Source organism: Aquarana catesbeiana, linkage group LG03, assembly GCF_042186555.1.
Source record: "Aquarana catesbeiana isolate 2022-GZ linkage group LG03, ASM4218655v1, whole genome shotgun sequence".
Taxonomy (NCBI): Eukaryota; Metazoa; Chordata; class Amphibia; order Anura; family Ranidae; genus Aquarana; species Aquarana catesbeiana.
In genome coordinates this window covers 211,886,621-211,958,709 of record NC_133326.1, presented here as the reverse complement: position 1 = coordinate 211,958,709, position 72,089 = coordinate 211,886,621, and the positions used below count along the sequence as shown (strand labels likewise).

The following is a 72,089-nucleotide window of genomic DNA, read 5'->3' as shown; positions in this document are numbered from 1 at the left end:
AAAAAACATCCCTGGGAATTACAGACCAGTTAGCCTAACATCAATAGTATGTAAACTCTTGGAGGGGATGAAAAGGGACTATATACAAGATTTTAGTAATAAGAATGATATCATTAGCAGTAATCAGCATGGATTCATGAAGAATCGTTCTTGCCAAACCAATCTATTAACCTTCTATGAGGAGGTGAGTTGCCATCTAGATAAAGGAAGGCCCGTAGACGTGGTGTATCTGGATTTTGCTAAAGCATTTGACACAGTTCCCCATAAATGTTTACTGTACAAAATAAGGTGCGTTGGCATGGACTATAGGGTGAGTACATGGATTGAAAACTGGCTACAAGGGCGTGTTCAGAGGGTGGTGATAAATGGGGAGTACTCAGAATGGTCAGGGGTGGGTAGTGGGGTTCCCCAGGGTTCTGTGCTGGGACCAATCCTATTTAATTTGTTCATAAACGACCTGGAGGATGGGATAAACAGTTCAATCTCTGTATTTGCAGACGATACTAAGCTAAGCAGGGCAATAACTTCTCCGCAGGATGTGGAAATCTTGCAAAAAGACCTGAACAAATTAATGGGGTGGGCGACTACATGGCAAATGAGGTTCAATGTAGAAAAATGTAAAATAATGCATTTGGGTGGCAAAAATATGAATGCAATCTATACACTGGGGGGAGAACCTCTGGGGGAATCTAGGATGGAAAAGGACCTGGGGGTCCTAGTGGATGATAGGCTCAGCAATGGCATGCAATGCCAAGCTGCTGCTAATAAAGCAAACAGAATATTGGCATGCATTAAAAGGGGGATCAACTCCAGAGATAAAACGATAATTCTCCCGCTCTACAAGACTCTGGTCCGCCCGCACCTGGAGTATGCTGTCCAGTTCTGGGCACCAGTCCTCAGGAGGGACGTACTGGAAATGGAGCGAGTACAAAGAAGGGCAACAAAGCTAATAAAGGGTCTGGAGGATCTTAGTTATGAGGAAAGGTTGCGAGCACTGAACTTATTCTCTCTGGAGAAGAGACGCTTGAGAGGGGATATGATTTCAATTTACAAATACTGTACTGGTGACCCCCACAATAGGGATAAAACTTTTTCGCAGAAGAGAGTTTAAGAAGACTCGTGGCCACTCATTACAATTAGAAGAAAAGAGGTTTAACCTTAAACTACGTAGAGGGTTCTTTACTGTAAGAGCGGCAAGGATGTGGAATTCCCTTCCACAGGCGGTGGTCTCAGAGGGGAGCATTGATAGCTTCAAGAAACTATTAGATAATCACCTGAATGACCGCAATATACAGGGATATGTAATGTAATACTGACACATAATCACACACATAGGTTGGACTTGATGGACTTGTGTCTTTTTTCAACCTCACCTACTATGTAACTAAGAACAGCTGACCTTTATTTGCCGTTAATCAGAGGCACTTTAAATAATGGCAGGTGTGTACTGAATTCTATTTAACATGAGTATGAATGTGATTACTTAATTCTGAACACAGCAACATTCCCAGTTATACGAGAGTATTGCACACTTATGCAACCACATTTTAGTTAATTTTTACTCCCCCCCTTAAAAGATTTCAGTTTGTTTTTCAATATAGAGTTGTACAGTTTATAGGTCACGTTAAAAAAAAAAAAAAAAAAAAAAAAAAAGCTCTGAAGTGATTTATCTTTGTCTCTTTTTACATCACAGAAACCTGACATTTTAACAGGGGTGTGTGGACTTTTTACATCCACTGTATATGCCTCCACCACCCACCCGCAATTATAGTGATTTCTCTAACAGTTCCATGAATAGGACAGGTATTGTCACAGCATGTTTTAAAGACTTCAAAAAAGGAACAGTCTTAAAAGTAGGAAGTATACAGGTTAGGGCTTTCAGAATAGGTGGTGTGCAGAAGCAGGAGAATCAATGCAAGTGTTTTTTTTTTTTTTTTTTGCATCTGCTCCTATTAATTCCACTACACTTACAGGTTTGGGTGGAGGTCTTTAAAAAAGGGGGGAAAAAAAGTGCTGAGGGGGAATATGGAAGCTCACACTGCCTATCTTTTTTTTTTTTTTGGAAACGCTAGTTACCCGCCTTTCATGGTTATCCAAAGCCAGGACTGTATTCTTTTTCATGTTAAATAACTCAAAGTACTGAATTCAGACAACTTTTTAGGAATTGGTCAGTAATCCTAAGCCTTCCATGGTTTCGTCCATGGTGTATGTTCCTGAATTCACACTGTTTTTGAATGCTAGCAACTGATCAATCTTGGAGAGAAAAGATCGTTTTCTCAACTAAAAAGGACATCATGCGACTGTTTTAAAAAGAAAGATACATCAGCATATACTTTAAAAATGTATATTACTGCCCTTGACTAAATACTTTTTTCACTGTGACGACAGAAAACGGCTACATAAAAAATTAATAACAGTGTATACGTATATCTAGTATCAGGGTGCATACAATTTTTTTTTTTTTTAATTTAAATCGGATTGATTATCAAATTTTAACCTCTTCCCATCCCATGTATAGTCAAATGACGGCCGCAAGGCGTCTCTCTCATCCTGGGCGGCCATCATATGACGTCCTTGGCTTCCCGGCCGCTAGGGAGCCGATGCACATGCCAGGCATCCGTGATTACTGGTCACAGAGCAGGGACGTGGATCTGTGTGTGTAAACACACAGATCCACGTCCTGTCAGGGGAGAGGAGATTGATCGTGTGTTCCCAGTACAGAGGAACACCGATCGGTCACCTCCCCCAGTCCCCCCCCCCCCCCCCCGTTAGAATCACTTCACTCCCTAGGTAACACATTTAACCCTTTGAGTGCCCCCTAGTGTTAACCCCTTCCCTGCCAGTGACATTTCTACAGTAATCAGTGCATTTTTATAGCACTGTTCGCTGTATAAATGTGAATGGTCCCAAAATAGTGTCAAGACTGTCCGATCTGTCCGCCGCAATATCGCAGTCCTGACAAAAATCACAGACCGCCGCCATTACTAGTAGAAAAAAAGAAAAGGCCATAAATCTATCCCTATTTTGTAGGTGCTATAACTTTTGCGCGAACCAATCAAATATACGCTTATTGTGATTTTTTTTACCAAAAATATGAAAAATACATATCGGCCTAAACTGAGGAAGAAATGTTTTTTTTTTTTTTTTTTTTTTAATTGGGATATTTATTATCGCAAAAAGTAAAAAAAAATCGTCAGTTTTTTTTGTTTATAGCACAAAAAATAAAAACCGCAGAGGTGATCAAATACCACCAAAAGAAAGCTCTATTTGTGGGGAAAAAAAATATGATCAAAATGTCATATGGGTACAGTGTTGTATGACTGCGCAATTGTCATTCAAAGCGCGACACCGCTGAAAGCTGAAAATTGGCCTGGGCAGGAAGGGGGTGAAAATGCTTTTGGAGTAAAAATCTAAAGATAGTTTTCCATTTAAGATACATTAATAATTGAATTTAGTATGAAATGGCGCTTAGTTATGTAGCATGAGGCTGTATATTCTGCAATATTTACATTTTTGGGTAAACTCATTCAATGAATCCAAGCCCTGTAAGCTGAGATAACATGCACTGCATTGATGCATTCACACAATTTCACAGTAACCATGAGATAAAACAAATATTTCAGGAATATTCCTTTATCCCATTGTTTTGCATATGTACACTACAAACTGTATGATTTAAATTGGTTCTGATATCACTGTTTTACTAACCCCAACAGCTTATTATCCTCAATAGAAAACCGTCATTTTGTTTGCAAGTATTACAATTTCTACTACAAGTGCTTACATTTAAAGAACACCTGTCATTTCAGATCCATCATGGCAGTGCCCCGTTAGTGGGTATCCTGTCACCTGCTGCTGCCACGTCCCTCACCTTGTGTCACTGCCACATCACCAGCCGTCCCATTAACGTGAACTGGACAGTCGGTGAGTCAACAGTGGGCCAGAGAATACAGTTGCTCTTTAAAAATTATGATTTAAATTGAGTGGATTTAAAACCAAGCCTTTAAAATCAACTTGATATAAATCAAATTCACCCTGTCTAGTATAAAATTTAGGCAAACATCAGAAATAAAATCCTCAATAACTTAACCATTAACAAAAACATTTAAATCATTGCTTCTTTACCTGCCTAAAATTTAACTTCATATTTTCCCCATTATCCTCAGCATGCCCAAAAGACTAAATGCTGGAAGTCATGCACTATGATCGAGCTGTATTACACAGTTCAATCAGTCAGTTTTTAGGCACTGGTGTTTACGCAGTTCATAAGGGGAGAGAAGATAGGGAGGACATCAGCAGCGGGATGACGCTCATTACATATTTTAATGAAGCAGGTAGGCGACACAGGAAGTTGTAAACTTAGTAGCGGGCCCTGCTGATCTTGCATTGTGTCAAAGAAGTGTAAAATGATAAAAGCAGCTGAAGAGAATTAGGCCCCTTTCACACATGCGGACCGTATGTCCGTATTTCATCCATCCGTTTTTGGATGAAATACGGACATACATGCATCCCCATGGGATAGCGGGTGTCAGCAGATGTACATCCGCTAACACCCGATGTCGTCCGGCTCCGCTCTCGTCCGATTCTCATCCTATTTTTCTATCCGTCTGCAGAGCGGATTGGAAGAACACGGACAGATGGTCCGTGTTCCTCCGATCCCCCTTAGGGGAGAGCGGAGATCTGACAGGGCGGTCCCTGCACAGTGTGCGGGTCCCGCCCTGTCATCCGCCGGCTCAGCTGGGGAAAGCGGAGCGATCCCCGCTGAGCAGCGGATGTTCACGGGGCGGATCAACACGGATCCGTCCCGTGTGAAAGGGGCCTAATATTTTGTCAGTAAAAGATCACAAATACCAAATTTAAATGGTAAATGTAACTGTTTGGAGTTTTGCTTTAACAGATCTTAATGCAGTACATTTAAAAACACCCCGTTTATTTATGGTATTAACAGTCACATTTCCATCAGATTGTTTGCTCTATTTACAAAACTAATTTAGCACAACCTGCTAAAACAGGAATACATCTATTAGGAGAGTGGAACGGTATTTTAAAACATTAAAAATGATAGTTTGAAGCAAAATATTGTAGTCATAAATATCATTAAAACATATTTAAACCACTTCAATACCAGGCACTCCCCCTCCCCGCCCCAGCCAAATTTTCAGGGCCGTCACTTTTTAAATGACAATTGCGTGGTCATGCTACACCGTACACAAACACATTTTTTATAATTTTGTTCCCACAAATAGAGCTTTCTTTTGGTGGCATTTAATCACCTCTGGGGTTTTTAGTTTTTGCTAAACAAAAAAAAAGTTTTAGTTTGTTATAAAATTTTGTACAAAAGTACGTTTTCTCCTTCACTGATGGGCACCGATAAGCTGCACTGACAGGCACCGATAAGGCAGCACCAATGAGATGGCACTGATGGACATTCATAGGCTGCACTGCACCGATCGGCTCTCCTCTACTCACGTCTGTCAGACGTGAGTGAGGAAAAGCCGATAAGTGGCCCCGTTTACATCATGATTGGACACAGCTGATCACATGGTGAAGAGCCTCCGTCAGGGGATGTCTTTACAGAGATCGGTGTAGCGGTGTGTTAGACTGACACGCCACACCACTGATTGCCTCGCCGGGCTGCACGCCCCCACAGGCGTACGCCGACAATTATCCTAAAAAACATCATATGACGTCCAGTCAGGATAACAACCACTGCCCGGCCGTCATTTTGCTATAGGCCGGGTGGGAAGTGGTTAAAAGGCCAACTCTTGTTACATGAATGAAGCATAGAATTCACAGTAGATTAAAATTTCAAAATCACTCTCTTAAAAATGTTTAACTGCTAGCCGACCAGCACATGCCGATGTACGTCGGCAGAATGGAGCTGGTAGGCAAAAGGGCGTACAGGTACGTCCCCTTTAAGAAGCGGTATCGCGGGCTGCCGCGGTCTCCGTGTCTATGAACGCGGGTCCCGCGGACTCGATGTCCACAGGTGCCTGTGATCGTGACACGGAGAGGAAGAATGGTGAGATGCTTTTGTAAACAAAGCATTTCTCCGTTCTGCCTAGTGACAGGACAGTGATCACAGCTCTCTCTCATCGAGAGCAGTGATCACTGTTCTGTGTGTTGAAGCCCAGCCCCCTAACAGTTAGAATCACTCCCTAGGACACACTTAACCCCTTCACTGCCAGTGTCATTTACACAGTAACCAATGCATTTTTATAGCATCGATTGCTGTATAAATGACAATGGTCCCAAAATAGTGTAAAAAATGTCCGATGTGTCCGTCGTAATGTCGCAGTCACGATAAAAATAAATAAATATTCACAGATCGCTGCCATTACTAATATATAATAAAAAAAATAATAAAAAAATAAAAAATGCCATAAAAACTATCCCCTATTTTGTAGACGCTATAAATTTTGCGCAAATCAATATACGCTTATTGCAATTTTTTTTACCAAAAATATGTATAAGAATACATATCGGCCTAAACAGAGGGGGAAAAAAAAATTTTTATATATTATATTTTTGGGGATATTTATTATAGCAAAAAGTAAAAAATAATGCGTTTTTTTTTTTTTTTTTTTTTCAAAATAGTCGCTCTTTTTTTGTTTATAGCACAAAAAATAAAAACCGCTGAGGCGATCAAATACCACCAAAAGAAAGCTCCATTTGTGCGAGAAAAAAAAAAAAAAAAAAAAAAAAAAAAGTCAATTTTGTTTGGGTACAGCATCGCTCAACCCCGCAATTGTTAGTTAAAGCGATGCAGTGCCGAATTGCAAAAAGTGGCCTGGTCAGGAAGGGGGTAAAATCCTCCGGGGCTGAAGTGGTTAAAATGAAAGCATTCAATGACAGGGAATATGCTACAATCAAATATGGCAAAACCAAGTATGAATCAGTTTGATGGACAATTTTCATTGCTGAAGGGGTCACCTCAAACCCTTGCCTGCACCAGCTTAAACAAAAACAAGATAGGCGCCCCCCCACCCCCATTCAGATTTGTTAGTACAGTTATACAGTCTTTCCAGAAGGTTTACAGTGGTTGCAGACCCTTACATATACCCAGTGAAGTGCCTAGCCTCGGGTGATACACAGAGGTGAATCAAATTCTCTTACATAAAGTTGTACCTTTATTTGCAGCCATCTGTCCTGTACAAAATAAAAATGGGGAAAAAAAACGTGCTAGAAAACTTAAACATAAAAAAAGGAACACAAAACTATAGCTGCACAAATAAACACCAATATCTGTGTAAAGTAAACTAAAAAATCTAAATAAGTGCGCTTACAGCCTGTATACAAAGACTAGTGACATTAATCGAATAAAAAATGGATTAATTGAACGTGCATGAATAAAAGTGCAATAAAATGACATGAGAAGAGTGTGCACTTGTGTGCAAAAACACACATATCCACAATTCAAATATAACATATACTGAATGAGTGATCACTTCAAACTATCACTAAACAGAGTGAAATTCATCAGTGGTGAAAATACGTAAAAGTAGTGATTTTAGTCCATAAACTGAAGAGCAAAAAAGTTCCATGAGTGTGTATCAACTTCATAAATGTAGGGAAACATCCACATTCCATCCCACCGTACCCCATATAGGTGAAGGGAGAAGAGTAGTATAAAGATGTGACTCTCTGTTGAAATAAATCCAAATAAATGCTGAAGGTGGACCCTTACCCTGAATGCCAGGAATCGGGACATAACGAAAGGGTTTTGTTCAGAACAGCAACAAAAAGGCGGACGATTTGGATAACGCTGGGTTGGAGGAGGTGGACGCATCAGCTGTGTTGGACGCCACCACTTCACGGTCCCCGCAGAGGGCAAAATCTGCTTGCTTGTCAGACCTTGCTAATAGGGAGGTCTACCATTCAGGGTAAGGGTCCACCTTCAGCATTTCTTTGGATTTATTTCAACAAAGAGTCACATCTTTATACTCCTCTCTTCTCCCTTCACCTATATGGGGTATGGTGGGATGGAATGTGGATGTTTCCCTACATTTATGAAGTTGATACACACTCATGGAACTTTTTTGCTCTTCAGTTTATGGACTAAAATCACTACTTTTACGTATTTTCACCACTGATGAATTTCACTCTGTTTAGTGATAGTATGAAGTGATCACTCATTCAGTATATGTTATATTTGAATTGTGGATATGTGTGTTTTTGCACACAAGTGCACACTCTTCTCATGTCATTTATTTTATTGCACCTTTATTCATGCACGTTCAATTAATCCATTTTTTATCTGTCCTGTACAGCCTGCTACAAGGGGGGTACAGCCGTTACAACTGTAAGGGGCCCCGGGGCCAGAAAAAGTCAGGACAGCGGAAGGGGATCCGTGCTGTGCAGTAGAAACGATCCCACAGTTTTTGCTGTTCTCATGTCATTGACTCAGACATCAAGCTCTTTACTGCCACCTCTGGCTATGTGCACCCCTTGTGCGACAGTGATCTGCCTGTACTATGCATCTCAGCAACATGTCAGCTTTGTGACATATATACAGGTGTGTGTGTGTGTGGGGGGCTGACATATATACAGGTGTGTGTGTGGGGGGGCGGGCTGACATATATACAGGTGTGTGTGGGGGGGGGGGGGGGCGGGCGGGCTGACATATATACAGGTGTGTGTGTGTGTGGGGGGCTGACATATATACAGGTGTGTGTGTGTGTGTGGGGGGGGGGCCTGACATATATACAGGTGTGTGTGTGTGTGGGGGGGGGGGGGGGCTGACATATATACAGGTGTGTGTGTGTGGGGGGGGGCTGACATATATACAGGGGTGTGTGTGTGTGTCTGACATATATACAGGTGTGTGTGTGTGTGGGGGGGCCTGACATATATACAGGTGTGTGTGTGTGTGTGTGTGTGTGTGTGTGTGTGTGTGTGTGTGTGTGTGTGGGGGCTGACATATATACAGGTGTGTGTGTGTGGGGGGGGCTGACATATATACAGGGGTGTGTGTGTGTGTCTGACATATATACAGGTGTGTGTGTGGGGGGGGCTGACATATATACAGGTGTGTGTGTGGGGGGGGGGGGGCTGACATTTATACAGGTGTGTGCGACAAATATATAGGTGTGTGGGGGGCTGACATTTATACAGGTGTGTGTGCGACAAATATATAGGTGTGTGGGGGGCTGACATTTTTACAGGTGTGTGTGCGCGAGTGCCGGGGCTGATAGAGATATAGAGATATATATATATATATATATATATATATATATATATATATATATATATATATATATATATATATATATATATATATATATATATATCTCTATATCTCTATCTCTATACACACACACACACACACGTTTTGGGTGGGTGTGTGTGGGCGCTGACATATATACAGGGGTGTGTGTGTGTGTGTGTGTTGGGGGGGGGGGTGGCGCTGTCATATAAATAGGGGTTGTGGGGCTGCCAGACAGATGTGTGTTGGGGGGCTGACAGATGTGACAGACCGTCAGCCTGAAGGATAAGTTCACCTTTAAGAACATGTTCCACTTGTTTTTAGGGTGGAACATGCAACATGTTCCTAATGCTACAGTGCTGCTCGACCCCCCCCCCGTGACAGCAGTACAGGGAGAAGTTTCCTGTACTAGCTGTCACTTTTTGAAATCAGCGCAGCCTTCACATGGCCGCATCATTCATTCACACAGCTGTGTGTGAATGAACTACAAGCCCGACATTCTTTGTCGCTGTCGACTTGTAGTTCTCTGGTAGGTCACTGATTTTTCCCATCAGTGTATCTGCTTGCCCGTAAGGGACAGATCTGCAGGACACCTGCATGGCACCAGCACATTTCCCTGAAAAAAAATTAAATTAAGTGAACTTATTTATTAATCTATTAGGAGTGAGGCATGCAGATTATGTGAGCAGACTGCAGTTCCTCTTTAACCGCTTGCCGACTGGCTCACGCCGATATAATTAAAAAAAAAAAAAAAAAAAAAAAAAAAAAAAAATCGGCAGAATGGCACGGCTGGGTAAAACATGTGTACATTGTTCCCTTTAAGAGCCGCTGGAGGCGCGCTCCGGCAGCATGGCGAGGGACCCGATGCGCGTGGCCGGTGGGCGCGGTCGCCGCCGGCCATGCACGATCATGAGAGCCAGCACGGGGATGTGTATGTAAACACACAAATCCCTGTTCTGTCAGGGGAGAGGAGACATATCGTTGTTCCTACTATAGTAGGAACAACGATATGCCTCCTCCCCCAGTCAGTTCTATCTCCATACAGTTAGAACACATCCAGGGAACACACATTTAACCCCTTGATCGCCCCCTATTGTTAACGCCTTCCCTACCAGTGACATTTACACAGTAATCAGTGCATTTTTATAGCTCCAATCGCTGCATAAAATGTCAATGGTCCCAAAAATGTGTCAAAAGTGTCCGGGGTTGTAAAAGGTACGCATTTTTCACCTTAATGCATCGTATGCATTAAGGAAAAAAAAAAAAAAAACACCTGGCAGTCACCGGCCCCCTAGCCCACCCTGTTCTACTTACCCGAATCCCTTCATTTAGTCGGCAGGGACGCGCTGGCTCCTGCTCCACAGGCTCCCGGCTCTTGATTAGATAGACTGATAGCAGCGCAGCCATTGGCTCCTGCTGCTGTCAAATACAATGACGCGGGCGCCGGATACAATTATCCAAAAACTTGGTCATAAAATAGAGAAAGGACTGCAAGTATAGTTAAACTTTTTTCTCCATCAGCATGCATCCAAATGGTGTGCACAGCTCTTAACTGTGACCCATTGGGAGACAAATAACCTCCAGCTGGGCTGTGCATTCAGTGGAGTCTCTATTCCTTTGTATGAAAAGAAAACCCACTATCAGACCCAATGGTGAATGGCCTTTCCCTTCAAATAAATGGGAGTTCTCACAGTGAAGGTCTACAAGGAGTTTGTACTTGGTGAAGGAGGGAGGGGGTTGGGGTGTGGGTTTCTGGAGGTTAAAGTAAAATTAACTAGCATGATCTACCCTCCCAAAATTACAACAGCAAATTTTTTTTATTTTAGCAATATGCAGCTCTGTATCACAACTATTTGAAACTGAAAAATCTATATAGCCTAGAAACTATAGATAGTAAGCCATAGGATTCAAGTAGTCTCTACTTTTTAAAGGCTTAAGCTCACCTAAAAAAAAAAAAAAAAAAAAAAAAAAACTGCTCATCTAAGGGGCATCTGTAGATAAAGATAAATTGTAGCTTTGACTACAGTTGAATAACACCCTTGCTATAGGCGTAGGCCATTTACATACCTCATGAAGTCCGACCTGAAAACTCCCAGGACATTGCTAAGCGGGGCCTGGCTATTACTGTTCACCATCTCTGACTCTGAGCTACTGCATCAGGGGAGAGAAAACGCATGTGAGAAGGTTGGAATCAGAGAATGAGCTCGATCCTGTGATGGTGAAGGTCAACAATAATAGTTAGGCCTCGCTGAGCAGCATCCTTTGAGTTTTTAGGTCAGGCTTCATGGAGGTAGGTAAATGACCTACACCTACAGCAAAGGCATTATTCAATTATAGTCAAAGCTGCACAGTTGGTTTTTATCTACGGATGTCCCTCACCTGCATAGGCAGCTTTTTTTTTTTTTTTTTTTTATATAAAAGGTGAACTAACTCTTTAAGTCAAGTCTTTAAAGTGAACCAGTCAGGTGATTAAAAAAACACAACCTTAAAAGGCCAAGTTCACCTTTTCATGAAATAGGCTATGCAGTCAAGGGGCCCCAATAGATATTAAAAACTGTGCAGCTTTGTAAAAGTGTTATTGTTAATATATTTTATTGTTATACCTGTAGGCCATTTGGGCTTCCCCCAGAAGCCTGGCTGAAAAAACCCATTTAGCAACCCAATGTCCTGAGTTGCTCGGATGCAAAAAGTGTTGGTTTCAACTGCATTGCTGGGAGTGAGCATTCAATGGTTTTCAGACCTGGCATATGGAATGTGTACTGTCTGCAGACAGTGAACACGCTACACGGGCGGAGCTTGCTGGGTTAACAGCTTTCCTCCATGTCTCAGCTGAGCAAGGGACAGGCAGAGGAATCCTGGAGCTTGAAGCTCATGCTGAACAGCATATATAAATTAAAGTTTTTTTTTTGGAGTACCAAGTAATGGGGTGGAAAAGCACAATTTATATTCCAATCAAAATGTTAGGTGTTAAAAAATGCCCAAGGAAACAAACTCAAACCAAAGAAATGAGGCAGTCTAATTTTTTTTATTTTAATTAGAATTTTTTTTCTAGATTTAATAACTTTACAAAATTACAGATCATACCACAGAGAGATAGAAATATCAGTAGGAATTGAGATAGTGACTTATCCTGGTTAAGAGATTAAGCATGTGGACCATGAAGCACTAGTAAGTACCTATAAAAATGGTTCTTGGTAAACCAATGAGCATTTGGCCCTGATGTACTAGAACGTGCCTATAAAAATGGTTCTTGCTAACCCAATAATCATTCGGGTCATAATGTACTAGCAAGTACCTTTAAAAACGGGTTTTAAAGATGTTGAGAAAAATCTATGACAAAGTGATATTATCAAAAAATACTTACTGCAATTTGACATTATTGTTGGTTCAATCAGCTGATAGGTTCACTTTAAATATTGTTTAAATAAAATGACACAAAAGACGCTATATATTTATGAAATAAAAAAGGAAGACAAGGCACCCCTTAAAAGTAAAACAAAGTTAAATTCCTGAGACACAAAACTGATGTTCAAAAAGTTACTTATTCAAAAACAGTTAATAATAGCTTAAAATGTACATTTTAAAATATTTGGTATGCAAGAGGCAGGTTAGAAAATACAAAATTATTCCGTACACAGAAGATGTGTACATAGTAGTCCCTGGGTAGGAATACAGTTATAACATGATTACAGTATGTTATTTTACCTTTTTAATACTATTTATAGGATCTAAAAGCGTAAGGAGGCAGGAAAAACATACACTAGCAGAATAAGACAGAAGTAAGCAAATTGTAACGTCCATAACTGAGAGTCTTCCAAAGATTTTTGAAACCGTGTGTAAAACACGAAAAAAAAAAAAAAAAAAAAATTTTTAAATGTGTTTTTTCCTTCCATAATTTTTTATTGCTTCTGAAGTAACAGTCTGGATAACCGAGAACCCTTAAAAACAAAATGAAAGAATTTTTGGGGAGAAGGTTGCACAATACTAGAAAATCAGATAATATAAAAACCTGACACCTACCAATAGAAATGAAAGGAACAGAAATACAGAAATCTGCCATGAGGAAAAAAAAAAAAAAAAAGCCTGTCATTGTGATCCTCCTTTAAATGATTATTTCTTCAATAATCACTAAACCTGAGAAAAAAAAAAAAGGTATGCACATTGGTTTTACTTGTTTCACTGGCAGCATACTTGCTCTAGGTTGGATCTGTGTGACAGAGTAGTAGCATTTCCAGCAGATCATACTAAGTTTCCTTTAAACATGAGTAAACTACACCTTCTCTTTAAATTGTGTATAGGATTGAAATAGAACCACCTATGTACATTTCTCTAGTTATCCAGGTTAGCAATAGAAGGGCACGAAAACCTATTTCATATAAAAGGGATACTAGCCATATTTAAAAAATATGTATAATAAGGTTACAATGCATGCGGAGGACTCTCATTGAACTAAGGAGTCTTAAGGAAGAGCGAAGTCAAGGCTACCAATAGCAGCCAATCAGCTTTCTTCAACCAGTGGGTTAATCAGACCCTCTGTATTGATATTGGAGCCTGGGAAAATGCCTTGCCTAAAGCAGAAAACACAACATACAGGGTTGAGAGGTTATCATTAACTCTTTTACATAAACCGAGTCAGGATTTAGGATAATGGCCTTTTAATGGGATTTATTCTTGCACACACTTTCAGCAAAGTCCACATATGTTAAATTCTACCGTTACTCTTGGGAAGGGATCCAAGCAAGTATAGAGGGTAGCTCTGCTATGCTATTGACATTCAGAGCATTTACAATTTCTATGAACTACAGGTTGGCTTCATTTACAAAGTTAGGTTAGGAACCTTGTGCAAAAGTTTGTTGAACCCAAATCAAGAATAAAAAAATAGATTGTAAAATTAAAAAAAAAAAAAACCTGAACACACCAAAGTACCTATATCATTCAGCAAATGGGCTTACTCAAGCAGCCACCAAAAAGAATACAATAACCCACTGCTATCATGCATGTACCTCTATTTAAAAGAGGTAATCATAGACTTAAAAAAAAAAGATAAGATATGCAGTTGAAAAAACTAAAAGTAAATAAAACGTATTAATGTGCTATAGTAGTGCTGCTCTGTGTTTGTGCATTGTAGATAGATTTTGCCTAACTTCAATTCTACCATAGACTGTCTATTAAAAAAAAAGTGATTTGGTAATGCATGTGTCCTACTGATTTAGCTAAAGTGTAAATTTTAAATGACATCTATATTAAAGCAAAAAGAGCAATCAAATGTACATCAGACCTGTTTTTTATCCAAACCGGTGCACCTACAAGAGTAAGTGTGCATTCATGTTAAACTATCAACTACTCAAAAATAATTTAGTTTAAGCTGTATGTGTCCACTAATAGAGACATACTTGTGTGCAAATAAAGTATTAATAGCAGAACAGAAGAGCCTTATTTCCTCTAAACCAATAAGGTGGTGCAAAATATTCATCATACAAAAGTTGTGTGTGCTGGGTGAAGTACAGAAGGCAAAAGAAAATTACATGGAAAAAAAAAAAAAAAAAAAAAAAAAAAAATCTAAAAACAAGGGTGTTACAGCAAATGGGTTAGGAAGGTGAATATGACAAAGTGACAAGCTGTGATTTCATATACAAACCAAAAAAATAATGCACATTGAAATGCCAGGATTCTATAACAGTGGGAAGTACTGTTTATTTATTATACGTCTTCTTTTTAGTGGCTCTTGTAAACTGCTGACTTTTCTAAATCTCATTTATCCAAGTGTCTGAAGAAGTGTGTCCCTAATAGAATTTTCTAAGCTGAACTGGAGTAATCAGATTGGTCGGTGTAGGCAACAGACATTTCTCTTAGACACTTTGATAAATGTTCATTCTTAAACCTGGATACAGGCAACACAAGGTGTACAGACTGAATAAACAGCCAGCAGTCAAATCGTGCATCCAGGAATTTCTCATACATATAGTCCATTTCAAGTACTGTGGCTTTTGTTAAATGGTAACGCCAGGCATTCTTAAGTTTTAGATAAAGTAGGGAAGGGTTAGATGCGGTCATTTTTTATCACGCGTCCTTCACTTCCTGTCCTACTGATGTTGGCCATCAAGATAGAAAGGGGAGGTGAAATCTCTCCAACAACAGGCACACACAATTTTTAAAAAAAAAAAAAAAAAAAAAAAAAAAAAAAAGGGGCAGGAGAGAGGTCCAAACCCTTTCCAACCCTATTAAAAAACTTAGGTTTTGTCACGAGTTACACATTTTGTCACAGGTTACCTTTAGTGAATGATTTACATTGAGGCATCTCCTTCCCCACAATATTTTACAATGGCTTCTATAGTTACATTATCCACTCTGCTGGAATAGCCTGTGTTCATTGGAAACCCCTATTGTCACAGGCAGAGTATGGTTTCTTCAGAACCTGCAGTAGCTGCCATCTGATGTACACAAAGTTGACGTTTATGATGTTTTCACTTCAAACAGGTATTTCACAGACAGGTTCTAGACAGCCACATGTGACCAGTAATGAATAAAGTTATAGTTAACAAATAGCTCTGTAGTATATAAATAAGATGGTTCAATTTACAAATCCCACATTCTCATTTGGTTCAGTCTTTGAAGGCAATACTCTGTGGCTGGCACTGAAAGGATAAATCGGATAGTTCTTCTACTTACACAAAAACCACCATAACTTACTAGTCCAAAAAATGTTACTTTTGCAGCTAAAGTAATAATTCTACTCAGTTTTGAAGGAGGAGGCACACTGTAAAAGAAAGAAAAAAAAAAAAAAAAAAAAAAAAAAAGAAAAAGGTTTTAAGATTGCATCAACTAAATTGGTCTATATAACCACAGGTTCATGTTTTACAAAAAGGATCACGTTTTACAGAACAGACACATATAATTTCCACAAGTACAACAGGGAAAGGGAAATACTAAACTCCCCATCCATCCACATTAGAATTTTGAGGCTGCTATGGTAACAATGTTAACATGAATAGAACTAAAATGTAAAGGCAGAAATGTTTTGAAGTAAACAATTTTGTTACGCACATGCTTGATGTAAATCCTTTTATAATCCATTTTTAAAAACTACAGTAAAACATCCTTTAAGAGTAACTCCACTTATAAAAAAAATACATAAAAAAATCCTTTGGTTGATCAATGTACATTGCAAGGGTCTCTTTGTTCCACAGTCTTTTACTTTTAGATACTCATTCTGAATGGGAGTGACATTATTATAAATCAGCTGGTACACTTTCTGAGCTCTGATGAGAAAAGATGCAGGGTCTGCATCCCTTTAGTAGAAGTCAACACTTAGATTAGGTTCACACTCTTATGCAGGTGCGGGAATGTGTATTAAAGAAAAAAAATGCACACATTACCGCACCAACAGGCAAAACGTGATGCTTTTTAGCATATGCAGGGTACTGAAAAAGTAGAGCCATGCGGTCTGGCTGTGGTTGTTTTGAAAAGGGGCAGGCACCTTTACCTTGTGTTTTCAACAGGCACAGCAGCCCATTCAAATGAATCGCTGCTGTGTCTGAGCAAACGCAGCATGCAGGAAATGCTTAGATGTGAACCTAGCCTTAGTGAGTATCTCAAGTAAAAATTACATTTTTGTTGCAGAGGATGGTAATGATGTGCTGACAGGTCGGACGGCCTTGGAGACAGAACAATGGGCCGTGAGTGTAAGCTTGGGAACAGATCCTTGCTTTTGTAAAGAGCGATCCTAGGAGTGAGGTTTCCCTTCAATGGTTCCTTTGCAACAGGCGGACATCTCCTTGTCATAAGACTGTCACAAGCTGACCAGCCAGCAGGCTAATGCACAGGCGTTTCTGATCTCGATCACTTGAGATCCAACATATCTTGTAAGCAGTTTGTATTATCATTCCTTACATTTCATCTCAGACTACTGGATTAAAGATTAGATGCCCTGGTTCCTAGAGAACTATGCAAGGACTTTCCTCTGTTCATTTTGTTCTTTTAGATGCTATATGGACTCTTCTTGGGTTTATATATACTCTTTAAATCACATGTTTGATATGCTTTATTTTTTATGTTTGATATATTCACATATTTGATGTTGAGTTTTTTTTTAATATATATTTTTTGCTTGCGCATTTTTATATATTCACATATAGTTGTTTTTTGACTGGATTTGCATACCTTTTTTTATTTTGTTTTAGGTTTTCAGTATTTAAACGTATAGAGTTACAGCTAGATGTAAATGAACAGCATAGCCCTGGTCATCGGCTAAAGGGGTGAATTAAAGTGATATTAACCCTACAATTTATTACTTTTTGAAAAAAACAAAACATGTTCTACTTCGCTTCAAATGACTTTGCACAGCCCAGCCCCGATCCTCCTCTTCTCAGTTCCCCCCCTCACCGGCGCTCTGGGCTCCCCCTCTTGGCAGAGTGCCTCCCTATTAAGCTGCTCGCTATGGGGGCACTCAAGCGTACTCACTCCTGAGCCTCCTCTGTATCTATGGTACACACAGAGTGTGGCTCAGTCCCGCCCCACTCCCACCTCCCTTGCTGTGATTGACAGCAGTGGGAGCCAATGGCCAATGAGGAGACCCGGGAGAGCAGTGTCTCTCATGCACATAGATGGATCACGATCGGGCGAGTATTGAGGGGAAGCTGCATGCAGAAGGTTTTTAACCTTCATGCAGATTAGGTCTGTCTGTCTTTAGCATCACTTTAATCGCCTGCCTTCTAGCGGCCGCAGTTATACTGTGGGTGTACCCATTGGCCAGCGGAGGAGGCAATCAGCAAAGACAGAATGGGGATCTGCTATAGTAAACAAGGCAGATATCCGCTCTGTCAGGAGATCACACATAGCTCCCCTCTTTCTGCTATGCAGGAAGACAGATCTGTATGTTGTCCCAGGCAGCCCACCCCCCCACCGAGTTAAAAACACACTGAGGGAACACAGTTAAACCCTTGATCGGCCCTGATGTTAACCCCTTCCCTGCTAGTGCCATTAGTACAATGTCAGTGCATCTTTTTAGTACTGACCAATGTCACTGGTTCCCAAAAAAGTAAAAAATGTCAGGTGTCAAATCTGTCCGCAGCAATCCTGCTAAACAAAAAAATATATACAATAAAAATGCCATTAAATATATCCCCATTTTGTAGATACTATAACTTTCTGCGCAAACCAATCAATATACACTTATTGTTTTTATTTTTATTTTTGTTTTTGTTTTTTAGCAGAATACAAATTGGCCTAAATTGATGAAGAAATTAGATTTTATTACATTTTATTGGGTGTGTTTTATAGCAGAAAATAAAAAATAGTTTTATTTTTCAAAATTGTCAGTCTTTTTATGTTTATAGCGCAAAAAATAAAAACCGCAGGGGTGATCAAATACCACCAAAAGAAAGCCATTTGTGGGGGAAAAAAAATAACATACATTTTATTTAGGTGTAGCGTCACACGACCGCACAATTGTCAGCTAAAGTAATAGTGCCGCATCGCAAAAAATGGCCTGGTCATTAAGGTGGCAAATACTTCTGGGGCTGAAGTGGGAGGAATAATTTAAGTAAATAGGCAAGTCCATAGGGGTTCCTGATGGTAGCCAACCTAAGGTGCTCACAGGCTGTGAGACAATTGTACAGTCAATCAGTACAAGAGCAAAGCCTCTGGTGAGAGGTCAAGGAGCCAATTTTTGTTAATCACGGCCAGATGCTTTATACAATCCAATAGACAAAACCCTCTTAGTACATTTATTGAAAAAAGTAGCTAAGCAAGATAAAATTTGGATAAAAAAGTTAATACATCATAAGAAAGATGTGTGTCTAGGCAAACAGCCAGCTGTATGAAGGTGGTATACAGACCTGGATGGATGTGTCCTTGACCCTCTTTTGGCCAGGGAGACGGGAGGCTGCAGGGGCTGACATCTGTATTAACCCCCAAGGAGGGCAGAGAGCTGCACACTGACAGGGAGAATGCCTGGAGAGCTGGTGAATTGGGGGACACCCAGGAGGAAGTAATTCAGCTGCAAGTGCTCATGCCCCACGTTGGGTAAGGGGAGTAATGAAGGAGCAACCATGGATGCTAACTGACCGGCAGCAAAGCCGGCTGCCGTCCAAAGCTCCACCTTCAAAGTCAGCTGACTCCTGCTGTGTAGTCTATGCAGGGAGCTGCGGGATGGACAGCCACAAGGGAGCCGCTCACCCCCACATACATCGTCAAGCCATAACCATGGCAATGGCTTGTTTCTGGGGCACACACACCTTTCTCAAGTTGAAAAAAAACTTGAGAAAGGAGCATGGCCCTGAAACGCGTTGTTGCCATGGTTACAGCTTGACGCTGTAGGCGGTGGTGGGTGAGCGACTCCCTTGTGGCTGCCCATCCCACGGCTCCCTGCATAGACTCCCTGGCCAAGAGAGGGTACAGGACACATCCATCCATGTCTACCATCGTCATACAGCTGGCTGTTTTAACTTATTTTTTTTTTTTATATCTGCCTAGACACACATCTTTGTCATGATGTATTAACTTTTATCCAAATTTTGTCTTGCTTGGTTTTATTTACTATTTTCATTAAATGTTTGCATGTACATTGAGGCCGGTTTCTATTGGATCGTATAGAACATCTGGCCGGGGATAACAAAAATTGGCTCCTTGACCTCTCAGCAGAGGCTTTGCTCTTGTACTGATTGACTGAACAATTGTCTCACAGCCTCTGAGCACCTTAGGTTGGCTACCAACAGAAAGCCCCATGGACTTGCACATTAACTTAAAAAGTGATTGTAAAGTAAAATTTTTTTTCAATAAAAATAACAAACATAATATACTAACCTGCCCTGTTGCAGTGGTTTTGCACAGAGCAGCCCAGATCCTCTTCTCGGGTCCCTCTTCTCTGCTCCTGGCTCCTTCCTCCTGTTGAGTGTCCCCACAGCAAGCAGCTAGCTATGGGAGCACCCGAGCCGAGTCACAGCTCTCTCCTAATTGGCCGAGACACAGCAGCGGTGCCATTGGCGCTCACTGCTGTCAAAGTCAATTGCTAGACAGAGATGGGGCTCAGGTAAGTATTAGGGGGGCTGCTGCACACTCAGAAGGCTTTTTATCTTAATTCATCAAGAAAAAAAAAAAAAACTATCACCTTACAACCCCTTTAATTGATTCCTATTAGGACAGTCAATAGCAGGTATCCATTGCTTTGGGCAATTCTTTAGATTTTGCATTAGTAACAGCTTTGTCTCCACGGATATTTGTGTTGCAGGCTACATACCCTGGACCCTGAGGTTGGGAGGGATGAATGTGCTGCACTGGTTTCTCTCCTCTTGTGGATTGGGTTTAGTTTGTGTTTTTGATACAGTATATCAGAACCAGAGATATAAACAATATATGAAAGAGAGCAGCACTGAATCATGAAATATAAACAAATATCAAACATATAAAGTGCATAATTGAATGTCCATGCAATAAAGTGCAAAAAAGTCCATATTAAAAACAGTAAAAATTTCACTGTTTTAATATGGACTTTTTTGCGCTTTATTGCATGGACATTTAATTATGCACTTTATATGTTTGATTCAATGTTTTTTGTGCATATGGGGGATGTGATCAGTGCTAGCAACAGGTCTATTGAATACCTTTCACACACAGTGTTTCTAGTACATATATAATTAGTTTTGTTTTTTGGGTAGCTCGCAAGACTATTACATATGCAGATATAAACATCCTATTAAAAGTCTAGGCCTAGTCAAATCTCTTGGAAACACATTAGCATGTTACAAGGGAAGGAGAAGAAAGAAAAAAAAAAAAAAAAAAAAAAAAAAAAAAAACCCACGATTAAAAGGTTCTCTTACAACTGTTGTATAACACACATATGCTACTTGGAGCTTCAGCTTAATCTTAAGTGAGAAAAAAAAAAAAAAAAAAGATTTTTTTGCACACACACGAACACACAGAAAACACATTTACTTCCAGTGATGATTATTCTAGGTGTGAAATGCCACTATTTACTGAAAAAAAAAAAAAAAAAAAAAAATCACAGCTTTGTTGGAAACTACAGGCAGCGCTCCTCTCCTATTGTTCACCTTTACTTTCCCCTTGCTCATCTTAAAACGCCTTGTATTCTGCTAAAAGAATACAAAGTATTCTGTGAATTGACAAGGGGCTAGGAGCAGCAGGTAAATGCCAACATCTCCCCTTGTTCATTCACAGAACTTCTAGTATTTTGTGGACAAAAATGCAAGGCATTATTTTAAATGGAGGATGAATAAGAGGATCCCTTCATTGTAGGAGAGCTAGAGTCTGGAAGAAAAGGCGCTTCCTGTAGTTTCTGCCTAGTATCAGAGAAGCTATGGTTTTTACAGTAAGCTATAGCAATCTGGTCATAGGCTAATTAGAAGTAACTTTGATTTGAGGTAAGCTGGGTGTCTGATGCAGGCATCAAAATTGCCACAAGAAAGTGTGCCTATAGTTTAGAAAAGCAATATTTACCTCATGATTTCTTGAATATTTACGTCAGTATTCCAGTTCTTCTCTATACCAGGTACATGACCCATCCCAACCACTCCAACAACAATAGTTGGTATGCTTTTTTGAGGCTCATCTGTAAGAGGGATATATAGAATAAAATTTACATGTTACTCCACTTTCACAATCTTCCATGACAAAAACCCTATCCCTGTAATACAAAGCACATTATGTTGAATAGAGATGGTATTAGAACATTACCATTTAGTTATGCGTTGCTATAACATTTTATAGAAAAAAAAAAAAAAAAAAAAAAAAAAAAAAAAACATAAATAAGGCAGGAAGAAACCACTCAACATTGCACATACAATGGAAGGAAAAAATATATATAAAAAAAAAAAGGTCATACTCTCAGAGGCACGAGGTAGTTCTGTTTTTTTAGCTGCTTGCTTCAGCATGTAGGTTAGATAAATATCTCTCTCCGAGACTATGGTGCGATGGAGGTCAGGAAATTCACCAATCATTTCTGCCATCATCTGTTCTAATAAATCCTTCTGCTTACATTTCTCCACATCATCTTCACTGAAGTAGGAAAAAAAAAAAAAAAAAAGTGTACAATTTTAGTTGAATTTGAAAATTGTGAGGGCCAGGCCTGGCCAATCCTACACAAAGATAACTCACCTTATTGGGTCAGACAAGGAGCATAGGCCCCAGGCAAGCTTCACCTTTTGCCAGAATGAAAGTGCAGCAATCGCTCTCTTGAATGTTACAGGAATAGGTCTATCTCCAAGGTGAAATTTGCAAAAAGGCACTTTGCTGGCCTGCAAGATGTACAACATAATGCTAATTGTTTGAGACAAATATGATATACTGTATATTAAAGCAAGGTTAAAAAAAAAAAAAAAAAAAACAGAATGCAATGACTTGCAAATCTCAAACCCATATTTTATTCACAGAGGCACAGACAGCAACACAAACTGGCAAACATTCTAATCCTTCTGCATTCCTATCCAAAACTAAAGAAACTGCAGCAACTGGTCTCCTCAGTTCCCATATGCCGAGAGTGTTGTTAAAAGAAGGAATGGTACATCATGTTAAACATGGCCCTGCACCAACTTTGAGACATGTTGATGCCATTGATTTTAAAATGACCTTATCTTTTTCTTAAAATGGTACATTTTCTCGGTTTAAACATTTGATATGTTTCCTATTGTGAATAAAATATGGGTTTATGAGATTTGCAAATCATTGTGTTCAGGACGGATGTTCTGAGGCATTTGAAATGCCTGTAACAACTTGTAAACGCGTGTAAACGCTGTAACTCATATTAAGCCGAGTTTTATTTTTGGCTAAAAGAAAACACATTTTTTCTTAAAACGCTTCTAAAATGCAAACGCGGCATGTAAACTTAGTGACCAATGTTTAAAACGTCCGTTTTGCCATCTGTCAAGTTAAATCGTTCAGGAGAGGTTGTAAAAACGTCCCATGTACATGAATCCTAAAAGAAAACAAAAAAAACAAAAAAATAAATTTGGGTTGTCCCCAGAAAAGTAAGAGCCCTTGCACACTGGGGCGGTTTGCAGGCGCTATTGCGCTAATAATAGCGCCTGCAAACCGCCCCGAAAGTGCCGCTGCTGTCATCCCAGTGTGAAAGCCCCGAGGGCTTGCACACTGGAGCGATGCGCTGGCAGGACGGTAAAAAAAGTCCTGCTAGCAGCATCTTCGGAGCGGTGAAGGAGCGGTGTGTATACCGCTCCTGCCCATTGAAATCAATGGGACGGCGCGGCTATACAGCCGGCAATGCGCCTCTGTAGAGGTGCTTTGCGGTGGTATTTAACCCTTTCTCGGCCGCTAGCGGGGGGTAAAACCGCCCCGCTAGCGGCCGCATACCGACGGTAAAACGCCGCTAATAATAGCGGCGTTTTACCAACGACGCCGCCCCCCCGCCCCAGTGTGCAAGGGCTCTTATAGAGGGGAAATCTTCCAATGGGGACACTCGTTCTGGTGATCTGGAAGTCCACAAGGAATTCTCTTAATTTGTCAGGATTTCCTCTCACTTCCTGTTTGGCTATGGGACAGGAAGTGAAGGGAAATCTGACACAGATGGCGAAAAAAAACCTGCAAGGGTTATAACCCTCCCTTACTCTATGGGAGAAAAAAAAAAGAAGAAGTTTTGCCCATAGTTCTACTTTTAATTCAAAAGCTTATGTGAAAGCAACAATAGTGCACAAAGTGGGGCTGTAATAACTCTAAAATTCAACAGTGGCACTGCAGTGCTTTGTATAGTCCTCTAGTGATCAGTCCTCAAATTGTTGCAGCGAACCCAAAAAGCAGTAGAAACTTGTAGCTAGATTGATGCTGTATTATTTTAGGTAAACCCATGTAGTTGCAGCATGCTGTAAATAAGCCAGTGTTGTATCTGCAATTTTTTCTGGTAACTTCATCAAGCTGCAGTACTAAGCGAACAGCCAAGAAAAAGAACATAGGAAACTCAATGAAACAGTTACACAGTGACAGTGTGCCATCTTGCAGATAAACTGTAAAACTTAAATGGGTTGCAAGCCCTTACTTATATCCAGTGACGTGACTGGCATCAGGTGATACACAGAGGTGAAACAAATCTTCCTACATTCATTGTACCTGTAGTTTTCTCTTCACTACATCTTTTCAAAACCGTAGAATTTTTACAGCTTGTCTGTCTGAGTGTTCAGATAGCAGGGGGCAGGAAGCTGAAGTTCCTTCCAGTCTGCTCTAAGTGCTGCAGAGCGTAAGGAAGGGACACACCCCCTTCACACAACACACAGAAACAGAGCTGAGGCTGTCAATCACCTTTCTTCACCTTTTTACTGCTTGGTGTCAGGAAAACTTGTCAGAAGTGACTCATGTACAGAAAGACAGAAATTATACTTAGTGCCCTGGATTGAGACAAGTAAACACTATAGCGAGATTTGCTTTGTTCATATTTCATGTCAGAGGTTTACAACCACTTTAAGAAAGCTTTGAAATGAGGAAAAACAGTGGTGCCCATGGTACTGCCCCTTTAACCGGTTCAATACAGGGCATTTTCACCCCCTTCCTTCCCAGACCAATTTTTAGTTTTCAGCGCTGTCGCACTTTAGATGACAATTGTGCGGTCGTGCGACGTTGTACCCAAACAAAATTGATGTCCTTTTTTTTCCCCCACAAATAGAGCTTTCTTTTGGTGGTATTTGATCACCTCTGCAGTTTTTATTTTTTGCGCTATAAACAAAAGAAGAGCGACAATTTTGAAAAAAAAAAAAAAAAAAAAACCACATTATTTTTTACTTTTTGCTATAATAAATATTCCAATTTAAAAAAAAAAAAAAACAAAACACATTTTTTCCTCAGTCTCGGCCGATACGTATTCTTCTACATATTTTTGGTAAAAAAAAAAAAAAATATATAATCGCAATAAGCGTACATTGATTGGTTTGCGCAAAAGTTATAGCGTCTACAAAATACGGGATAGATTTATGGCATTTTTTAAAAAAAAAATTATTTCTTTTTTTTACTAGTAATAGCTTTGATCGCAATTTTTTTTCGTGACTGCGACATTATGGCGGACACATCGGACAATTTTGACACATTTTTGGGACCATTCACATTTATACAGCGATCAACGCTATAAAATTGCATTGATTACTGTGTAAATGTGACAGGCAGTGAAGGGGTTAACCACTAGGGGGACACAAGGGGTTATATGGGTTTCCTAGGGAATGCTTCTAACTGTAGGGGGCGGGGACGTACAAGGGGAGGAGACCGATCAGTGTTCCGCTGTACTGGGAACACAGATCGCTCTCCTCTCACCTGACAGGACGTGGATCTGTGTGTTTACACAGATCCATGGTCCGGCCCGGTTAACGGGCAATCGCGGGTGCGCGGCGGACATCACGGCCGCCAGGCACACGCACTGGGTCCCGAGCAACGTGGCAGGTGCGCTTGCCCCCGGCGGCGCACGCGCGCCCCCTAGACGGCCGGGAACCCGAGGCCGTCATGACGTCCACCCAGGATGGGAGATCCCATCTGTGGACGTCATATGTATATACGCGGGTAGGGAAGTGCTTAAAGAGCCTCCTAATCTCCACATGGAGAAAAAAAAAAAAAAAAAAAAAAACTAACATTGAAAAATGAACATGCCCACCAAAAAAAAACAAAGGTTTTGGGCTGCCAAGTTTGACAGTTCCAGTCACTGCAAGGTCGTCAAATAGTCATAAAACAAGTAATTCTTGAGATGTAACGCTGAACTCCAGTCAACAATTAAAAATTGCCATCTACTTGCCCCCAACCCCATTCTACAGCAAGGGACACCTGCTCAACAAAGTCACTCTCCTTTGCAAAGATCAGCCTCTTCAACATCATCACGTGCCATGCAGGACCAATGCAAGGTGAAGGGGGCTGGATACAGGGCAAATAGTCTTTTTTAAAGCCAATTGGATATCAGCTTTAAAATGGATGCAAACATTCATTAAAATCCATTAAGTACCAAAGCCAGCAATGCAGGAGTGCCATCCACTATGTCTCTGAATCTCAGGGGTAGCACAGTGGCAAACACCAAGATTATCAGGACTATGAGGAAAGAGTGAATGTTTACATTTGCACAAGTCAAATCTCATAGGGAATAAAAACTTCCAGACTCAGTTTCAGTTTGCCCAAGTGGATTTACGGCATTAAAGTGGTTGAAAAACTCGGACATGAAATTTGAGCAACATAAACCTATATTATGTGTACCTGTCGTAATTAAAAGCACCAAGTGTCATTCTGTCTGCATGAATCACTTCTGACAAGTATTCCTAACACAGAGAAAAGCTCTGTTCCTGTGTGCAAGGGGTGTGTCCCTTCCTTCCAATCAGCTCTCAGAGCTCTCCAGAGTGTAACTTCAGCTCTCCACTCTCTTTTTCTGACTACTCAGACAAGCTTTATAAATGATGGCCTTGAACAGATGTAGAGGATAAACAGGCACTACTTATGGAGGAGTGATTTAATCTCTATCACCTGAGGTCAGTCACTTCGCTGGGTATATGCAAGCGTTTACAACCACTTTAAGTAGCACAATAGAAAAAAAAACAAACAAACACTTTTCACCCATTTCTTCCTTTATACAGAGCGACTAGGACAGTGGATCATTTTAATTATCATCAGAAGGTTTATGAAGAATCACCATAATAATTTACGGCCAAGAAGTCCATTTGCTGCCTTCCCATCAGGGAACAAAAGTAAAGAAATAACATTTGAGAGATTATGGAGGGCAGTGAAGAGTTAAAGGAACAGGTTTCTTATGGCTTGTTTAGTCTACTGCCTTCATGAGAAGGGGACTACAGCCCTCCATCTGTGTTCTGATATATACCAATAAAATCATGAAATGTCTCACCTCTTTGAAGGCCTCTCTGAACTCACCACCTGGGGCCATTCCCAGCTGTTCTGTGATGTGTGCAGACACTTTTAATAAGAGAATTTGCATGAGACCGGACATAACTCCATTCTGGCATGAGAACAAACAAAAAGATAAATCCGTAATGAAATATACAATAATGCAAAGAACACTGTATTAGACTATTTAAAAATAAAAAATAATATCACAAATATTAAATATGAAAATGGAAACTTCAGTCTTACAAGCAGCCATGATTTTTTTAATGTAATCTGAAAAATAGGATTTTTGTACCAACTGTAAAATCTTTTATGGAGTCCATTGTGGGACACAGGAAGTCAAAGCTTGAGGTTATACTGCTGCCTACAAAAGGACTGGACACTGGCAAAACTGCAGCATGCCTGAAATTTTAAGTAAAGCAATACAAAGTGCATATTTGTAATGTGTAAACCCAGCGCTGTCAAAAAAAAAAAAAAAAAAAAAAAAAACCTTTTTTTAAAAAAAATCCTATAATCTTATTCTCAACGCCTTGAGATTGTAACTTTTACTGTAAAATGCCATAGAAAAAAAATGTTGAAAAACAAAAAATTTAAAGAATTTTAAAGAAAATTAAAAATGAGTAAATGGTCTCGTATAAAGACAATTAGCAGTGCAACTTATATATAGTGCCGATAAGTTAAATACAGTGCCTTGAAAAATCCAAATGTGCAGTGCCCCTTGAAAATTTTCCACATTTTGTCATGTTACAACCAAACACGTAAATGTATTTTATGTGATAGACCAACAAAGTGGCACATAATTGTAAAGTGGAAGGAAAATAAATGGCTTTCATTTTTTTCTTTTTACAAAATATATGAAAAGTGTGGCATGCATTTGTATTCAGCCCACTTTACTCTGATACTCCTAACTAAAATCTATTGCCTTCTAATTAGTAAATAGAGTCCACCTATGTGTAATTTAATCTCAGTACAAATACAGCTGTTCTGTGAAGCCCTCAGGTGGTTTGTTAGAGAACTTTAGTGAACAAACATCATCATGTAGGCAGAGCAACCCACCAGACAGTCCAAGGGTAAAGTTGTGGAGACGTTTAAAGCAGGGTTAGGTTATAAAGAAATATACCAAGCTTTGAACATCTCATGAAGCACTGTTCAATCCATCATCTGAAAATAGAAAGAGTATGGCACAACTGCAAACCTACCAAGACATGGCCGTCCACCTAAACTGACAAGCCAGGCAAGGAGAGCATTCATCAGAGAAGCAGCCAAGTGGCCCATGGTAACTGTGGAGGAGCAGCAGAGATCCAGCACAGGTGGGAGAATCTGTCTACAGGACAACTATTATTCGTGCTCTCCACAAATCTGGCTTTTATCAAAGAGTGGCAAGAGGACAGCCATTGTTGAAAGCCATAAGAAGTCATGTTTGCAGTTTGCAAGAAGCCATGTGGGGAGGACCAAATATGCCCTACCCTGTTACCTCAAAAATAAGCCCTACCCTGAAAATAAGACCTACAAGGACTTTAACTAGGGCTTATTTGAGGGGGGGGGGGGGGTAGAGCTTATATTGCAGCCATCACCAACAATCACGCTAGGTCTTATTTTAAAATGAAAGTATGCTGTAACCATAGAACTCATTTTAGAGTAAGTCCTGTCCAGTTCTAAAACCTATTCCCTGTCTGCTTTGTATAATCAAGGTGGATGGCACCCTAGTGCTCTGCGTTGCTCAGGACTGGCCCTCACAAATTTGGTATGCGGACCTATTAAGATTCCTGGCACACTCCCGTGCTTTATCAGGATGTTAGGATCTTCTGTCTCAAGAACCAAATTTACCATCATGCTTCAAGATTGATTACTTTAAAATGGCATGTCCATGGAAACAGAGGGCAATTCTAGATCTGCGATTACTACAATGCTAAAAACTAAAAGGCTACTTCCAATGGTGAGACTTTATAAAAAGGGATTTTGGATAGTCATCCATGGCTTAAAACAAAGTAAAGTCACAGCCAGGAGGCAGTGAAGGGTAGGACCCACCAGTGATTTCTAGAGGGCTTTTAACCGCTTATCAGTTGGGTCCTTAAAAACAGGTGTATCTTCTACTGGACTAATAAGCACCTTGCTAAAGCAGAAATCTGCCCAATTCCCAGTGGGTATAGGCCACTTGTGTACAAAATCTACACCCTAAAAATGGGTGGAACATGCAACATGTTCCCAAAGGTGAACGTATCCTTTAAGGGTCTATAGCATTGTGCAGAGGGTTAATTAAGAACTTTGTGTAACAGCGGAGAATCCATACAAACTACAAGTTAGTAGAGGTAAAGGTGACAAAACAACTAGCAAGTTATACCTTTTGAAAATAGATTAGCCTTAAAAAGATAGCAGCTAGCAAAGTATTAGTAATTTAGGATGGCTAATCTGTTAGAATGATGTCTGACTAATCCTCAGTTTTCCAGTAAAGAAGGAAAAAAAAATCCTCTGCTTTTTTGTGACAGCTCCTCCCATACTACACACTGGTCAATGGTACGTTCAGCTATGTCTGCGTCACTGTCTTGAATCAGCCTTCTTACGCAAACCTGTCTCTACTTTCCAATTCAGAACATGACTCAGGGCTGCTAGTACAGGTTAATAGCTGCTGAATGTGATTTCTCAAAGAGACCTGACACAGAAAAAAGGGTAATAAACTAATCCAAAAAATATATAACTGCATATATAAATGCATTTCTCTAAATACATTTAAGGTCTTCCGTTTTCTTAGGGTTTTTAAAGGAAAGCATTTCCTGAGTGGTACACAAGGGGTTTCAGGCATACTTTACTGTGAAACATTTTGAGATGTACATGACCTCGCATAGGAGGCCAGAATGAGTAAAATAAATAATAATTATATATATATATATATATATATATATATATATATATATATATATATATATATTTTTTTTTAATTACCTGTTTAATAGCTTGGTGAAGCTTCTCAAAATTAATTTCTTTGGCTTCTTTCAATAATGTCTCTTCATCCATCTTCAGCATAGATACTCTATATTGGCACAGCTCAACCACAACAACATCAGGCTGTAATTCCTGAATGGTCTGAAAGAGAAATGTAAACCTTTGTATAGTGATACCTAAAGTCTGAGGAAACTAACATATTTCAGACTCTAGAATTCACACCTAGGCCCCCTTTCACACGATCGGCCCACAAATATCCGCCTGTCCCTTTTTAAAGGTGGATCTGAGCAGGCCACCCACTGACTTGTATGGACATGCGGATGTCAGCGTAGATGTGTCTGATCACACCAACCTGCCATCCAATCTGACAAGATCCGCTGAAAACAGACGGATGGCGATCATATCGGATGAAAACTTACACGCTGTCCATTTTCACCCGATCTAACCATAGAAAACAGTGGGCTCTGACAGGACCAACCCTGCACAGTGAGCAGACGGACCTGTCATCCGCCTGCTCAGCGGGGATCAATGAAGCGATCTCGCCCCGTGTGAAAGGGGCCTTAAAGTAGAACTGTAGGCAAAACATTTTTTTTCCTTGGATAGAGTAAGAGGGTTATAATCCTTGTTGGTTTATTTTTTGCCATCTGTGCTCTATTGGGGAGATTTAACTTCACTTCCTGTCCCATAGCCAGAACAGGAAGTGAGAAGAAATCCCTGCAAATTAAGGGTATCCCTTGCAACCCCCAGGTAACCAGAACTGGTGTCCCCATTGTAAGATTTCCCTTATATTAGTTTTCTGAGGATAACCCAAAATTTTCTTTCAATTTCAAAGATAATGGTAAACAGGACAGATAGAGAGGGTGAATCTCCCTCATGGGGGCACAGACAGCAATAAAAACCGACAGGTGTTCTAATCCTTCTACAGCTAAAAATGTTTTGCCTTTAGTTACACTTTAACACTGTTTTGTCACAAGCTGTATTATACTTCTGAATATCTTCTAAATATATGTTTGTTCCTTAACCACTTGCCGACCAGTCGCCGTCATCATACTGCAGCAGGTCGGCACGATCCTGCAAATCGCCGTAGGTGTATGTCAGCACCTTTAAGGGCGCCGGCCACCCGCAACCGCAGGCACGAGAGCCAGATAGGGGGGTGTGTGTGTGTGTGTGTGTGTGTGTGTGTGTGTGTGTGTGTGTGTGTGTGTGTATATAAAAACACACAGATCCCCATTCTGACAGGAGAGACAGCTCGTCTGTTCCTAGTGATTAGGAATAGCGATCTGTCTCCTCCTCCAGTCAGTCCCACCCCCCCAGTTAGAAACACACACACACCTCCCTATTTTGTAGACGCTTTTCTGCGCAAATATACGCTTATTGCGATTTTTTTTTTACCAAAAATATGTAGAAGAATATATAATAGGCCTAAACTGATGAAGACATTTTTTACTTTTTTGGATATTATAGCAAAAAGTATAAAAACTTCAATTTTGTTTGGGTACAGCTTCGCACGACCACGCAATTGTCAGTTAAAGGGATGCAGTGCCGTATCACAAAAAATGGCCTGGTCATTAAAGGGGGAAAAGCTTCCGGTCTGTAAGTGGTTAAACGTAAACTGAAATATGGTCCTAATCTACATATGGGCCAACAGTGTTAAGGCTGGCTTGGCTATTACCTTTACCACATCTTGCTTGCTGCTGTCGCTAAAGTGAGCAGTGCCTACAATGTACACTTTACTACCATCCTCTGTGCCAAGTTCTGTCACAGTTTCTGGAAGTGATGGACATTTCTGTCTTTTCTTCATTTTCATCTCCCACAGAATCCTAAAAGCATCAGCATCCGCTAGGCAAGAATGAGAAAAACAAAATGAGTAAAACAAAATAGATTTGGTAGAATAAGCAAATGGCTAATAAAAAAAAAAAGGTGTGTGCAAAAATACACACACACACACACACACACACACACACACACACACACACACACACACACACACACACACACAGTGTATCCCTATCAACTGAGCCCTTGGGATAGTATTTTAGCCATCTAGTGGTGGGAGTTGATTAACCCAAGCTATTGCTGCAGAAATTGTGGGCTTATGCCATTCATGCTGGGTTTACCTCTTATAATTTAGGGGTCTTGCATCTTTGGTAACGAGTTTGTCTTGGGAAAATTTTTGTACTATTTCACTTATAGTCAAACATTCATTTAGGTTTCATCTATGCATTTTATTCACTTTAAAATTGTGTAATATGTATTCATAGATTTTTTTACATTTATGAATTTTTATTACTTATAAATTGTTGCATTTGGGTATGAATTGTTTATTTGCATATTTGGAGTTGATCCAATTGCTATTTTTTTTTTTTATCCGTTTATTTATATGAAAAGCATTTAAAAAGGGATAGCACATCTAGTTTTTTCTTCCTTTAATATACTACTTTTAAGGATAGGCTCGGGCGTGTTCGCACACTCCACGTGCAGAGCCCGCCAGGAAGTCGGCAATGCGCTGCACTAATCACAGGCAGTGAGACATTTCCCGATCTCTGCAGCCACACATCGGGAAAATGTCTCACTGCCTGTGATTAGCGCACGTGGAGTGTGCGAACACGCCGGAGCTCATCCTTACCCACTTTGATAAAAGGGGGAAAAAAAAAAAAGTGCTTTTTTACACATTGGAGCCTGCATAGCAGTGCAAACAAGATCAGTGCATTGTGAGTTCAACGCTAAAGCTCCTGCAGAAACTTCCACCAACCCCAGGTTCGAACAGAGGCATGGGCCTACCAATATGGGCTGGAGGAAACTAATCAATGGACTACAGCAGTATTTCTCAATTCCAGTCCTCAAGGTGCAGCAACAGGTCATATTTTTAGGCTCTCCATTATTTTGCACAGGCGATTAGATCAGTTTCACCCTTAGTAATTACCATGGCCGTTTCATCTGAGGGAAATCCTGAAAACATGACCTGTTGGTGCACCTTGAGGACTGGAATTGAATACAGTGAAGTGTGGTAACATTAGTGCACTTGTGCTCTATTGAAATCTACGAGTCCGTCACAGGGGCAGATGGGGCTTGTAGTGTTCCATTCACAGATACCTCTAAAAAAAAAAAAAAAAAAAAAAAAAAAATTGTGATTGGATGACGAGGCAGTGTGAGCAAAGCCATGCTAAAAATCAATAGATAACAGTATGTTCTGAGGAGAACAACCCAGTGATTCAGGCAAGTGTGGGGAAGGGGGCGAGGGGGTTATTTGAGGGATAAGGAATGTGACCATGTTTCATGTTATAACCTCAATATAGGTGTGAAATGAAATATAGTCACAAAAATGGACTTGGCCTTTAAGACCGACAGCGTCAGACTTCTCATCCTGTACCCCCCTGCCACTCCTTTAGCTTAGCTCCTTCCTGCTCACACACATAAGCCGTTTCGGGGGTACTTTGCTATCATAGGGGGAGATTTACTAAAACTGGAGTGTGCAAAATCTGGTGCAGCTCTGCAGAGAAACCAATCAGCTTCCAGGTTTTAATTGTCAAAGCTTAACTGAACAAGCTAAAAAACTTAAAATTTGATTAGCGACCATGCACAGCTGCACCAGATTCTGAGTGCATTTTTTTTTTTAAATCTCTCCCATAGTGTCACTATCTAGTAGGTACCCCTCTCTGCTCCTGATTTACATGCACAATGTTAAAAAAAAAAAAACCTTAGTTAGACTTACCGGTGACGGTATTTCTACGAGCCTTTCAGGACAGCACCTTGGAGAGAGCGTAGCTCCACCTCTTAGACAGGAAACACTGCGTGACAATGCCCCTTTAAAAAGCAGCTGCTTCCACCATGCCGTCAGTTGTTACCGAGAAATCCTCCAACATGCTGGAAAATATAATTACCAGGTCCTATAATTATACTTTACATATGATAACCAAGGGAGGGAAGTAGGCTGCTGTCCTGAAAAGGCACGTAGAAATACCGTCACCGGTATATTTAACTAAGGTTTTCTCCCTTCGCCTTTCAGGACAGCACCTTGGAGAGGATAACCGAGAAACTTACTTCAGGGTGGGACTACTGCCTGCAAAACCTTCCTACCAAATGATTGGTCCGAGGCTGATAGTAGATCCAAGCGGTAGTGCCTTATGAAGGTCGAAAAACTGGACCATGTGGCAGCCTTGCAGATTTGCTCAGGAGATGCCCCGGCCCTTTCTGCCCATGATACCGCCACTGCTCGAGTAGAATGAGGTAATACCCCTTCCGGAGGTTCCAGACCCAAAGATTTGTATGCCTCTTTAATGGCTTGCTTTAACCATCTTCCGAGGGTGCTTTTGGAAGCTTTACCTCCTTTGTGAGTACCTTCCATTAAAACAAAGAGTGAAGATGACTTTCTGATTTCCTTTGTTCCTTCCAGATATTTAAGCAGACACCTCCTGACATCAAGAGTATGAAAAGCTTCTTCTCCTGCCCCCGAAGGTAAAGGACAAAAGGTAGGGAGAATGATTTCCTGTGTACGGTGAAAAACTGAAGCCACCTTTGGTAGAAATGCTGGATCTGTCCTTAAGACTACCCTATCCTGTAGACATCTCATAAAGGGCTCTTTAATTGAAAGGGCTTGTAACTCACTAATTCTACGTGCGGAAGTTACTGCTACCAGTAAAATAGTCTTTAACGTCAAGAAACTTAATGATGCCTCTTCTATGGGTTCAAATGGTGCCTTAGTTAGTCCCTGAAGAACTAAAGATAAATCCCATTTGGGAAAACTAATAACAGGTCTAGGCTTTACTTTTGCCATTGCCCTAAAAAATCTGATTATTAAAAAAGGTTCCCCTGACAGGGTTCTTTCCAAAAAAACTGATAAAGCAGCTAGCTGCGTCTTGAGCGTACTTGCTGCTAACCCCTTCTCCAATCCCTCTTGAAGAAATTCCAAAACTGAAAATGTGGTACGAAAATCAAAGTTTTTACTGGAACACCAAGAATTATAGATCTTCCAGACTTTAAAGTAAATGTCTCTTGTCACTTTTTTTCTACTTGCAAGAAGGGTAGAAATAAGCTTCTCCGATAAACCCTTCTGTCTTAAGATTTGTTCTTCAGAAACCAAACTGTTAGTTTGAGATAAGCTGGATCTGGATGGAGAATTTGGCCCCGACTCAACAGATCTGCCCTGATTGGTAATCTCCAAGCAGGTTTCACTGAGGAGGTTCATCAAGGTTGAAAACCAGGGTCTTTTCGGCCAATAAGGAGCTATTAATATTAGCTCCGTGGACTCCAATCTGAATTTGGCTAACGCCTTTGGTATCAGTTGAAAACGGAGGAAAAGCGTAGGACAGATGGAAGTCCCACTTGTGAGCTAACGCATCTACTCCGAGAGCTTGATCCTGTCTGTGAAGAGAGAAGAAGACTGGTATTTTTGCATTTTCCTGTTTTGCAAAGAGGTCCACCTGGGGATAACCCCAACTCCTGGAAATTGTTTTGAATAATTCCTGATTGAGAGACCACTCTGCTTCCCTTATTTCTTTCCTGCTGAGGAGATCTGCTAAGGTGTTTTCCGTCCCCTTCAGATGGACTGCTGATAGAGAGGCCACATTGTTCTCTGCCCATCTTAGGATCTGATGAGCTAGACCCATTAGGGTTTTGCTTTTTGTGTCCCCTTGCTTTGTTAAATATAATACTGCCGTCATATTGTCTGACAATATTTGGACATGTTGATTCACTAGAAATTCCCGGAGGGAGAGGAGGCTTAGGTGAACAGCCTTTAACTCTCTCCAATTTGAAGATCTTCTCGCTTCTGGTTTGGTCCAAACTCCCTGAATCGTTTTTTCTTCCAGATGAGCTCCCCATCCCCATGCGCTGGCATCTGTAGTCAGCCTTCTGGTTACCGGAAAGACCCAAGGAAGCCCTTTTGAAATGTTTCCTTGGTTCCTCCACCACCAGAGCGATCTTTTTGCTCTTGCCCCCATGTTGAATTTCTTCTCCAGAGGTTCCTGGTATGACCAATTCATCAGAATATCCAATTGCAGAGGACGGGCATGCAACCTGGCCCACTGTACCGAAGGAATTGCCGCTGTCAACAGTCCCAGAGCGGACATGGCTTGTCTTACAGAGATCTCTGCGTTGGATTGAAGTGTTTTCAGGGTCAACTGCATCTTTTCTATTTTCTCCTGGGGTAGAAAAATTCTCTGTAATATCGAGTCTATTTCGTACCCCAGAAACCTTACCCTTTGAGATGGTATTAAGTTTGACTTCTGAAGATTGAGAAGCCATCCCAAACTTCTTAGATGTGTTTGAACTGTCTGTAGGTTGAACTCTACTTGACCCTTTGAGTCTGCAAACAGTAGTAGGTCGTCCAAATAGGGTACTATTGTAATCCCCTTCAGCCTCAGGGGCTCCAGAGATTCCGTCATCACTTTTGTGAATACCCTGGAAGAGGAGGAAAGACCGAAAGGCAGAGCCCGAAACTGCAGGTGCCAAATCTCCCCCCCCCCCAGATTGACTGCGAGACGCAGGAACCTTTGTGATGGGGGCGCTATTGGTATATGGAGATAGGCATCTCTCAAATCGATGGAAGCCATATGACATTTGGGGGTTAGCAAGTTCCTCACTGAGAAAATCGTATCCATCCTGAATTTTTTGTATTTTATGGATCGATTTAGAACCTTCAAATTGAGAATCAGGCGGAACTTTCCTGATGGCTTTTTGACCAGAAAAATGTGGGAGTAAAACCTTCCCCTCTTAATCTTTTGGAACCTGGGAAATGACCTTCTGTTGCATCAGTTCCTGTAACAGAGACTTCATGGCCAGAGCCTTTTCCCGATCCTTTGGCAGGTTTGTGATGTAAAACCGATTTGGGGGGCTTTGTGAGAATTCCAATTGATAACCCTTTTTGATTAACCCCAGAACAAAAGGACTCTGTTGTTTTTTCCCAAATTGGTAAGAAGTCCTGTAGTCTCCCCCCTACTAGATGGTCATTGTTTTTTAGGGGTTTGTTCTGGGGTTCTAAAGGAGTACCCCACCTCTACCTCTTCCTCTCTGAGAAGACCAGGGTCTCTTCTGTGTGTGGTCCTTTTCCTTATCGGCTTGTCGAAAAGAACGAAAATTTTTCCTCTGCTGTAACGTTTTCTTCTTCTGTGGGAAAGTTTTCTTCTTATCTGCCGTCCTGTCAAGGACAGTCTCCAGTTCTGGCCCAAACATCAGGTCTCCTGAAAAGGGAATTCCGCACAGTTTTACTTTAGAAGCTGAATCCCCTGACCAGGTCTTTAGCCAGAGTGCTCTTCTTGCTGAGTTAACAAGCGCAGAGGACCAGGCTGACATCCGGATAGATTCTGCAGAGGCATCTGCCATATATTTTACTGCCTTAAACAGGGTAGGGAAGGACTCCAATAAGTCTTTTCTGGAGGTACCTGCAACTACATGATTTTTAAGTTGATCTAACCAACACTCCAGATTCCTAGCCACAACTGTAGCCGCCATTGCTGGCTTAAGATTAGCTAGAGATGCGTCCCAGGCTTTCTTCAGTAGCCCATCTGCCCTCTTATCCATAGCATCTTTGAGAATACCCATGTCCTCAAAAGCTAAATCAGTTTTCCTAGATACTTGAGAAAAAGCAGCGTCTATCTTTGGTTTTTTATTCCACAACAGTTCCTCATTCTCCTCAAAAGGAAACCTCCTTTTGAGGGCTTTAGAAAAAAAAAAAAAAAAAAACTGTCCTTTCTCTGGATCCTTCCATTCCTTTTTAACCCCTTCCCGCCGACCGAACGCACATATGCGTACTCGGCTTTCCGGGGTTATACCGGGATGATGCCCGCAGCTGCAGGCATCATCCCGGTACCGTTGTTTTCAGCGGGCGATCGGCTACCCGAGTATAACAACCGATGCGGCTAAAAGCCGCTCGGCTGTTATACCGGAGGAGCGGGAGGGGACATCCCCCCCCTCCCACCGCCTCCCGCTGCTGTTACTGGGCCTCCCGTGCGATCGGGAGGCCCGGTGTCCATTCGGGAAAAGAAGCTGTGAGCGGCTTCGTTCCAGCCTTCTAATTGTAAACGCGGAAGCGACGTCATGACGTCACTTCCCGTTTACTCGGCTGCCAATGGCGCCGAATTTAAAAAAGTATACTGTATTCAGAATCGCCGTTTTCGGCGATCTGAATACTTTGAAGTGTAAAGGAGGGATGGGGGGTCTTTTAGACCCCCCATCCCTCCATAAAGAGTACCTGTCACCACATATTACTGTCACAAGGGATGTTTACATTGCTTGTGACAGCAATAAAAGTAAAAAAAAAAAAAAAAAAAAAAATTTTAAACACAATTTATAAAAGTACAAAAATAAATAAAATAAATAAATTAAAAAAAAAAAAAAATTTTTAAAGCGCCCCCGTCCCCGCGAGCTCGCGCAGCGAAGAAAACGCATACGGAAGTCGCACCCGCATATGTAAACGGTGTTCAAACCACACATGTGAGGTATCGCCGCGATCGTCAGAGCGAGAGCAATAATTCTAGCCCTAGACCTCCTCTGTAGCTCAAACCTGGTAACCGTAAAAATTTTTTAAAGCGTCGCCTATGGAAATTCATAGGTACCGTAGTTCGTCGCCATTCCACGAGTGCGTGCAATTATAAAGGGTGACATGTTTGGTATCTATTTACTCGGCGTAACATCATCTTTCACATTATATAAAAAAATTGGGGTAACTTTACTGTTTGAATTTTTTAAAATTCATGAAAGTGTCACTTTTCCAAAAATTTGCGTTTAAAACACCGCTGCACAAATACCGTGTGATAAAAAATATTGCAACAATCGCCATTTTATTCTCTAGACTCTCTTCTAAAAAAATATATATAATGTTTGGGGGTTCCAAGTAATTTTCTAGCAAAAAATACTGATTTTAACTTGTAAACACCAAATTTCAAAAATAGGCTTAGTCATGAAAGGGTGTCTGTTAACACTTTATGCACAGGGAACACCCTGTGTTTAATTTCCTCCAGCCCCAGGTACATTTTGTCATGCACGGACAGCTGAGTTTTTTCTTCCTGGATCTCCAGGGTAGTATAAATTGCCTTGAGTAATTTATCCACCTCCTCAAGCGAAAGCTTATATCTAGATGATCTTGACTCTTCTTCCACCTCCTCCTCCTCAGAATCAATGGTTGAGGGTGGAATGCTTTCCCTTTCCTCCTCAGACTCACTTTCCACCTGTCTGGAAGTGGACTGAGGGAAACTGGAGTGAGAACTCTGTTCTTGGCTGGAACTCTGCCCGCGTTTCACAAAGGAACGCACTGTCCCTAGGGCCTCTGCTAATTCCTTCCTCACAGAAGATAAGAGTTCTTTGCACTCTTGTGAGGATTCTTCTTTTACTAAATCCACAATGCAGGATTTGCACAGTGGTTTGGGCCAAGAGTCCCTTAAAGGACTTTTGCATGAGGGGCACTTTCTCCCTGTTCTCTCTGATTTGGCAGTAGCTTTCTGAAACAGAGAAACGAGAAAAAGCCAGGTCCTAGGAACTAAGGCTTCAGAGAAAAGTAGTACCTCCAGCCAACACCCTAAGTGCCCAGAGTCTCACTCCTTTGCTGAACTGCTAATGGAAAATTTTTACCCCATAGCAGACAGCAGCAGGCTTTGAACCATATAAAGATAAAAACACCCAGTGATATAAAAGGAAAGAGGTGTCACCGCACCTCTCCTACCTGGGCCTTGCCAGGAACCTGGGCGCCTGCATCCGCCATTGCTGCTGACGATTCCGCTGTCTCCATAGTGAAATCCGCAGCTGCTGCACTGTGTACTAAGCTCCATGTGCCAAACAAAAGGAAATCCCGGCCAGAGGACCCGCCCCTTCCTCCTGCTTTCCAGCAGCAGGAACCAATCGCTGCTACGCCCTGCCAGAAGTCTCCGCCCACCGGAACTGGTGTCATCCGCTGTCCGGGATTCGGTGCCGCCATGCAGAGGCCTGGCATGGACGCTCTTACTGAGCACAACCGCGGCCCCCCGAACACTCCGGGTGGAAAAACTTCCGTCAGACCATTACTCCTGTGAGCCGGAGAAGGAAGGGACACCGGAGCACCCCCCTCACGTGCGGGAGGGAGCTGGGCTGGTCTGAGTACCCAAACGTGGAGGTCCTGCCAAAACCCTCTCCTTGGAGAGAGCGCAGCCCCTCTGGTTCCCCAAGCAGTGCTTCCACCATGGCGGAGGAAACCACTGACGGCATGGTGGAAGCAGCTGCTTTTGAAAGGGGCGTTGTCACACAGTGTCTCCTGTCTAAGAGGTGGAGCTACGCTCTCTCCAAGGTGCTGTCCTGAAAGGCGAAGGGAGAAAAAAAACGCAAACGTAGTTAATATAATGCATAGCGAGAGCTGCCATTGTGGACTTCCTATAAATATGCATATTGCCTCCTGACTTCAACATATCATATCTGGAACATCTCGTAACAAGTAAAAAACTATTTATTTTTCCTGTACTTGCTTCTTGTGAATATATTCCAAGTATAATATATAGGAAACATTGACACTGACAGCAAAAAAATGACATCAGTGAATGGTTTGTTTCTTGCAAAGACTTTTGCATTATGGCTAAAAAACAAAAAACTACAAGTATAATAATAGTGGTTCTTTAAAGAGGCTTAGCGAGTTACTGTGCTGGTACAAGCATGCAGCCAAAAGTCCAAACTTTTCTAATTTATTTTCCAGGTCCATGACTCCTGAGGTAGTGAAGCCAACGACACAACAACAGCCACAGAGTCTGAACCTTTTAAAAAGAAGTCAGCAATAGTGGATTCCTCATTTCCACAGGTCCACTCATTTGGGATTTCTTCATTTATCAAATAGAGGTATCTTACTACTTACAGATGTGTGGGGATTCAGAAGAATCAGCCGGTCCATCCTCTGATGCACCAGATTCTGCCATTGGTTGTGTACCAACCTGCAAAAATTCAAAGATCATTCAAATCAAAGATTATTACCAATTTATTCAGATATAAAACTTCAAACATGGACAATGTCAGGAACAAAACCATTACTTACAAGAAAAGTAAAAGCATAGCTGGTTATCATAAACAATATGTCACTGAAACAACATCTAGTGTAAGATACTGGGCTCAGTGCACCAACTCAAAAACGGCATTAGTATCTTCATTAAAATAACTAATGTGGTATTGAACTCAGGAACATGCAATTAAAAAAATAACTCAAAACACGTTAATTACTACATGAGCTACAAAAAAAAAAAAAAAAAGCTCATGTAGTATTTAAAGCTGTGTTCCATCCAAAAGTAGAAGCTCCACATTTGGCACCTCGGGGGGGTAAGAGTTCTAACACCGCTTTAATGTGCGTATTTACATTTTTTTTTCCTCCCATGGCACATTCCCTGAGTTAAATACCACATGAGTATCTGCGTTAAAATCACACATGTGGTATTTAACTCAGGAAGATGCAATTTAAAAAACACTAAATTAAGTTAAATACAAAAAATAAAATTTAGCTGGTAGTATTTAAGTGTTTTTATTTTGTTTTTTAAATTGCATGTTAAACACTGATATTTATGCAGTAATTAACTAAAACGAACATCCATTAGAAAAAAAATAATAAATAAAAACTACAAGAGTTCATATTTTTTTTTTTTTTGGTATTGAACGTCAGTTTTTGCACCTTACAACGAAACATTTAGCAGGGGCACTCCTACAACTGCTAAATGTGACAGTTCAGCTCAGGACTGCTGGTTGGACCCTGGTTGTCAGAATATGGAAGCCCCAAGATCCCCGATTATGCATGGACACATCCATGTTTGGTCAATGACGTGACGAGGAGGCGAGGACACCCGGCAACTTCACTGAGCAAATATGGATGTGACCCTGTGTGGTCAACGATGTCACAGAGTGGCCCTGCCCACTCATGACATAGTCGACCCTTCCTCAATGTTTACTTAAGTGCTGGGGGGGGGGAAATGTTGTGTCAGTTGGAAGAAGCCAAGCGACAAAATGGACTTTTCGGGGAGGGAGCGTTCATCACGATTGATGTACTTCAGAGACATTTTAAAAAATTTATATATATATAAAAAAGGTCTTACATTTTTGAGTGAATGAGTAGGGGTACATACTCATTCACATGTTAAAAGGGGGTGCATCAGTTGTGGATATTATTACTGATTTATGACAAATGTCCCCATACACGTGTAATAATATCTCACCCACAGGTGGTGTAGTGAGCAAGCTGAGGCTGTGTTTTAAATTGGCTGCCACGTATTCAACAAAGCTGTTGCCAGAGTTAAGTATATGACTTTTCATTGGGATACTGGAAATAGGAGTGTATATTTAAGTTGTTATTTGGTGTAATAGTTATGGTAACTTTTATGTGCAAGGAACTTTATTTTAAATGTCCAGTAAAGTTTTGTTGTATGCTTTTTATCAAAACTGCTTTTGGTGTGTCTGTTTCATTTTAAATATTCACGAGATATTTGAGTGATTGTTTCCCCCCCCCCCCCCCCCCCCCCACCAACAACCACCAGGCCAGGGTTGTGGAGAAGAGGCCCTTGCCCTCATCAGCATGACATGGTGCTTTGCAAGACCCTACCCACCCTGGTAATGCACCTCCCCACCACATTGAAGGCATGTGGTCTGATACGTTTATGCGCACCTCTCCTCCACCTGGCCTGCCATGCTGCATACTCAGATAATGTCCTGGTATGGAGCGCACAACCATTTTTTTTTTGTCACCCTTTTCAACTGGGAATCCCCCAACAGCAGGAAGGAGTCATGGTTGTTTAGGACATTGGCAGGTAATTGATGTTAACGTCAGTTCATGTGGCATTTACTGTGTGTTTGTTATTTTTGCAGTAAAAAAGGGAATTTACGGTTTCAATAGTGCATGAGATATTTGGGTCAAATGAGTCACGAGATCCAAATATGGTATGCAATATTCTTTGGTGAATAGAGAGCCCACTGTGTTTTTGAAGTACAGTGGCACTGCAATTTTTTCATAAAGCTTTGACATATACAGTGGAACCTCGGTTTGCGAGTAACACGGTTAACGAGTGTTTCGCAAAATGAACACTGTATTTCTAAAAATCCTAACTCGGTTTGTGAGTGTTGTCTCGCAAAACGAGCCCAAAAGCGGTGTGCAGTACAGCTTTTGGCCTGAGGTGGGGGGCGCCAGAGCCGAACGTCGGCGTTTGGAAATGCACGGAAAGGCCCGAGGACAGTTCGGCTGACCTCGGCAAACCTCGGAAAGGTTTGTGAACGGAGACTTTCCGAGGTTTGCCGAGGTCAGCCGAAGTGTGCTTGGGCCTTTTCCGAGTCTCTCCAAGGCCCCCCCTCCCGCGCCTCTGGCCGCATGCAGTACTGCATCCCATTGAAATCAATACGGAACGAATTATTTTCGTTTCCATCTACTTCAATGGGAAAACTCGCTTTGATATGCAAGTACTTTGGTTTACGAGCATACTTCTGGAATGGATTATGCTCATAATCCGAGGTTCCACTGTATTGGCTTGGATTTGGACAAGACACGAGAATAGCTCCTCACCAGCAAAATTAAATTTGCTTTCCTGAGCATTCTTTGGCATGCAATGGCAGCCATTTTTGGCAGTAAAGAATAGATCATTCTTAATATTTTCCACACAAGACATGTAAAAGTGCACAAATGAGAGCATTTTGCTTCATCACTAGAGACCCAAATAATTCATTTTTAGTGAAGTCAGAATTTAAAGAGGAACTGCAGTGTGCTCACATAATTTGTAATAAAAACATCTTTGCCATTCTGAAGCTTCCCTCTAACCACATTGCATATTATTTTATATATACTGTGATTCTGTACTTGCCAATTATGCTGGAAAAATCTCATTCCACTGAGTCTAGCTGCAAAGATTTTAACTGTGGGCAGCTGAAGCTGCTGCCTGTTCACTTCCTGGATTTACACAGACACACCTCCAGCTCTGCAGCCCTCATTGACCCTCTTATGACTCATCCCACCTCCCTTCCTGGCAAACTCTCACGAGAGAGAGAAAGCTGTGCATGATGTCATAAGCCTAGGCTTTTTACCAGACAATAAACAGGAAGTGGGCTGTATAAAGGTATTTACTGGCAAAAAAGTTTTACTATCCAAACCTAAAACAAGGGCAGAAAATATAATAGATGGAAAGTTGAAAGTGTATACACCGGTCCTACAGCGCTGCAACGATGCAGCTTGCAGGACTGTTTTTGGCGTCCTGCCAGCGCAAGGCTCCAGTGTGAAAGCACTCGGGCTTTCACACTGGAGTGAGAGGTGAGGCTCTTTACAGGTGTTATGTTTGGCACTATAGCGCCTCAGTGTGAAAGCAGCCTAAGAAACTATAGCATTTCTATGGGTGGTACTCCCAGAATGAGATACCCAAGTGCTTTTCAAATTCTATGGCATGACCACACGCCAAAAGAAATTGCTCATCTTCAAATCAGCCTTGCCCTCTGTATAGTTCCATGAGCCCTGCTAGCACTGCCATTTCAGCTCGGCCCTGTGCATCGTATATTTTGTACAAGTTTTTTTTAATGAGGGAGCTTGCACTGCACCAGCATAACTCATGACAATGGGGTTGATTTACTAAAGGCAAATCCACTTTGCACTACAAGTGCACTTGGAAGTGCAGTCGCTGTAGATCCGAGAGGAAGCTCTGAAATTAGGTGAAGCTTTGCTGATTTCATCATCCAATCATGAGCAAGCTAAAATGCTGTGTTTTTTATTTTCCTTACATGTCCACCTTGGATCTACAGCGACTTTACTGCCAAGTGCACTTGTAGTGCAAAGTGGATTTGCCTTTAGTAAAATAACCCCCACTGTGACGCTTACCTCCTGTGGTCGGCCTTCCTGCATTATAGAATTAGTTCCAGCAGAAAAAACCTGGGAGGAAAAAAAAAAAAAAAAGTCAGTGGAATGCCTTTGAAAGACTAACAGACTAATTGCAGCTAGAAAGTCCTGTGTCAAGTCTACTGTTGATAGAGGATTTTCATAGTTATGTGAAGGGGGGGGGGGCATTAAAAAAAAAAAAAAAAAAAAACACAACAACACACACACACACACACACACACACACACACACACACACACAACTAGTCCATCTAATTCAACCAACTTTCAGTTAGAAGAGGCGCAAAAAGTAGCCAGCACTAGAATTTTTTTTTTTTACTACATAATGCATCTGCCCCGCACTTGCAGATAGAACAGGGCACCAGACATTTGGAGCAGGCAGGTCTGCAGGGGGATAACAAGGCAGTTGGTTTGGATATTACAGTTGTAACTGTGCTTTTTTTTTATAACAGCCGGGAGCCCACATCATAAAATGAGCCCAAAGCTGTGAAAAAAATAAATAAATAAACCACCAAAGCTATATCTATAGCTATATATACTCATTTGAGGGGACTTAAAGCCAAAAAATTCTGTACAATTAAGCACCCTCCACGTTTAGCTCATGACAAGTTTACTATAGGGGTGAGCAGGCCATTCATCTGTCAATTAACCAGCCTCACTTGCAAGAGAAAGTTTTAAAGTTACTTGTAGCTCAACTTTAGCCTAGGTTCACATTGGTCTGATTTGGTATGTAAAATCGGCGGCTATTGCCGGCAATGGCGCCACACCGATTCCTAAAAGTAGTTCCTCTAATACTTTGGGGGGCGACTTGTATAGACATCTGTGCAGGAACCCACACAGAAGTCAGACAGCATTGCTGGGTTGTAATGAGAGTTCAGCTGAACTTGCACGAGTTTTAACCCGCAGCAATGTGAACCAGGGCTTAAATAAATCTCCATATGCACCTGTCAGTGGCGGAATTACCAGGGTCGCAGCGGTCGCACTTGAGACTGGGCCCTGGCAAATCCCGCCACTGTAAGGGGGCCCCATGACTGAATGAAAGACTTCCAATCCTGCACCTGGTGTAGCGGCTGCTGTTTCTCTCACCTCCTCTCCTCACCACCTCACCTTCTGTTCCCACACGCTGCGATTACACTGTACAGCATCTCTCCCTCTCTCCCCCCTCCTGTCCACCTCACACTAACACACAGACTGAAGTCCCCTCCCTCTTTTCCTCGGCTCGGATGTCATAGACAGGAGATGGAGGGGGAGGAGAATGGACACAGCATCAACAGAACGGGACGTGTTGATCTGAGGTTTGTACTGAATCTTAATGCTTGGCACTTGCAGGGGAAGGAGACACAGTGAAGGGGACTCAGAGAAAGGGGCAAGTTGTTAAAGAATACTTGCAGTGATTTGGGGGGGGGGGGGGATAGGATGCTTTATGTGTTAGGGGGCACTTTGGGGGGGTCCGAATTTTTAATTAACCTCCCTTCCAGCACAATTTCTCTCCCCTCCCAAAGTGCCCCTAACACTTAAAGCATCCTCTTATCCCCCCCAAATCACTGCATGTATTCATCTTTGATAAATTGCCCCCTTCCCCCCTTCTTAAAAGACAAACTTGCTGCTATTGAGGGGACAATCATGGTGTCTGGGATCCTGGGCACCTTGCTAGAGATTCAGGGCAATTTTTCCAGGTACCTATGCTAGTGCCCCCCTGTCAGGCAAGTTAGTGGAGCCAAGTGCTTGAACTTTTTTTTGGCACTGGGCCCCAAGACTCAGGGCCGGTTCACACCACAAATCACATAGGAACGCACTATGCGTTCCTTTGCAATTCACATGCCCTCCAGGTGCTGTGCGATTTCAGCCCTTTCATTTTAATGGGCTGAAACCGTGTCGGTCTGCACTAAGCTATGCATGCGCTGGTTTATAAAATGCACAGCAACTGGATCGCATGATACTGCTGATCCGACATAGGTTTCCAGCACATAGGTTTCCATCACAGGGCCTTTTACTGGCATGGGGATATACAGCGGTCACGTGCACCCCTGTGCCCATGTCCTATTCATTTCTATTATTCCACAATAGAAATGAATGGGACGCACAGCCGCTGTGTCCTAATATGTCATGTGGGTGTGAGAGTGCTTACCCAAACGCATACAGGGTGTGTTCTGGGACCTGCACCCAACCGCATGTTCTATTAGGATACAGCAGCTGTGTCTGTGCAGCTGCATGTCCCAATAGGAAATAGGATGCCAGCATAGGGATACGCCCAATAGTTGTATACACCTGTGCCAGTAAAAGAAGGCCCTGCACGGGAAAGTCTCTTGTGGGGCTCCAGATGCTGAGAGGTGCAGTTTTCTTGCAATCTTTTGAGCGCAGGAGCATTTATTTCTTTTTGCCTGCATGTGAATGGGCCCTTTTTGTGCTACAAAAATAAAAAATATTGTTAAAAGGAAAAAATAATAGTACTGAAAATAAGAAAGTATATACATAAGACACTATACATTGTATATAAAGCAAACCCCTGCAGTAAGTAAAGAAATTGAGGGTGCTGTCCCTAAATTGAAGCTTTACCCAGAAAGCTTTTTACCCTCATGCATGGAGAAAAAAAAAAATAAAAAAAACAAACCTATCTTTACAGACACTTTAACCTTGAGTAAGACCACACCTGGAAGCATCAGAGTGACAGCATAGCACAGAAATGCATGAGCTATTAAATCAGCCATGTTCTGGAGGAGCCCTTGGATTCCACTGAAGTAGCCACAAGTTTGAGCTGCAGCTAACCTCATATCTGATGGTACCTACATAGTTCTGGGTCCAATGTGCTTTAGCAGAGCCAAAAGCATGACACCGGTGATAATTTTAGCAGTCTGTAACAGAAGCATTTTCCCCACTAACCCCATGTAAGGGGCATTCTCCCCCACCAATCACCAATGTAAAGGGCATTCTCAACACAGCCTTTTAATAGAGATATTTTTAAGAATAAAATTGTATGAATATAGCCAAAAGTTTTTTTGCTTTAAATAGCATAGGGAAGAGTTAAAACCCCTTCCCCAATCTTTTTGTAACAGATGGCCAAAGACCTGGCACCCGGAAGAACCCTGGGAGAAGATGCAGGCACTGGCATGAGACCTCGCAGACATTGGACTACTGAAGGGTAGGTAAAAGTATTGTACAATATGGGAAAGATATTTAGGAGAGATGAAAGTAGCTGCCCCCCCCTCAAACAATTTGTATAGAGAGGTTTTCCCCAATGGGGGGGCTTTAAAACAGCAATAGAACAAGATCAAAGACATTTTTTCCTTATTGATATATAGAGAGTTGTTCATTTGAAAAATGTCCAATGTCATGATAGAGTTAGATACAATATAAAATCTGGTCCAATAATACAATACATGTTCCACAATGCGATAAACACATTTGTGCGCATCATTACATTATGTTATATGGAATACGAGCCCCGACGCGTTTCGACCTAAGTACGGTCTCTTCAGGGGGACAATTGGATCTAAAAAATATTACATATGTTCAGAATTAAAGAAGCATGTCGTCATACATCACATTGCATAAGCCATAGTGGTATATTTACCGCTCAAGTGTGGAATGAGTGTTCTATATTCAAAAAATAATAGGAGCCATTGAAGAATCTGGAGGGCTTGTGGGCCGCCCCCACCTCCCCAGGAGAGAAGAGCCAACCCCAAGGGACTTACAAGGAGCCACACGCCTGCAACGAATACCCAATGATAGCCATTTATTAATTGGGAAAAACTAAATGACTGATCATTAATGTGTATATATATATACCAATGTTAAATAGTAATTAATACAATATGGTAATATAGTAATGTGGAAAGAGTGTTTATAGTTAATTAGCAATAATGTTAAATAATGCTGAAGATTATTTGGTATAGTGCAGAAAAATGCAAAATGCGTATAGTGAAGGACTGATAGTTAACCCAGTCAAAATGTGCACTGTATGTAAGATAGTGGAGTAGCTTAAGTGGTTCATCAAGTGATTGAAAATATTGCATGGTGTCTGATGTAACTGAGAGATAAAAAGTGTTAAATAAAAAATAATAATGATGAATGTGAACCAAAGTGTAAAAGTTTGTGTGTAGTGATGTGCTTTATAAATTAATATGGTTGGTATAATATTATAATTTACCTTATAGAGTGTTGTAGTTCATATAAACTTGTAGGTTGTTTAGGCTTGTATGGCTTGTTTGTTAAGGACCTGACTGCAGTTGTGCAAGAAAGGTGGGGACTGTGATGCCGAGAGAAAGTGGGTACAATATTGTCCATCCTGGCCTGCATGTAATCATGAATTGATTCAAGCGTCCAGTTTTATATATACACCTAAGGGTGTGGCAAGTGGGATATTCGTACGCAGGCGCAAGTCTGCCCCCCTTCCCCCCAAAGACACAACGCGAGTGGCTCCCTCGGCGTCCCGGAAGGTCGTGAAGCCCCGACCACTTTCGTCATCTCCACTGCAAAACGTGTGACTTCATGACGTTGTGCGCACGCCGAAGCCTTGCACATGCGCACTTAATCACAAACAGTCCGGAGATGAACAAGGGATGCCGCCGGCAAGGTGAAGCTCACATCGGCAGTCGAGGAACACTCAAACGTCGATTAGAGCAAGAAAGGGGCATGCGGACCATTCCACATAACCCCACCCTGTCGGTAAGCCACAGGGGGCCGAACTCCACCCCCGGTGGGGGCGCAACCAGACCCACCAAGATTTACAATGGCCCTGAAACAAATAGCATGATGACATAAAACATGTCAATTGGACATTTAAATAATTTAGTCATAAAATGTACCAAAAAAGGGACTATTTATAATCTTTGCTTAGCACAGGAGCTGTGTGCCGATTCCATAGCTTCTTGCATAAAAAATTCCAATTGAATTTTACAGCAAATACCTTCAAATATACACATTTTTCTGCACTATACCAAATAATCTTCAGCATTATGTAACATTATTGCTAATTAAATTTAAACATTGGTTAGTCATTTCTATGGGATGCAAGCAATGCCGTGATGAATTCACACATCGACAATCCATTTCACCGTTAGTCTCTCTCATATATATATATATATATATATATATATACACACACACACACATATACACACATATATATACACACACACACTTGGAAACATTTATAATAATAATAAAAATCATTACATTTTTCCCAATTAATAAATGGCTATCATTGGGTATTCGTTGCAGGCGTGTGCTCCTCCGTCCCTCACTGAGTTTACAGTATGGCTTCTTGTAAGCCCCTTTGGGGCTGGCTCTTCTCTCCTGGGGAATTGGGGGCGGCCCACAAGCCCTCCGGATTCTTTAATGGCTCCTCTTATTTTTAAATATTGAGCGGTAAATATACCACTATGGTTTATGCAATGTGATGTATGACGACATGCTTCTTTAATTCTGAATGTAATGTAATGATGAGCACAAATGTGTTTATCACATTGTGGAACATGTATTGTATTATTGGACCAGATTTTATATTGTACATATTGTATCCAACTATCATGACATTGGACAATTTTCAAACAAACAACTCTCTACATATCAATAAGGAAAAAATGTCTTTGATCTTGTTATATTGCTGTTTTAAAGCCCCATTGGGGAAAACCTTTCTAGGTAAAAGTATTGTGGACTTGCTAAAGGGAAGAAATGTGAAAAGGAATATCAACAACTATCTTTGTTGCCAACTTTATGGAAAGTACCAGGACAGGCCACCCCCACCCATACTGGCCGTTTCACTTTCCAGTAAACCTTACTGTAAATTATTGTGGTGCTGCTGCTTCGTGAAAACAGCTAGCACTTTGGCTACAATAAAATGACTTGCTAAGACAAACCACCAGGTTGGAAATGTATGTTTTATAAAATTAGTTTTAAGAGAAAGGCATTTGTAGAAAGAATTACTATATTGTGAGCAGTTTGTATTTCTGCTTGATAAGATTTCCAATAGTTACCCATTCTAAATATTTATATAAGCGGTTAAACAGAAAAATTCAAGCAAATATAAAAACTGGAAGTACATTTAATTTGTTAAAGCACTATAGGCCTAGTCTAACTACTGTTCAACCATAGAGTCAATATATAGATCAGCAGGGACTGGCTGAATTTAAATCCATGCACGACCAGCTTAACCACTTCAGCCCCGGACCATTTGGCTGCCCAAAGACCAGAGCACTTTTTGTGATTTGGCACTGCGACAGTTTAACAGCGCGATCGTGCGACGCTATACCCAAAATTGACGTCTTTTTTCCCCACAAATAGAGCTTTCTTTCGGTGGTATTTGATCTCTGTGGTTTTTATTTTTTGCGCTATAAACAACAACAAAACAAAACAAAACAAAAAAAAAAAAAGCAGTATTTTTTACTTTTTGCTATAATAAATATCCCCCAAAAATATATAAAAAAAAAATTTTTTCCCTCAGTTTAGGCCAATATGTATTCTACATTTTTTTTTTTTTTTCGCAAAAAATATCGCAATAAGTGTATATTGATTGGTTTGCACAAAATTTATAGCGTCTACAAAATAGGGGATAGTTTTATGATAGCTATGGCTATCTGCAATTTTTATCGGGACTGCAACATGGCGGACACATCGGACATTTTTTACATATTTTTGGGACCATTGTCATTTATACAGCGATCAATGCGATTAAAAAATGCATTGATTACTGTGTAAATGACACTGGCAGTGAAGGGGTTAACCACTGGGGGCAGTGAAGGGGTTAAATGTGTCCTAGGATGTGATTCTAACTGTGAGGGGGCTGGGCTTGAACACACAGGACAGTGATCACTGCTCTCGATCAGAAAGCAGTAGATCACTGTCCTGTCACTAGGCAGAATGGGGAATGCTTTGTTTACATAAGCATCTCCCCATTCTTCCTCTCCGTGACACAATCGCGGGCAACCGGCGGACATAGAGTCTGCGGGACCCACGGAGACCGAGGTGGGCAGCGCGCACGCGTCACCGCTTCTTAAAGGGGACGTACCTGTACGCCCTTTTGCCTGCCAGTGTCATTCTGCCGACGTACATCAGCGTGGGCTGGTCGGTGAGCTGTGAAAAAGAAAAATTTGGGATTAGGAAAAAAAAAACCCACGCCATTTATGCTCACCTAGGTGGATACAGCATCGATACGGTACTGCATCTGTCCCCAGCCAGCTCTAGACGAAGAGCTGGGCGATCAAAACCCCCGATTGCTCAGGTTCTCTGTCTTCAGAGAGCCGGTGACTGTTTGTCATCGGCTCTATGCTCTGCCCCTCCAACTGAGAGGCTGAGTCAGCTGACCATACAGGCATCTGGGTGGAGCCTGACAAAAAGGAGGCTGTAAACCCACTCTTCAGGCTTGTTCCTACAAGTAAGCCTATAATAAAAGGCTTACCCGTAGGTACTATGAATATCTCCTAAACCTTCACGGTTTAGGAGATATTCGCACATCATGCAGCCGGTGATGTCACAGGCGCATGAGCTCCGTGCCACGGTCCATGACTCCAGTGCACATGTGTGGGGGTGACGTCATCGTGGCCAATCTGACGGCAGGAGGACACGAACCTGGAAGGAAGATCGGGGAAAGATGTCAGCCCTCTCAGTGGTGACATTGCGGTGGTGCAGGACTTTGTTCCAAAAGGTAAGTATTTCGTAATGTGCAAATATATAATTTTATAATAATATATATATTTTTTTTTTTATTTGGGGGATATTTATTATAGCAAAAAGTTTTGTTTATAGCACCAAAAATAACCACAGGAGGTGATCAAATACCACCAAAAGAAAGCTATCTGTGGGAAAAGGATGCAAATTTCGTTTAGGTACAGCATTGCATGACCGCACAATTGTCAAAGTGATACATTTGTTAAAGCGATACAGTGCCAAATTGGAAAAAGTGCTCTGGTCAGGAAGGGGTAAAATCTTACGGGGCTGAAGTGGTTAAAGAGGAAGTAAACTGTGCCTTAGATGGACTTGTCTTTTTTTCAACCTCACCTACTATGTAACCTTTCTTGTTGCCCGAAAAAAGGACAAATAACGAGTCTGAACGTCTAAAGTCCTTTTTTATTTCCAGGTAACGTAACAAAATTCTTTTAATATCCAACATATGAAAAAAGATCTTTCTCCCTAATGGGTTAGCACAGAAGGTTGGGAGAACAAAATCCTGTGAACAATTATGCATAGAGTCTACCTTAGGTAAGAATTTTACACAGAGCGTGTAGCTCGCTGACCCTGTGTGCTGATGTAATGGCAATCAGAAAAACAGCTTTATAAGTGCGACATTTGAGCGACGTTTCTTCCAGAGGTTCAAACTGATTTTTTGCTAGAGATTGCAGAACTACTGGCAAGTTCCATTTTGGAAAACTTTTGATCTGTGCTGGCTTTGATCTTGTAAGTGCCATAAAAAAACCTAACTACCAGAGGCAACAGATTTTTCTAGGAAGACCGCTAGAGCAGCAACCTGTTGTTTCAAGGTACTGGCCATTAGTCCATTATCTGCCCTCCTGCAAAAACTCCAAAAATGCACACGAGGTTCTTTGGGTCTTGGGCAGATGATCTGCACCATGAATTATAGACTTTAGTATAGGTGGCTCTAGTACCTTCCGCTTGATAGCAATGTTGTAACCGGGGGGTCTGAAAACACCTTACTCTTTAGGAGCTGCTCCTCAGATACCATGCTGCAAGGGACAAGGGACAACCTGGCCACCTCTGGCCGACCTACTGGACCCTGCATTAGCAAATCTTGCCTGACAGGTGGATGCCAACAAGGCCTGGTCGTCATACCTAGAACACTTGAGAACCAGGCTCTTTTTGCCCAAAAAGGGGCAATTAGAATGACCGGTACCCTTTCTCGTTGGATCTTCCTTAACGCCAGTAGAATTAACTGGAAATGGGGGGAAGGGGGGGGGGGGTCGAGAAGTAACAAAAAAGGTGAAATCTCCATGGATGCACCAGGGCATTTGTCCCTAGGGACCCATTGAAATTGGTTAGAGGAAAGGAACCTGTGCATTCTCCCTTTAGGCGAACAGGTCCACCTCTGGCTGTCCCCACATACTGGAAATCATCCCAAAGACCTCCGGATTCAGAGACCACTCCGCTTCCTAAATGGGGTACCTGCTCAGGAAATCCACCACTCTGTTCAGGGTCCCCTTTAGGTGGACTGCCGACAAGGATAGCAAATGCTTCTCTGCCCATAGAAGAATCTGTTGCCAGTGCTTGTAAGAACTTGGGTTATTTTTACCAAAGAAATGTAGCAGCATCATTTTTGGTCAAAATTTATCAAGAGAAATTACTTATTTGCAAAATTTTATAACAGAAAATAAGAAAAATGCCTTTTTTTTGAAAATTTTCAGTCTTCTTTTATTTGTAGCGTAAACCCCAGCAGTGATTAAATACCACCAAAAAAAAAGCTCTATTTGTGTGAAAAAATTATGAAAATGTAAATTTGGGTACAGTGTTGCATGACTGCGCAATTCTCATTCAAAGTGTGACAGCGCTGAAAGCTGATCTGGGAAGGAGGGGGGGGGCAAAAGTGCCCAGTATTGAAGTGGTTAAGGAGCTGCAGGATTATCTGGCAAGTACTGGCTGTGTGGTACATGTTAAAACAATCTCCCAAATTCTTCATACGTCTGGGCTATGGGTTAGAGTGGCAAGATGAAAGCCTTTTCTTAAGAAGAAAAACATCCAAGCCTGGCTAAATTTTGCAAAAACACATCTTAAGCGTCCCAAAAGCATGTGGGAAAAACGTGTTATGGTCTGATGAACCCAAAGGTTGAACTTTTTGATCAGAATTCCAAAAAGATATATGTTTGGCGCAAACACACCACTGCACATCACCAAAAGAACACCATACCCACAGTGAAGAATGCTTTGGGGCAATTTTTCTTCAGCTGGAACAGGGGCCTTAGTCAAGGTAGAGGGAATTATGCACAGTTTCAAATACCAGTCAATTTTGGCACAAAACCTTCAGGCTTCTGCTAGAAAGCTGAACATTAAGAGAAACGTCATCTTTCAGCATGACAACAACCCAAATCATATATCCAAATCAACACATGAATGGCTTCACCAGAAGATGATTAAAGTTTTGGAATGGCCCAGCCAGAGCCCAGACCTGAATCTGATTGAAAATCTGTGGGGTGATCTGAAGAGGGCTGTGCACAGGAGATGCCCTCGCAATCTGACAGATTTGGAGTGTTTTTGCAAAGAAGAGTGGGCAAATATTGTCAAGACGTGCCATGCTGATAAGACTCATACCCAAAAAGACTGAGTGTTATAATAAAATCAAAAGGTGCTGCAACAAAGTATTAGTTTAAGGGTGTGCACACTTATGCAACCATATTTTATTTTTACTTCCCTCCACCTAAGACCCCTTGCACACAGAGCCACCCCAGGCGTCAGCGCTAAAGAGGCGCTATTTTTAGCACCGCTTTACCATCATTTTAGCGGCGCTATTTGGCCGCTAGCAGGGGCGGTTTTAACCCGCCCGCTAGCGGCTGAAAAGGGGTTGAAATCCACCCGCAAAACGCTGCTGCAGCTGCGCTTTGCCGTTGCTGCCTCATTGTTTTTAATGGGCAGGAAAGGGGTAATACACCGCTCCTACACCGCTGCAAAGAAGCTGCTGGCAGGACTTTTTGTGACGCCCTGCCAGCGCAGCTCCCCAGTGTGAAAGCATTCGGGCTTTTACACTGGGTTTGCAGCTGAGGATTTTTTCAGGCGCTATTTTTAGAGCTGTAGCGCCTGAAAAACGCCTCCAGTGTGAAAGGGGTCTAATTGAAAAACAAATTGAAATCTTTTGAGTTCTTAGTCACATTAAAAAGGTGGGAAAAGTTCTGAATTTATTTATCTGTCATTTTTTTTTTTTTTTACATCACAGAAACCTGACATTTTAACAGGGGTGTTTAGACTTTTTATATCCACTCTATGTATACACACATACTTCGTAGACTAGCTTTCACACAGACTAAATATGCACCGATTTGGGTTATTTTTCTACCAAAGTAATGTAGCAGACTACAATTTGGCCTAAATTTATAGAAATTTTCTAAAAGAAACCTTGTTTTTTTTTTCTCTCTCTAAGTTAAGGCCCCTTTCACACTGGGGCGGTGGGGGCGTCGGCAGTACAACAGCGCTATTTTTAGCGCTGCTGTGCCGTCGTTCTTGCAGCGGTATTCGGCCGCTAGCGGTGCGGTTTTAACCCCCGCTGGCAGCCGAAAAAGGGTTAAAATCCCTCGTACAGCGCGGCTATAGCCGCGGCATTGCCACGGTATAGCCGCGCTGTCCCATTGATTTCAATGGGCAGGAGCGGTGAAGGAGCGGTGAATACATCGCTCCTTCACCGCTCCAAAAAAGCGGTTTGCAGGACTTTTTTCACCGTCCTGCCTGCGCACCGCTTCAGTGTGAAAGCCCTCGGGCTTTCACACTGAACAAACAGCGGAGGCTGTTTAGGGGCGGTTTGCAGAAGGTATTTTTAGCGCAATACCGCCTGCAAACCGCCCCAGTGTGAAAGGGGTCTAACTATTTTGTTTACAAAAAATAAAAAAGCAAGTGGTGATTAAATACCACCAAAAGAAAGCTATATTTGTGTGGGGAAAAAAAAAAAAAGATATAGAATTTCATATGGGTACAGTGTTGCATGGCTTAGTAATTGCTAGGTAAAGTAGTGCAGAACTGAATAGCAAAAAAAGCCCTGGTCATGAAGGGGTAAAACCTTCCAAAAAGGTCAAGTGGCTAAAATAAATTACTTTTACATTTTCTTTGTTTGTTTTATTCAGAATGTAGAGAGAAAATGTAACATTGTTACTTTTGCATGCACTCTTTCATTCATCTGCAGATCAAATGGATGAGCTCCAATATGCCTATGATGGGGGAGTCCTATCATCCGATTAGCGGAAGTTCCATTTTTGGGTTAAACTCTGCTTTAAAGCGGGGGTCCACCTACATCAACCTAAAAAAAAAAAAAATATATATATATTAAAAGCCAGCAGCTACAAATACTGCAGCTGCTGACTTAATACATGGCCACTTACCTGTCCCAGGGTCCAGCGATGTCAGCAAGCGACGCCGAGAACCCGCTCGGTTCTCGGCAGCTGCCGCCGCCATCCTGTGTGAGGGAATCAGGAAGTGAAGCGTTGCGGCTTTACTTCCAGGTTCCCTACTGCGCATGCGCGAGTCGCGCTGCGCATCGTAACGGTCCCCGCTATCTCCTGGGAGCTGTGTGTTTCCCAGGAGACAGCGCGGAGGGACAGGAAGAGGCATAGACTCCCATGGGAGTCTATGCCGGAAGTGGGTAGAAATACCGGTCTCTGCACCCCCCTCCCCCCTAAAAGGTGCCAAATGTGACACCGGAGGGGGGGAGGGTTCCGAAAAGCGGAAGTTCCATTTTTGTGTGGAAATCCGCTTTAAAGAAACCTGGCAATTTTTTCTTATTTATCTTTTAGTCTAGCTAGCCTGATCAGCTCTGAATTAACTAGACTTCTCCTTAACCATTAGGCCTCATGCACACTGGACGTTAAAATAACGTTATAAAGACGCCAGTAGCGCTGGGGGCGTTTCCTGGACATTGCTGAGTAAAGTTGCATCTTCTGTGAGCTCCTGGGCTCCCCCTATCTACCCCGGCCATCTCAGCTTACTACCACCGGTATGCTATCGGCAAAAAGGCAAAAAAACAGAGTAACGTCTCGGGCAACTCTCTCCAGCATTTCAAAAGGCGATATTCAGCACTTCTTCTCACAGCTTCAGAGGCTCCCCCCCGGGCGCTACTATGGCGGCTCCACGTGGCCCTCCTCAGAAGGCCCAGGAACCACACATGCAACCCCTCTCTCCCAGTCCTTCTGCCACCTTGGACTCAGCGGCAGCCTTTCAGCCAGAGATGTCTGCCTCCCCACAGCCGCTGGTCAGCTAGACCAGGACATTCGTTTCCTGCTGCAAGCCCTCCCTACCAAAACGGAGATCGAGGCCCTAATCCTCCGGCTGGAGGAGATGCACCGCCAGGACCTTCAGGAGGTGAGGGATGAGGTGCACACGCTCTCAGACAGAATGACCACGGGAAAGATCTCTCTCTCTCCACTGTGGAGAAGCGGGTGACAGCCCTGGAACGCTCCCAAGACTCCCACGTAGACACGGCCATTGAGTTGCAGTTACACTTGTAGGACATCGAGGACCGGAGGCCACGAGCACCGAAAGCCTGGGGGTCACTGTCACGACCATCTTCCACAAGATCCTGGATACCCCTCCAACCTCGCTGGAACTAGACAGGGTTCACAGGGCCCTGGGCCCGAGATCTTCCAATCCCCACAGACCACGGGATGTGGTATGCAGGCTCCAGCGCTACACACAGAAAGAGGAGATTCTGCACAGAGCCTGGGAGCATGGCTAGAGCTAGGAGATTTTCTCAAAAAAAAAAAAAAAAAAAAAACCCCAACCACACTAGATTCACAATTCGGCCTCACCTAAAAACTCCTGCCCGCCGGTCCTCGTGGAAAAAAACATTTAAAAAGATTGATTTGCTGAAAATTTAAATCGATTTGACCTCTCAACTCGATTCAAGATTCAAAGCGATTTTTTCCCCAGCCCTAAGCATGGTGATGTGGAATTCGAGGCCCTAATCAATCTACTGGATCTCTCCAGAGCGACGCTGAGATGCAGAGCACTCCTCTGCCTGGTCCTGCAAAACACCATGGGCTGCACCTACCTGCTGGCAGTCATATTCAGAAAGAATTCATCTTCCATCACTCTCCATGCAACAGCGGACGTAGCGGCTCTATTCTCCTTCCTCGACACAGATCCCATACAGGATCCCGACTGGCTCTAGTACCTCCCCCACGACCCACCGGCAGATCGGTCTCTACTCACCGAGGCCCTTCACAAGCCCGCCCACAGAGAACACAGAGAAGATCCCGGGAGCTCTCCCTGGAGCAGTCACGCGAGTCCTGAGCGTGCTGACATTTTGTGCGTGTTCCCCCCTGCCACCTCTCACCTCTGTCACCAGTTTAACCTATGAACCGTCTGCTGCTTGTCTGTTGCAGGAGTACTGTAGCAGGATCCCCTCCTGGGCAACACCCCCCATCATTCTAAACTGGCTCCGGCCTCCTGCTGTAACCTCTCCCTGGCTTACAGGGAACTCTACTCACCAATTCGCAGGACCCCCTCCCTCTGCATTACTTCTGTGTGACCGAACCAGGTTGTCCTGCTCACCATTCTCCCTCCTAACTACCTGCTGACCCCCGGACATACCTCAATCACCGACACTCACTGATGAACTCTCTGCCGAAGGGCTTTGCTTCCTAATGTCTTACCCAGTCTCTGCTGCGGTGGTACCTCCTTGCCCACTACAGTGGTCCCAGACTTGTAAGTTATCCCTAGTTCTCATTTTGGAAGTTGCTATCTGAACGTACAATATTGCTATGCGTATTCTTGCTTTGGTAGGTCTAGATGTCTCACCTTAAAGAGTTAGCAGAATGTCTACCTGGGGTGAGGGAGAGATTTCTATTTATATGCAGGGCTCTGTCTACGTGCCCCCAGCCCCCTTTGACGGTGGAATGGCCTGACCTCCCGACCCATAGGCCTGGGAACGCACCGTGGGTGACATACTGCAGTCAGGTACGTGGCTGTCCTGATTATGGGCTCGGGACATTGTGGACGGGGGGGGGGGGGGGGGAAAGATCCTTTACTGTTAACAGGGAGAGGTGGAGGACATTTTGCTGGGCGACACACTTAGGGGTAATATGGCTTCCATGTAGCTGGGGGTATGCCCCCACTTGTAGGTTGCGCAGGGCTCCATCCTTGACTGTCCAACCACTCTCCCACATAGGTTTGCGCTCAATTCCTAATCGTTTACTGGTGAGCATCTTAGGAAGGCTTTGCTACAATTTTAGCTTAGACCGAGGCTGCTGTGCCTCACTGCAGCCTCCTACACCTTTGTACACCTTTGTACTTTCTATATTGCTATTCTGCTCTACTTTCCCAACCACTCCTCCCAACTTAACTGAATTCTTCTCCCCACCTTACCCCCCCCCCCACCTAGACATACTCTAAAACCATGGATGTACTTCAGAGTAATCTCACTTAATGCCAAAGGACTAAATGTCCCTGAAAAGAGACGGATGTACTTACATGACATGCACACAGTCTTAAAGCAGATATCGCCTTTGTCCAAGAAACACATTTTAGAGATGACAAACTGCCTATACTCAGGAACAAGTTCTTTCCTGAGACATACCATTCTACATACCCAGCAGCAAAAGATCAGGGAGTATCTATTCTCTTGTCAGACTGTGTACCCTGGGTTTGCCTCGATACGGTTAGAGACCCTGCTGGCCGATTGGCAGCATCAAGGTGACATTAGCAAATTTCGATGTCCCCAATAATCAAGACCTTTTCATTTGCCAGCACATTGAGAAACTTCTTGAGTTTGCAGAGGGCCAACTAATTCTTGGAGGGGATTTTAATACCCCCTGAAGATACCTCCATAGGATCTCCCTCAGTTCCTCATGGCTCCCTCAGACATAATCGCAAAAACCCTTCACAATGCCCAATTGGTAGATGCCTGCCATCTATTTCACCCCGGCGAACAAGACTATACATTCTACTCCCCACCACATAATGTCTACTTGCGTATAGACTACTTTCTCATTCCGCATGCCCAGTTACATGTGGTCCGGGACACCTCCATAGGCTCCATAACATGGTCAGACCACGCTCCGGCGATTCTGTCATATGCCCTCACTGACAATTCCACAGCTCAAAATAGGTCATGGAGGCTGAATGAGAGCCTTCTACAAGACCAAGACGTGTTGGCTGATATCAAAAGGACCAGGGAACTATTTTCACACCAATGACACACCTGACAGCGACAAGGGCATTGCCTGGGAAGCCCACAAGGCGGTGCTTATTAAACACGGGTCCAGGATTAAAACGGTAACAAGCATTACAACTGACCACCCTTCCGCGGGATTTGCAGACCACTGAAGCACGGCATAAACATGCCCCATCACCACCTCTGGTGAGGGAATTAAACACCACGCCGTAAACAAATCACTGACTTACTACACTTCAAAGCCAAAAGCGGCGCTTCAAGTCTGGCGTAAGCGGTCATACGAATTGGGCAATAAATGTGGTAGACTACTGGCCTAGTCCCTACGGTCCCAGAAACTAGCATCCTACATACCACACGTCATGTTCTCTACTGGTCATAAAACCTCCTTACCCAATCATATCACACAAGAATTTAAACTATTTTATGAATCGGTCTACAATCTCCAAATATTGACCCCCTCCCAAAATCACATAATGGACTACATATCCTCCTCCCAGATGCCTTCGCTACCCGACGATGTTAGTGAACTCCTTGACAACCCCATTACACTACCTGAACTCCAACTGGCTATAGGGAACACCAAACCAAGGAAAGGACCAGGGCCGAACGGCTTCACGATTCAGTATTACAAAACCCTACTACCCTCTCTTGGAACATACATGGTTGAACTATTTCATGACCTAGGCACAGGGAAATCTTTCCAGGAGACTATCCTCCAAGCCCAAATTTCGGTGATCCCAAAAGAAGGCACAGATCCACCTCCTGTGGGAGATCCTGGCCCATATCCGCACTAAACACGAACTTGAAGCTATTTACCAAAATTATTGCAAGCAGACTGCAGCAACACCTGCCCTACTTGATTCATTTGGACCAAGTGGGCTTTGTTCCATCCAGAGAAGCCAGAGCCAATACCAAAGTCCTCAACCTCTTACATATCACTAATACTACACGTGTCTTCCTGGAGACAGAGGCAGAAAAGGCATTTGATGAGTTGCATTGGCCTTTTATGTTCTCGGTCCTACGGCACACGGGATTGGGACGCAATATGCTCAACTGGATATCTTCCATTTACTCCAACCTGACAGCCAGGGTCAGGGCTAATGGAGTTTTATCTGATCCCTTTGCAATCACTAAACGGGACAAGACAGGGTTGTCCTCTGTCGCTTCTCCTTTTTGCCCTGACTCTGGAACCTTTCCTCAGTGATAAATAAAGAAGAAATATCTCCAAAAGTGGACTTTAAAGGCATTTATATCTATTCAGAAAATATTTGAACGTATTCAGAAATAAAGAAAATATTTATCAAAAAACGGATTAACACAATGGACAATAGTTTTGGAATATATACAGATCTGTATATGGGACACCGAAGATTACAGCACACGGTGCAGTGTGATCCTTCACCCGACATCGTTCTGTTTACAATAGCACACATATGCTCTTGAAATAATGTGTGGAAATAACATATCTTGACAGTACATGTTTGCTGCAATATGCACGTGTGTTTCCTGAAGAACACCCCTGAAGAATGAACTTATCTGAAACGTCAGGTGAAGGATCACACTGCACCGCGTGCTGTAATCTTTGGTGTCCCGTATACATTCCAAAACTAGTGTCCATTGTCTTAATCAATATGTTTTTAAGTACATTTTGATAAATATTTCTAAATACGTCTAAATATTTTCTGAATAGATATAAGTGCCTTTAAAGTCCACTTTGGGGATATTTCTTTTTTGTTTATGATATACAAGGATGTGGCATTTTATCTATGAGAACTCAGTCACCGACCACTCTATTTTGTTCTTTCCTCAGTCATGTGTGTCTGAATCCTGAGGTCACTGGAATCCATGTGGGGGGACTCCCAACAAAAATTATCTGCGTAAGCAGGACGATATGACGTTCTCACTTACAAACCCCCTAATTTCTCTCCCCAGTCTGCTGCGTGAATTTGAAAACTTATGGAGCATTGTCCAATCTAAAAAATAACTTTACCAAATCTGAAGCAATGGGGATGGGTGTACAGCAGCCCCTCCTCTCATACCTCCAAGCGAGCTTTAAATTGAAATGGACAGGAACCGCTCTGAAATATTTGGGCACGTTCATCCCCCCTAAGCTTTCAAAACTCTTTGAAACTCTCCCCCCCACTTCTGAAAACAATCAAGACCCTCCTTAATACATGGCACAGTGGACTTCATTCTTCGTTTGGCCGCTGTAGTTTACTTAAAATGAGTATTCATTTTTACTCATTCAATGAGTAATAGTTTTTTTTTACCTCTTTCAGACCTTACCCATCTCTATCCCAGAGAGTTATTTTAAACTGACGCACTCACTGTTCATTGAATTCATTTGGGCTAATAAAAAGGCCATGTCTAAACAGGAAACTACTTTCCCTGCCCAAGCAACACGGAGGCCTGGCAATGCCGGACATTCGCACATGTCACGCAACACACTTAAGTAGACTTGTGGATTGGTGCCGCCATCATGACACCAAGCTATGGCCGCGACTGGAACAAGCCCAGAGTGGCATACCCTTCAGAAGGGCACCATGGTGTTACACATCGCTCCCTTCCAACCTCAAGGAGACACCCCCTTACTGGCCCTACTACGCACATATGCGCCAAACTATTCACCAAAGCCTCTCTTTCATCTCAGAACTCACCTTTATTCCTCATATTGGGGAACCCACTGTTCACGCCGGGACTACACAATGTTGTCTTCCAGAATTTGATTAGTTCAGACCACTTTCAAACCTCCTATTTCAGGACTGCCGGGAGATGGATGTCCATGCTGGAGCTTACGGACCCCATGGACTCTTTCCGGCTGGATTCTTGGAGAACATTTCAGCTACGCCATTTCTTAAAATCTATATCGTTTCCCGGCAACCCTGACCAACCTCACAACCCTTGAGAAGTACTGCTCGGACACCTGCCTCAATTACAACCTACTGATCACACCCCCAGCGGACTATCAACCCCCAGGCTTGCTCTGCTGGGAACGGGATTTAAACCGCCAATTAAGCCCACACCAACGCTACCGTATTCTTCGGTTCACGCACAAATCTTCCATTTGTGCGAAAATACAGGAGACTAACTTTAAAGTAATATCATGGTGGTATCGTACCCCATCACGATTACACAAATTCTTTCCCTCAAAGTTAGAACTATGCTGGCGATGCCAGGAGGAGCGAGGAACACTCCTACATATTTTCTGGTCCTGCCCTAAAAATCAGGACTTTTGGAAACGGTCCTTAAATCATACTTGGGTTCAGGGAACGTCCTATCCCAGATGACCCAGCCTTTATTCTCCTGCACGCCTTCGCCACAAAATTTATAAGAAATCTGTGGTGCGCGACCTCCTTGACGCTTCCAAGGTATGCATCCCCCCTTCATTGGAAATCCCCACATACACCGACCATCGGCCTCTGGCTGAGAAAAGTTGGACATAAACATAATGGAAGACCTCATCCTCACACCCAGACACCAACAGGACCAATATTCCAAGACCTGGACCTTATGGAATAGGTTTGTATTCTCTGACGAGGGACAGGCTCTCTTGAGAAATTATACTGCTGACTAAAAATGTTCTCTTTTGACTCACTAATATGTGATGAATTCACTGGACACTATACTCTTTAGCCACTCTACGAATCCATGTGCATTGACAGCCCCCCCCCCCCCCCTCCCTTCTTCTATTCTTCCAAATTTCTTTCCCTCCAACCTTGAACGTCTCTATTTTTTTAATGTCTAATGCTTACTGCTAACTCTTTCGGTTTCTATTGTTTAAGGGGAAAAAAAAAAAAAAAAAAAAAAAAAACCTGTAAGAGACTGGATCCACGACCTAATGCCCCATTTAGGCATCCCATATTCCGCTATGCCTGCAGGGGAGATATAGTCCATATGTTGTGACTAGTACAATTAAACACCGAACATACACGATGTGATACAGTCGCTAATTATACATGTTTAATTTCATCATCATCCTCTTTACCTCTGTAACACTACAGACTGATGCACTGTGCTGTATTACATGCCTGTGTGTAATATGTTTTTTGTGATTTTCATTAAGTTGGCCCTGTGGCTCTTGTTTTTTGAATAAATAAAAGATTAAAAAAAAAAAAACCCAGTAGCTTTGCAGTGAGTTTTGAAAATGTTTTTGCAATAGCATTTTTTGCGTTGGCGTTTTTTTCTTCAATTAATCAACGTCAAAAAACACTGGTGAGCATTTTTACAGCTGAAAAACTCCTGTCAGAACCCACTAGTTTACGTTTTTTTTTTTTTTTTTAAAGCCAAAAACTGCTGATAATAGCCTATGTGTGCATGGACACAGAATAACATGCTGGAGAATTTGACTGTAAAAAGAAAAAAAAAAAAAAAAAAAAAAACATCTGAAGCCAAAAACAGCTGTTGTAAAAACGTCCAGTGTGCATGAGGCCTTATTTTGCTTACTTTTTTCCATAGACATTTTAAGGTAGACTGCAAGCAAGCAAATAGGTTTATTTTACGTTTTTGCAAATGTCTGATCTGCAATAAAAAGCCTGCCTGCTTGCAATGAAACAAAAATTTGAGCTCCGCTTTAAATACTGCTTTCCCCAGGTTATATTCTGCCGTTGTTCACTCAGTCTCTGTTCACTGTAGAGAAACTACAATAACCAGTACTTCAGGTCATGGCTTATCGAATACCTCTGTGCTCTCCCACAAGGCAGTGTTGGTGAACAAGTGTCAATCCCGAGGCCAATTTGCAGGTCAAACAGGGTGAGAATTACAGTTCAAATAAAGGCTTGTGTAGTTTAAGGTTCTTCTCAAATGTAGTCTAATCCATTTGAAAGCAGCACTGCAAAACACAGCGTTTGACAAGGAAAGACTGCACTTCACTGGCTTTGCTTACATTTCGAACATATCTCAATAGGGGATACTAAAGGACAATTCATAGAAAGTGCCTAAGACATCCTTTACATCTCCACCTGCCATCCATTTATCTATTTTTTTTTATCTTAATTTGTTACTCATTCCGTAGACACTCTGTCAGTAGAATCAACTCCTGATGAAGTGAATTCTTAGTCACGCAACGCGTTGAATTTTTGTTGATGCAACCTGTCCATTTGTGTATTCTGCAAGTTGATATGATCATATTTGCAAAGATATCGTTTAAAATGTATATAAAGTGATATCTGTGAAGTGGACTGATCTTAAAAAATGTGTTACATAAAAACTGATTTACTAACACTTTATGTGCTCTGTGTACAAGAAAGGTTTTTCTTTGTGAATATTTACTAAAACAAAGATTTTATATACAATATGTGTGTTAATGTACCTCCAAACAGTCACATGGGCACATAGTTTGGTTTTTTACATGTTATTGCATCGGACCTCAAACATATGTATTCCCATACTTTTAGACTCCATTCACACAGGGGCAACTTTGGATCCGACTTCAAGTCGCCCCTAGTCGCGCTACATGAAAAAAAAAAAAAATCAATGTAAGTGAATGGATCCATCTTAATGCACACTACTGCAGTCAATCCGACTTCAGAAAAAGTTCCTGTACTACTTCAATCCGACTTGTACCCATTGATTTCAATGGAAGTTGCCTCCAAGTCGGATCCCCGTTCATAGTGAGGCAACTTTACAGGAAAAAGAAAAGAATTTACCCATGAAGACCGCGATATGCCAGTGCCGAGCTGGCTCGCTCATCAGAAAAGGAAAAATGTGTTTTTTCCTTTCCCAATGAGCGACAAGCAATACTGATGTGTTTGGTATGAATCATGAGGGGGAACACCACGCCAAATTTTAAATAAAAATCCAAGAGCATACCAGGCCCTTAGGTCTGGTATGGATTTTAAGGGGAGCCCCCTACGATGAAAAAAATGGCATGAGGGTCCCCCCAAAATCCATACCAGACCCTTATCCGAGCACGCAGCCCAGTCGGTCAGGAAAGGGGGTGGGGACGAGCGAGCGCCCCCCCACCCCTGAACCGTACCAGGCCACATGCCCGCAACATGGGGGGGTGGGCGCTTTGGGGCAGGAGGGCGCCCTGCGGCTCCCCCACCCCAAAGCACCTTGACCCCATGTTGATGAGGACAAGGGCCCCTTCCCGACAACCCTGGCCGTTAGTTGTCGGGGTCTGCGGGCAGGGGTCTTATCGGAATCCGGGAGCCCCCTTTCATAAGGGTGCCCCCAGATCCCAGCCCCCCACCCTATGTGAATGAGTATGGGGTATACCCATTCATCTGGGTGAAAAAAAAAAAGGGTAAAAACAAAAACACACTAGACAGGTTTTTAAAGTAATTTATTAGGCAGCTCCGGGGGGCTTCTTCCGACCTCTTCTCCCGCGCTCCTCCGCTGTCTTCTGCTCCTTTGCCGCTCTCTTACTAGCGGTGGCCCGGTCTTCTCCATCGTCTTGTTCCCTCTTTTCTTTCGATGTTGACACAACACTCTCTCCCTCTGTAATGGCATGTACGCGGTGACCAACGACTTATATAGGCGTGGTCACCGTGTGATGTCACCCGCTGACCCCGCCCCTTATGATGTCGCAGTCCCATCATGCTCCGGGACTGTGACGTCATAAGGGACGGGGTCACCGGATAACATCACCCGGTGACCAGGCCCCATGCCTATATAAGTCGTTGCGCACCGTGCACACAGCATTGCAGCAGGAGAGAGCGTCGTGTCAACATCGGAAGAAGTGAAGAGGGAACAAGACGATGGAGAAGGCCGGGCCACCGCTAGCAAAAGAGCGGCAAAACAGCAGAAGATAGCGGAGGAGCTCGGCAGAAGAACCGGAGAGTGGGAGAAGAACCAGAGACCTGGAGAAGAGCCTGTGTAGTGTGTTTTTTTATTGACACTTTTTCCCCCAGGTGAATGGGCCCCCCTTCCCCAAAGCACCCACCCCCCCCCCCCCATGTTGAGGGCATGCGGCCTGGTACGGTTCGGGGGGGGGGGGGGCTCGCTCGTCCCCACCCCCTTTCCTGACCGGCTGGGCGCTCTGGTATGGATTTTGGGGGGGACCCCCCCACGCCGTTTTTTCGGCGTAGGGGTTCCCCTTAAAATCCATACCAGACCTAAGGGCCTGGTATGCTCTTGGAGGGGAAACCATGCCGGTTTTTTATTTAAAATTTGGCATGGAGTTCCCCCTCAAGATTTATACCAAACGCATGTCAGCAATGCTTGTCGCTCATCGGGAAAGGGAAAAAAACAAAAAAAACAAAAAAAACAAAACAAATTTTTCCTTTCCCAATGAGCGAACTCCCGCGACGGGGCTCGCAGGTGTCAAATCTCACCGATAACAGATTGACACAATATCACAGCCACCTACTGTATGTCACAAGAGCTGATAAGCTCTGATTGGCCACTTGTAAAGATCCCTGTCCTGGAGGCGACTTCAAGTCGTGTTGTAAGTCGCCCCAAGTCGCGCTGTGATTCATACTCAAGTCGTGTCCAAGTTGTCTCCCAAAGTCGTGCTGGAAGTCGTGTTGCCCCGGTGTGAATGGGCTCTTATTGCAAGAGTTTAAACTATTTTCACCTGCCTAGGGCTTTCTACGTATGTCTGTTGATCTACCTAGCAGTTATGTAATCACTAAATAACTGTAAAGTAGATTTAGAGACATACATGACATCTCTTAAAGGGGTTGTAAACAAACATGTATATACTTACCTGCTCTGTGCAAAAAAAAAGGAATGTGTTGGTTTGGTTCAGGGAGCGAATCTATTAAGCTGGCCATAGTTGATTCGAATCTGAGCTGGTTCAGTAGGGAGTGGCCAAGACTCCAACCATGTATGGGCAGGCTGAATGTACCCAAATTGATTGATCAATCAACTGGGGTACAACCAGCCTGCCGGATATTACATGTGATTATTACTAGCTGCTCTTATAGCCACTAGCAGTAAACACTGAGTCGCCCCCGCCAGGAGAAGACAATTGCTAAGCGGGAGGGATCCCCCCCCCCTTCAACATTGACTGTACCCCCCCCCCCCCCATCAACACTGACTGTAATAATAGGGAATCAAGTGATTTTCTTTTCTGCGACCCTTGGTCGCCGGAAAGAGCATTGCTTCATCTATGGCCAGCTTTACAGCTGTTTACTGTGAGCACAGGAATCCACAGCCTGACGAGAGGGAAGCTGTGGCCTGGAGGTGGGCCACAGCCTTGTGGTTAGAACGTCTAATCTACATGACTAGGTTGAAGCCATAGGAATATGCGGACCTGTGTTTCAAACACACATTAGGCCTCATTCACACAGGCAGACAGACCTCCACGTCTGTAAAGAGGGTCATGTGCTGGGGGTGTCACAGGTGTCCCATATTACCACCCTGTAAATATCAATGACAGGGTAAGAGATGCAGCAGCTACGTGGATCTTCCTGCACATCCCCGTGTTCTCATCTGTACACAGCTCTGGGCTAGGGTTGTGGAGCTGCCACCTCATCTCTTTAAAACCGAAAACATATGAATTACACAGGTTCTGGGGCAAAGTTAATGGTGATAAGGCACCAAGTTTAAATTACCAACTAAGCCACAAAACGTGTAATTAATATGTGTTCGGTTTTAAAGGGATGAGGTGGCAACTCTACAGGGTTGCCACCTTATTCCTTTAAAACTGAACACATATTAAAAACACAGGTTTTGTGGCTGAATAAGGTGGTAATTAAACTCACTTGGTGCCTTATCTGCATTAAATTATCTTCAGAACCTGTGTAATTAATATGTGTTCGGTTTTAAAGGGATGAGGTGGCAACCCTACCCTGGGCACAGTCTATCTGCATCCAGAGTAGGGATGGGCTCAAGCATGTTCGGACATGAAGTTATCAAAGCCAACAGCCAATCACAAGTGGTGGAGGCACTCCCTACCCCGCATGAATTTGTAAGTGAGACTGCGGGGAAACATCTCCTCTGCCTATGACTGGCTGGTGGGATAGCTCAGGCGGGTTGAGACCTGTGTCATTCCTGATCCTGTGCACCGTCCCCATACGGACGTAAACGTTTAGATGTGGGAGAAGGTGCGTACAGCTGCTGTGTCTCTCAGCCAATCATTGACATTTACAGACACAGAGGAGCCATCATTCCATAAATACGGCCCTGTGCAAGGATGTACAGGCCTATGCGCCCATGCAAACGCACATTCAACGCCCCTATACAGGTCACCTCGCCGCAGATGAACGAACGCAGACCTTACCCAAGGCTTCTCCTCCTTACTCTGCATAGGCACAGCACATGGTCACTCAGACAACACTAATAATACAAAAATTAGGGCCAGCCATATGTCTATGAGCAATGCTGATGAGGTGATGCCAACTACAAGAGCTGAGAGGGAAGAGTCCACCTCCTGACAAGTGAGCACCACCTGTGGCCCGAACTACACAGCACACAGCAGTGCTCCATATGGAGAGTGTGAAGCACACACCATGACCCTGCACACCATACTCACTGGACGTAGAGGCACAAGGGGGGCGGGAAGACTCGGGACTACCAGCTACCCTCTTCCGCTATGAGTGTGGGCGAGCTGGGAGCAGGCACTCAGCTGAAGCTACAGCACGGTACAACATGCTGCACTAGTCATCTGTCCGAAGGGAAGCCAGCAGCTCTCTGCGCAATGCATCATGGGTCTTGTAGTCCGTACATAGCTGAGGCACGCTTCTACACTACGCAGCGCGTCAGCGAGCGGAACTCCAATTCCCGGCATGCCTGGCGCCACAGGCTCAGCAGAGAGGGAGCCTCCAGTGAGAGACAGTGTTGTCAGCAGAACTTGCAGCCAATCAGGAGTGTCGTAGAGCAGGTCTAGTAGACTGGGGAACCGAAGTAGACGTCACCGCCCTGCACGTCACCTGCGCTGTGCACGGAGACTGTGTGCTTCTATACATGCAGCTGTACACAGCGATCGTAGCTGAGCCGCTTTAATCTAGAGATGACGTCCCAACCACGTGACTCCGAAGAGAGGACGGCGGAAGTCTGTGATGATGCCGCTACAGCTGATCTAATGTCATGTCATGTGACTTTTTATTGAGCTATTAGTTATCATGAGGTCACCAGCAGTGGTGAACGCATTGAAGTCTTCATATCCCCCTTACCGGTATCACAGCACTCACCTGGAGCCCATACACCAGAACCAGACAGCGCAGTATCCTCTCACCAACATCCACCGATCACTTCAAATCTGCCTCCCCGCCAAGAGCCAGCCAATCACCGGTAGGGTTTCCACCTCATCCCTTTAAACCCAAAACACATATGAATTACACAGGTTCAGAGGCTAATTTAATTCAGATATGGCACCAAGTGTGTATAATTATCATCTTAATCAGACACAAACCCTGTGTAATTATTGTTTGTTCGGTTTTAAAGGGATGAGGTGGCAACTCTAATCACCGGCCAGCGCACGGGTCATGCGCATTTAGAGCGCTGACCAATCCGAAACTAGGAGACAGGGCCTGCTGACCAATCCCACCTAAGCTAAAATCAACCAATACACGAAGGCTCCAGAAGAAGATTGATGGCTCCGCAATGCAATCACACTATGGAAAAGGTGGAAGGCGCTATTGGACGGCAGAGGTGATGAGTAGGCCAGGCAGGCAATGAGCGGCGAGGATGTATGTTGTTTCTGCTATGCTGCTGATTTTATCTAATGTGCACGCGGTTTAGTGAAACAGCTGATGCCACATCACAGGAAGTGACGTGAGTTCGACATTCTGTCAATTTTGACAATTTGTCCAAACACAGACAAGTGTGCAGCAGCCCAATAGTTCTGTGGATATCGAATCGGTAACGAATAGAAGGATTTACATTGTCCAAAAAAAAAAAGACACCCCACATCAGTTCTGTGCTGGATGACCTCTCAATCTAATCAGGTGGTTGCAACATTCACCTCACCTCTATGCAAGAAAGGCAATAGTACTGAACTGGAAAAAAACAGGCTCCTTCAGTAGCTTTTTGGAAGTATTTAGTAAATGATAACTTGCCTTTGTATAGAGAAACATATTGCAATAGAGGACAGCAAGAAAAATATGAATGAGTTTAGTCAAGTTGGATAGTAGAACCTACAATGACCTTTGAGCAATCCTAAGGATTAAATAGCTGGAATAGGAATAAATATATGTGTAGCACCCTGATGTTTAGGCAGGGTGACTATTAAATGTATTTGCCAAGTAATAGTTGTCTTGGCCAATTTTTAGGAGGTCAATTGATTTCGCCCTAATTCTGGAATTGCTGTACTTCTCTCTTCTGTCGCTAGGTGGCCGGTTACCTGGTGACATTAGACAAGACAAGGGCATTGAAAGTACAGATTAGGAATGAATGGGGTGTCTCAGCCAATGGGCAGGGATTTTCTTTGGTCCCTTGGCCTGCTGGGAGAACCTATTCATTTGGGTGGAGTCAGGTGATCGGGGTTCTGTGCCACCTGGACAGCTGTCAGGATGGACGTGTGTTGTATTGCTGTCAGAAACCATGAATCAAGACAGAGAGAGAAGTACAGTTAGGTAAACAGAGTAAACGTAGTCAAAATATAGCCAGAGTTCAGGAACCGGAACGGATAGTCAG

The 72,089-nt window shown here is 42.7% G+C and overlaps 1 protein-coding gene across 1 annotated transcript; it reads right to left on the bottom strand.

Annotated features, from left to right (window-relative positions):
- Nucleotides 1-13,843: 13,843 nt before the first annotated feature.
- On the bottom strand, nt 13,844-70,176 carry TRABD (TraB domain containing). Its single transcript, XM_073619745.1, has 10 exons — nt 69,988-70,176; nt 44,739-44,789; nt 40,770-40,845; nt 31,635-31,801; nt 29,963-30,103; nt 27,024-27,134; nt 22,316-22,455; nt 22,044-22,216; nt 21,659-21,770; nt 13,844-15,962 (listed from the first exon to the last, which is right to left on the bottom strand). The coding sequence occupies exons 2-10, from the start codon at nt 44,760-44,762 to the stop codon at nt 15,782-15,784; spliced, it is 1,125 nt and encodes a 374-aa protein (XP_073475846.1). The 5' UTR covers nt 44,763-44,789; nt 69,988-70,176; the 3' UTR covers nt 13,844-15,781.
- Nucleotides 70,177-72,089: the final 1,913 nt, after the last annotated feature.

Excerpts from the sequence above, each read along its gene's own strand:
- TRABD (XM_073619745.1), bottom strand. The coding sequence starts at position 44,762 with ATGCAGGAAGGCCGACCACAGGAG. Across the intron at positions 22,217-22,315 it reads TCCTTGTCTGACCCAATAAG|TGAAGATGATGTGGAGAAAT; the intron begins GTGAGTTATCTT and ends TTCCTACTTCAG. Across the intron at positions 15,963-21,658 it reads AATATTCAAGAAATCATGAG|TGTGCCTCCTCCTTCAAAAC; the intron begins GTAAATATTGCT and ends TTTCTTTTACAG.